The sequence below is a fragment of the Quercus robur genome, chromosome 10 (assembly GCF_932294415.1).
Source record: "Quercus robur chromosome 10, dhQueRobu3.1, whole genome shotgun sequence".
In the NCBI taxonomy this organism is placed as follows: domain Eukaryota; kingdom Viridiplantae; phylum Streptophyta; class Magnoliopsida; order Fagales; family Fagaceae; genus Quercus; species Quercus robur.
In genome coordinates this window covers 7345531-7404417 of record NC_065543.1, presented here as the reverse complement: position 1 = coordinate 7404417, position 58887 = coordinate 7345531, and the positions used below count along the sequence as shown (strand labels likewise).

The 58887-nt window shown below is 34.1% G+C and overlaps 2 protein-coding genes across 2 annotated transcripts; both read right to left on the bottom strand.

Moving 5' to 3' along the window:
* Window positions 1-10883: 10883 nt before the first annotated feature.
* Window positions 10884-12341, bottom strand: LOC126703631 (endochitinase EP3-like). The gene is made up of 2 exons (XM_050402655.1): window positions 11995-12341; window positions 10884-11502 (listed from the first exon to the last, which is right to left on the bottom strand). The coding sequence occupies exons 1-2, from the start codon at window positions 12287-12289 to the stop codon at window positions 11096-11098; spliced, it is 702 nt and encodes a 233-aa protein (XP_050258612.1). The 5' UTR covers window positions 12290-12341; the 3' UTR covers window positions 10884-11095.
* On the bottom strand, window positions 10884-40810 carry LOC126703629 (endochitinase EP3-like). Its single transcript, XM_050402654.1, has 3 exons — window positions 40314-40810; window positions 39381-39827; window positions 10884-11053 (listed from the first exon to the last, which is right to left on the bottom strand). Exons 1-2 carry the CDS (start codon window positions 40750-40752, stop codon window positions 39421-39423), a joined length of 846 nt encoding a protein of 281 aa, XP_050258611.1. The 5' UTR covers window positions 40753-40810; the 3' UTR covers window positions 10884-11053; window positions 39381-39420.
* Window positions 40811-58887: the final 18077 nt, after the last annotated feature.

The following is a 58887-nucleotide window of genomic DNA, read 5'->3' as shown; positions in this document are numbered from 1 at the left end:
AAACGAACATGATTTTTGTAAGTATTATTAATTGTCTCTTATGTACAAAATGTTTTTGAAGCTGGTGTTTGTTAGAAGAAAAACATTCATGTCAACTAACCTCATTCACTACATAAGTGTCAAAGAACATAATGTACCTTGTCATTGCTAGCCACTGAAGTGCCAGAGGTAGTCGCTTGTGTTAGTGAGCTGATCTGAACCTATCGTCATATCCTTTCACAATCGAACAAAAAAACAAAAACATTAAAGGTGTGTGTGCTTGCAAAGGTGATTTCTTCAATACCACACCATGAATGAAAAACAAATCATAGTGATTAAAGATAAATCATTCTATACTAAAAGTGTGACTCATTAAATGCCACAATATATAATCACAAGATTATCAGCATCTAAAACCACGTCTACCTAATGAAATAATCGCATCAACCAAACTCCCTCCTGCAATGTTGCTATAAGCACTATATATTTTGTCCATAGTAGATAGAGCTATGCATGGATGCTTTTTACTACTCCAGCAAATTTCCCCTTTACTAGGAAAAAAAAAGCATATCCTATCATGGATTTATACTTGTCTAGATCACTACCCCAATCTGCATCATTATAGCCAACAAAGTGTTTCTCAAAAAAAAAAAAAAAAAAAAAAGTGTAGTTTCTACCCAGGTAAAAGAGTGAGTAATTCACCATTCCATAGAGGTATTAGAGAATTCTCTTGATTGCTTTTGCTTCAACAAGTCTGGAATTTGATTGGAATATATTGAATAAGCCAACTACATAACATATTGTTTTTTCTGTTTAAGCCCCTTAAACCAGATTGTTTAACCTAATATATTAGCCAAGTGATTACTTAGGTTAATTATTCAGATTTAGGTTAAATAATAATAAATCATATTATGCACAGCAGTGAAAAAGTAAATAACATCACGATATAATGACTCAGGAAAACTAATGAAACGAATTGTCTCAAGGTAAAAACTTGACGATGATTTAACCTAACTATCCTCAAGGTAAAGCAAATCCACTATAAGAGAATCAGAGTTTTTATAATCAGATTTAACCTTAAATCTATTGCTACCTCATATAGCAACTTACTAACACGACCACGTGCAAGCTCTGAATCCACAGCCTCTTTCTCTTCTTGGACTTACTGTAACACAAGCACCCATGCTCGTGACTTTGAGATCCCACTCAAAAGTTTCAGATCACCTTCAGTTGTTAATCTTATATGCAGCAACTTCTACAATACCGAATCTTGAGATTCTTCAAGGAATATTGCCGATAGAAGACTTTAGAGAGCTTTAGGTACAAAAACCCTAGATATACAATTGGAGGCACAAGATACACTCTACTCTCTCTAAAATCCTCTAAAAATCCCATATAGGATTAGCTTATAATGTCCTTTAAATACTTAAAAAAAAAAAAAAAAAATCACGATTTGGGCTTCAAACGGTATAGTATTGAGCTTTTTATGTTTGTTGATTTTTTGCTGATATGCGACTTTCAATCGATAGAGAAGAATCGAACAACAATCGAGAGGAATCGAGAGCAATTGAACAGCAATCAAGAGAACCAGATTGTATCGCATCAACCATTGCTTAGCTAAGTTGTTGACCACCTTTGATTATCGCTGATTGCCATTGTCCAACAACATTCAGCCACTTTTTTTATTCGGACATGAAATTTTTCCAATTCACTTTTTTTTTTTTTTTTTTTTTTTTTTTATAGATTCTAATCTTGAGGTTTGTTTTCCAATTTGAAGATCTAAAGTCACACAACTTAACCCATCAATCATTCTTTTTGGGTCTAATTATACAAAAGTTGTCAACTCGCTCATGTGCTTCATCACAATGTCTCCCTCTACTAATATTCCTTAGGCCACCAATGTAACCGCCCTTTAATCATAGATTCCACTATTTGGTCATTGGTGCGCCCTTTTGTAGGCCCTTGTAGCCATCGTCATCACTATTTGCTGCCATCTCTAGCATTTTGCACAAGTTATGCTATATTGTGGCTTGCCTATTTTACAAATAATCTAGTCACTCATGTTCACATATTCATGAGCTTAGATTTCAATTTCAATTCATCTTCAGATTTATCTTGAGTTTGAGAAAGAATGTTGGAATTTCATATATATCACATTTAGCATAAGTTGATGTCCTTGATTTGTTAAAACCAAAGAACATTATTTGTTCTTGAGTTTAGTCCAAAGTTCAATATATAACTCAAACAATTATTCCCATGGCACACTAAGTTAATAATAATTACATTTAGAAAGAAAGAAATTTTCAAATTAGATATATTATGCTAGAAAAATAGAAAAACTAAAAGAGTGAAAAGCTTCTAATGCATTCTACTTAAGCTTTGCCTGTTTGGAAATTATATAGTCCCAAAATGTCAAAATTATAATTTGACTTGGTTTAGCTTCTTAGTATGAAGGATAATTTTATTTCTCACTAAATAATTATGTAATAATTTGTACACCAATTTTTATATACATCAAACTAGTCTGATGGTAAATATTTCATTATTCATCAATTCTGTAAGAGTTAAACCCTTTGGACTATCAGAATATCTAAGACTCATTTTCTCTTTGAATAGCAGATATAGCATTTTGAATTATCTGTTTAAGTAGGAGACAAATATACTTTTATGTTATTGATTATTCTTTGATTTATATATATATATATATATAGAGAGAGAGAGAGAGAGAGAGAGAGAGAGAGAGAGAGAGAGAGAGAGAGAGAGAGAGAGAGGGTTGGGTTCAAGTTACATCTAATATAACTCTAAATAATGTTACATCACTCAATATTTTTTAATTGGATGTGGATTTTAATAAATCCACCGCTGAATTACATTATCTTCGTAAATTCTCCATGTTTGCAAAATTTAAAGATGATAAAAAATAAATAGCCATATCATCAATGAATTATGTAAATTCAAGTTTTTGTAATTTAAAATAATACATAAAAGATAATTTTATTGATCGAATGGTAAATTACATTTGATTAGCATGAAAATTACCATACACGTTAAGAACATATAGAACCTATAATTCAACGATTAGATTTTCAAAATATGAATTCAATAACAAATTATTAGGTGGTGTAACATTGCTTCTAGTTCACCCGATATAACTTGAACACAACCCATATATATATATATATGCACACATACACTTTGATTCATTTAATTTTTTTATTTTTATTTTTTACTTTATTTATTTTTCTATAGTTCTTGTATGGTTATTTCATTTGGTACGTCCAAACCTTTGGAAGACTTCTTTTAAATTATGTGATGAATTACAATAGGGTCGTACCAAAGATTCACAATAATTTCACAACTTCTCTTAAATTGCCCACTACTTTTACACGAGTCCGCCACAATACACAATTTAGAATATTTTTCTTAATTGTCCATATATGAGGTAGTAGACAAATTGACAGGACTTACTTTATAAAACCCTTTATGTAATAGCACTATAGCCATGTAATGGTGTGTCCTAGAGAAATTTTGGTAATGACTTTAATCAATTAGTACTGGCTTACCTTAAAAGTTATCAAGACTTTTTAGTGGAGTTGTGATGTGTTTTTGTATGAAACCATTTTTTCTCTCCCTTGCGTGTGTGTTTGTTTCTCAAAAAAAAAAAAAAAAAAAAATAGTACTTGGCCACTAGATTAAATTATCCAACTCTATATGTATGTATATATAAATGTAATAGAGAGAGAGAGAGAGAGAGAGAGAGTTGAGAGTGGTCACTTTCTTTGATCATCTGTAAGGCCTGAAAGAGAGCTTCTGGTTCTTTTTCATGAGATACTACAAAAGAGAGTCATTATATGAATAATGATGATCAGTTTACCAAAATAGTTTTAGACTAAGGCTCTGTTTGGGATCTATTTATTTTGCTGAAAGTACTGTAAAAAAAGGTAAAAGTTAACTGAAATAGTACAATGGGACCCATGAAAAATACCAAAAAATGCAACGAGGCTCATAAATAGTAGCAAAAATAAGTTGAATAGTAAAATAAACTGACCTTTTTAATTTGAAGCCAAACTCATACTAAGGAAATTGAAATGATGGTTACAAAAAACAATGGTGTGAGATTGAGATGATGACATGCATTGCCAGAATAGTGAAGGACACGTTAGACGGCGAGAGAAATGGTGACGGTAACAACAGCAACCCACGTTGGGGTGTACTCCAAAGGTGGACCTTCTTCTGCCATGTCCAAGGGCGGACCTACAGTAGGGCGGGGGTATACATATGTAATTTGAAAAATTAAGATTTCCCTTAAATATATATTTTTGGATCTCCTCTGAAATGTTTAGATATTGACCCACAAGAAAAAAAATAAATATGGACTGAAAATATAACATCAATAACCAACACACTCTCATCCAAAAAAAAAAAAAAAATTGTTGAAATGTTTAAGAAATGCTTATTTTATATGTTATACTTTGTCGAAATGTTTATAATATTATATGTTTAAGAAACACTTATTTTATATGTAGTATTTTGTTAAATATGAAATAGAAGTTTGTTTTTATTTTCATAAAAAAAAAAAAAAAAAAATTTGTTTTAAGCTTTGGTCCCTCCAGGTTCGAATCCTGGTTCCATCCCTGGCCATATCTATGCCTCTATCTCTACCTAAATCTAATTTTATACAAACCTTATGGGCCAAAAAGAAAATTAAATTTGAAAATTTATGGGGTTTGGCCCTAAAGATTAAACATGCTGACCGAAACCGACCGCTAATCAGTGCAACTTCAACTCCAAACAAATGAAAAACTGGGTTGACCCAACACAACAACACGTTACATGTATGTATACACCCACCCTACTCCAAACGAGTAAACATGGTCCATGAATCTCACCAATGCGAATCATATTCATTTCATTTCATATATCTTTCATTCAATCATTAATGTAATAATCTTTACGTTTGTTTGAATATAAAAATAAGGAAAGTGGACACTTGAATGGAAACGCAGAGAAATTATTGTCAATTATCATTTGGAGGATCTGTTTCCAACTTTCCCGTCTGTCACCTTCACTCTCTCTCTCTCTCGGACTTCACAGTTCATACGAAAAAGAAATGCAGATTCATACATGAACATGATGCCTACACTTTGTCTTTCCTTTTTACTCGTTTTTCCATATCATATTCATACATTCCACATGCAAAACAACACAAATGCTCCCCCGCTACTATAAACATTTTCTTTTTTGTTTCAATTATTTAACTTTTTCTTTTTGCCCACTAGGTTACATATAGAGTTGGATGTACCCTTCAAAAGAGAACTATAAGGTTCTTAGCGGTGTAAGGATTTATTATTAATGCTTTTTTTTTTTTTGGTTGTGTTTGCATAGTAGTATTTTGATGTTAATGACTCTATTATTATTATTATTATTATTTAACATGGTGATTGTTGTTGATGTTAAATGAATACATTTTTTGTTGGTTCTTTGTTGTTATGCACTGTTTATATAATTTATTTGAATAGCAATAAATTTTTTATATTTATTCATTTTTTCTCAAATATTTTAGGCCAATGTTGGAGGAGGAGATTACAATGTGAACAATGACATAAAAGATGACCTTGAAAATGAAAGTAACTCTCAGATATGGAGGACATTAACGCAGATGATGATTGATCTTCCACAAATTAAATTTTCAAGCTTGGTGAATAATAAAAGACCTTTTAATTTTCAAATGTTTATTGGATTATGTGCTTATTAGTTTGAAAAAATTATGGATTATTGCTTATTCTTTGATGGATAAAATTTTATGAGAATTATGTTCATAATTTATATTTTAATCATTCTATATCTAAGAATATTAATGTGTCTCTAATAAAGTATTAGATGAACTTTTTTTATGATGGAGTTGTCCAGAGTTTGTCGTAAAAGGTAAATGGTCGTCTTGAAAATGTATTTCAACAAAAAATCTAAGTATTGACAATGACTCGCAAAAATACAATAATGACAGAAGGGGTGTCTCTAAAATTATTCAAAAACAAAAAGACTCACACCGAGTTGTAAAGGAAGCAAATATATATATATATATATATTTATAGCATTCTTTATTTTCTTTATTATTTAAGTGCCCATTGAAACTATATGGGCCATACAATGAGAGAGTCCTCTCCTAAGGAGTAGGGTGCAAGTGAAACTTGATCCCAATTTCACCAACAAGGCTAGTTGGCATCATTTATTTCCTTCTAATCCAAACATCAAATCAAAACAAGCATTGGTACTGAAGAGTAAACAAATGGTGCTCCTAGCAAGTGAGATTATCGCCTGGAGCAACACCAAGTTGGTTACAATATTGAGTGTAGTACTGGACACGGGATTGGACTGTATTAGGGTTTCCACCATTGCATTCAATGGCACCATTGATGGCTCGAATGGTTGCACCAAAACCTTGGCTTACGACTGGACGGACATTGGTCATCCAAAACCACAAGGCGGTCTTAAAAGAAACAGCCACATCTGTAGCAACAGTTTCAGGAGAGTTTAATAAGTCGATTTTAATGCTAGTTCTAACGGCACTGTAATTGTAATTCCATGTTGGCTGAAGTGGTCCACGGCCAAAGTATTTTTTGTTAGGGTTGGTGGCGCGTGTGGCTATGATCTAGCTGGGTCTCGAGATTTTGGTGGCGCGTGGAGACGTTCTGGAGCTGTTAGCGGCGCGTGGTGGCACTTGATCTTGCCGTTGAGGGTCGGGTTCCTAGGTTTTGGTTGCGATATGCCGTGGAGCACGTCCGTCTTGTTGGTTTCATTAGGCGAAGTCTTGATGTGCACAAATTTGATAGGGAAAGGCACGAATTGCTTGGTTGTTGGATTTTGACATAGCACAGAGCCATGGTGGCTACGAGATGCCGTGGAGTCTAAATCCAGTAGACAAACATGTGTGACTTTTGATGGTGATGTGCATGTGAGAATCTTCTTTGCTTGCTAGAGATGTTTGTTTGATGCTAAGAACAAACCTTGCTCTGATACCATGTTAAATAAAATATTATTAGCAACGTGATGTGTTATATCATGTTGTATATGCTAGAGTGGATGCGGAAGAGGAAACATAGAATAGGAACATTGAGAACACGAGGGTTACGTGGTTCAGCCTTGTCGACCTACATCCACGGAGGAAACCCGTAAGGGTTACATTTTTATTGTGTAAGAGTGTAGTACAATAACCTATGTTACAATGAACCCTAACATAAGTATATATAGGCGACTAAACCCTAGAATACTAGTACAAGTAGGAATGAGTTTGGACCTATTACATTGAACTAATATGTCTATTATATATCTCTAACAGCATGGATATTGTGTGTTTGTCTTGTCACAGTAGTCCTGTGATGCACCATTAATCTCTTTTATGTAGCAAAATTCTGCCCAAAGATAAACATATTAATTTTGCTTCACCTTTCATGTAAACTTGTTCTTTAAACTATGAATTATCCAATCACTTATTAGAACGCACAAATCTGTATGTTTATACTACAACTTTTAAAATTTTCTATCACAAAAAATGTAATTTTGACATTTATTTATTATATATATTTTTTTTATGTTTTTGAAATCCACCAATTACGTTTATTGCCATAGCAATTTATAAAAGTTATATAGTAAATTTTGTAGCAGCTTTAACATTCTCCATTAAAAAATAAAATAAAAAACGAAAGAGAGAAAGAGACAGCAAGATCAAAATAACACATTAAATGAGCACAGTCCAAGAGAGTATTTATTTCACTAGTTGATTTTATCTTCTTTTTGAATATTTCTTTATTATTTTGTTTAATGAATGAATTGAACAAATAAATGAATGGTTTATTTAGCACTAGCATTAAACTAATTAAGTAACACTAGCATTAAACTAAGTATACTTAAGGCGTAAGTGTATGGAAAAATCACACCATACGTAGCCGGCCAGTGTACGTGGTTTTTTCTATAAATTAAACTAGATAACTCTTCCGGCACCATAACCAAAATTGAGATTAATTATAAAATTTTATCCACGACTTACTCATATCATATTACTAATATCAAGTTGTTAAAATTATAGTAGTGTTTATTAAGTTGAACTGGATCAATTAATTTAACGACTTTTGCTTTGATGGTTTCTTAATGCCCTCATGCAGATACCTCCTGCAAGCTTCCTTGGACCAAAACAATGTATCATGGGAAACAAGTCGTCACTGAGTGGGCCATGATTTGCGCTCCCAAGTTAATTAAGGAAGTGATCCGATTTTCCAAGGTCAAGCATATATATCTGCTTTGACTCCCAATTTGTCCAACTTTCTAGCTTTGGAGTCTTTTAATATAAAAAATTACTATTGAAAGTAGAAAATTTTGTTTGATTAGAATGCAAAAAAATAAAAATAATAATTTGTCTATATCCTGCCGAACTTTGATACTATCTAATATCTATAACAATCTATATAAATCCAAAGCAGATTGACTTCTGATTGATCTTATGATATTATGTCACATTACTTTCAAGGTCTTTGCTAAAATATATGATTTCATGTATAAACAAAGGGTCATGCTAACGAGTGCCCTAAGGGCACTTGTTAAGAATCACTTTTAGAAAAGTTTTAACATCATTTTTATGGGAAATGAAAAAAACTATCAAAACATTAATTGTTTTTTTTTCTTTTTCCATAAAAACTTTCTTTAATTGAATTATTAATCAGTGTCCTAAGGACACTCGTTAGCATTTCCTATAAAGAAATACATAATAAATGTCTTTAGCTACCATAGTAAAAAATTTCATACTTAGACAAAAAAAGAGAGAGTAAATTAACCATATTAAGTTAAATTTATCTATTCATTGCATGGACTACTGACTAGTTTTAAATTAGTGTCATGGAAACCATTTTGAAGAACCAACATCCACTATGTTATTGAGTACTATTTAAGTTTATATTTGTATGCGTTCTTTTGAAAATTATTTAACAAGACCCATCTCTAGAACCTTGTAACTTAGTTGATTGGCATCTCATGATATTTATAGTAGAGAATCTAAATAAATCCAAGATTCAAATCACACTCTATCATTTCTTGGGGCAATCTAAAAGATATGGGGGATAAATGATTTTTTACAAGGTATAAACAATTAAATATAATGCAACATCTTATATATCTTTAGATTCCTCAAAATTTAAAATTTTAAGCAAAAAATGATTCCTCCTATAATAAATTTTTTTATCAATTAATTGATTTAATACAAATTTTGAAAAAAATTATAACGTTTAAATATAAATAAGCACATTATAGTTAAATTATAAAAAAAAATAAAGGAAAGGAGGCCATGCGTAGCCTCATCAACCTGAAAATAATGCTTCTTACAAATGTTTTTCATAAACTCGTCGCCTTGTTCATCCTACAATCTGCATCCCTTTATTACTCTCTCCTACTGGAAAGTCATGCAACTATGGTTCCAAATAGAATAAAAAAACCTTAATCCAAGAAGACTTATAAAAGACAAGATTTGGTTTCAAATATGTTGGGTATCGGTTCCAGGATGAAGTCATGACTGCTATTATCTGTTTAGTGATAAAAAACGATTTTTTTAAGTATAAGGACCCAAAAAAAAAAAAAAAAAAAATCATGCTAACTATAGGGACATATCAAACAATATTTTAGCATATACTTTTATGTTTTAACATTATAACAGAGTCACATTTCGATAACCTTTGCTAGATTTCATGCTGCCACTATCAACTATCACTCGGCTAAATTGTTGACCACCTCTAACTGTCATTGGCCGCTATTGTCCAAAAACACTCGGTCATTGTTTTTACCCAAGTATGAAAATTTTCCACTTCATTTTTTTTTTCTTTTGTGGATTTCGATTTGCAAGCTATTTTCCTATTTGAAGATCCCAAGTCACACAGATAAACCCATCAATCATTCTTTTTTAGGTATAATTTATGCGAAATTTGTCAACTCTCTCACGTGCTTCATTACATTGTCATACTCTGCTAATATTCTTTAAGCCACTAATGTGATTGTCCTTTAATCATAGCATCCACTATTTGGCCATTGGTGCGCCCTATTGTAGGCCTTGTAGCCATTGTCATCACCATTTGCTTTCATCTCTAGCATTTTGCACAAGTGATTCTACATTCTACATTGTGGCTAGCCTATTTTACAAATAATCTAGTCACTCATGGTCACATATTCACGAGCTTGGATTTCAATTTCAATGCATCTTCAGGTTTTATTTTGAGTTTGAGAGATGATGTTGGCAGTAACATATATTACATTTAGCATAAGTTGATATCCTTGATTTGTTAAAACCAAATAACATTATTTGTCATTGGGTTTACAATGGTGGTGATGGCAGTGTTTTTCTAGTTGTTGCAGTAGAGTTGGTTGTGGGACTTTTTTTTTATTTTGGTTGAGGTTATTTTAATGGGTTGTATTCTAAAAATAAAATCTAGAATGTTGAGTGTATTGTAAAATGATATGATATAATAAATAAAGTGACTTTTTAGATAGTAAAATAGTATATTTTTTACAATTTTGGATGTTAATGCTATAATGGTGTGTCTCAGAGAAAGTTTGATATAGACTTTAATTAATTAGTACTTGCCGACTAGGTTAATTACTGTACCGTGGTCAATGCCAACACATGCGGTAGTCCATTTGTACGAGATAATGTCCATAAATGATCTTTAAAGAAAACCAAAATTTTCAAGGAGCCAAAATTCATGGCCATAGAGAAGCTAACACCGAGTAGTGGAAATGAGCGTCCAATTGGGTGAGTTAGTATATCTTTCCAGGGGGAGCAGGAGAGCGTGGGTATAAAACTGTTGGGATAGCAGCTCTATATATTATGTAACTATTACTAGTCATTTCAAAAATAAAAATGGTGAAAATAAATTATAATACTCTTTATTTTCTTTATTTATATGCCCATTGAAACTATGGGCTATACAGTGAGAGATAATTCTCTTCTTAGGAGTAGGGTGCAAGTGAAACTTGATCCCAATTTTACCAACAAGGCTAGTTGGTATTAATTATTTCCATCAAATCTAAACAAGCATAGGTACTTAAAAGATAAAAGAACACAAATGGTGCTCCTAGGCTCCTAGCAAGTGAGATTATCGCCTGGAGCAACACCAAGTTGGTTACAATATTGAGTGTAGTACTGGACACGTGCTTGGACAGCACCGGAGTTTCCACCATTGCATTCAATGGCACCATTGATGGCTCGAATGGTTGCACCAAAACCTTGGCTTACAACTGGACGAACATTGGTCATCCAAAACCACAAGGCGGTCTTAAAAGAAACAGTCACGTCTGTAGCAACAGTTTCAGGAGAGTTTAATAAGTCAATTCCAATGCTAGTTCCAGCTGCCCCGTAATTGTAATTCCATGTTAGCTGAAGTGGTCCACGGCCAAAGTATTTTTTGTTAGGGTTGCATGGATACTGTGTGTTGCTCTCGTCACAGTAGTCTTGTGAGGCACCATTGATCTCCTCTATGTAGCAAAAATCTGCCAAAGATAAACATTAATTTTGTGTTACCTTTCAGGTTAACTTGTGTATTTAATTGTGTGTGATGTATTATATATTATATTTTTTAATTAATTAATTATAAAATGTAGAGAATGATGATTTGAACCATAGTTATTCTTATAAAAGAAATTAAAAAAAAAAAAAAATACCACTCATCTACAAGGATTTTAGTGTATACTATATATTATGCAATTCAATAGTTCATCAAAAAAAATATTATGCAATTCAATTATAACCTAAATGCAAAATAATTATTATTTAACTTATAACAAAATTATAAAAACATAACCAAAAGAATATTATTGTAATTATTATTATAGATTAGATATAGTAATTAGTTACTTAATATGACATTAACTAAATTGGATATTGTGGGTGTTTTGTGACATGCACCTTATTGTATATGTCAGCATGCGTATGATATGTAACAAATTAATTAAAATATATGTTAGGATAGAGAAATATCTTACGTCCAGTCTCATGAGTAACATGAGCAAAGAAAGCTGCAATTTCACGCTTGGAATCATCTGCAGAACCGAGATTTCCAAATTGATTATACGAATTGAGAGCATCAAGAAAACCTGCTCTTGTGTAGAAGTTCTTTCCTGCACAGCTTGCATCAGCCTGATTAATTATCCCATTAAAGAAATCTTGGGTCACAATATCAGCTACAGATTGACCCTTCACATATCCAGGCACAAATCCGGCTAGGATTCCGACTAGAACAAGGATTAGTAGATTCTTTTTCACACTAAGTGCAACCATCTTGGGAAGTTTTGTATGTGGATAAAGAATGAAAAAGATAATATGTGATGAAAAACAAGATTGGGCATTTGATATTTATAGTGCAATATGTGGTGCAAAAACTCTATGGATGGAGTTCTTACTTTCAATTTGAGGATGGCGATTTCAAGATGGCGTATACGGTATGGATCTTGCTGTTCAAATTTGACTTTGCTGTTCATTGTGCTTTCTAGAATAAGGTAATTGTGCCTGTTTTTCTGTTCTTGTAGAGGCTGCTTATGACTGTTATAGCAAAATTCTAATCATTATCCAAGTAATGTTATACTGATGTGGAAAATTTTGCAACCAAAATTTCCAAATTGCATTCTTCCAAGAGTACTGGTTACTGGTTCAGCAAAAGATTGGTAATTTACATGTTCAATTTTTAAACCAAATGCTAAACTACGGAAACAAACTACACATAATTAAATGTTTTGAACAAGCTATCCTACTCCTTAAGGTGTTGAAAATTTTTCAGTATAGTACATATCTAAGGTTTTCGTCTACTCAAGTCCCTAGCCGGCCAAGTTAGTTTGCCTTGCTTGTACGTTAATTAATCAAGTCGCCTAAACATTCATGAACAATTAAGCAAGCCGTATAAAAAATTAAATGAGAACTATGAGACTATTTCTTTGACTAGATGAATTTTTCTTCTTTTTTGAAATATATTTCTTAATGAATGATTTGTTTAGCACTAGCATTAACCTAAGAACATTCACATTGGGTCTTGTAAGTGCCATATGTTAGTTTAATTTAGCTTCAGAGCTTCAAAACCCTCCATCACCCGGTCTTACAAAGTGAATGTAGGATGACACTATAGTAAGCTTGTGTAAGTTTTTATTATATTTTATTCTCTCTTTTCTCCCTCTCTCTTTATTACTTTGTTGGATTGTATTATTTTATTCAGTAATATATATTATTTTAATGAGTTGAATAAGAAAATAAAAGCTGGGATGCTAGGTGTGTTGTAAAATAGTATGATATAAACGATAAAGTAGTTTTTGAGATGGTAAAATGAATTTTTTTGCAGAAACCAGATGTGAATGCTCTAAGTAAACTTAAGGCTTAAGTGTATGGCAAAATCACATCACACGTAGCCAGTGTACACAGTTTTTTCTATAAATTAAACTGGATAGATCTTCCCCCATAACCAAAACTAAGATTAATTATAAAATTTAATCCATGATTTAGTCATATTAGTATATTACCAATATCAAGTTGTTAAAATTATAGTAGTCGATCTTTATTAAGTTAAACTGGATCAATTAATTTAACGACTTTTGCTTTGATGGTTTCTTATTGCCTTCATGCAGAAAACTCCTGCAAACTTCCTTGGACCAAAATATAGTTAAATTTATCTTCTTTTTTAATATTTCTTTATTATTTTTTTTAATGAATGAATAATTTGTTTAGCACTAGCATTAAACTAAGTATGCTTAAGGCTTAAGTGTATGGCAAAATCACACCACATTTAGCCAGTGTAAGCGGTTTTTTCAATAAATTAAACTAAATAAATCTTCCGCCATGATTTGCGCTTCCAAATTAAGGAAGTGATCCAATTTCGCAAGGTCAAGCATATCTGCTTTGACTCCCAATTAGTCCAACTTTCTAGCTTTGGAGTCTTGACAACTTGCCAACCCTAAACTCTTTTCATCTAGAAAGCTATTAAACTCCTTTCAGAAAAGAAAAAAAAAATCCCTGGTGATGCACAGACTTAATAAATGCCTATAACTACCATAATTATAAAGTTCGTGCTTAGACAAATAATAATAATAAGAATAATAAACAAGAGGGAAAAATTATATTCAATTAGATTTTTATATGCAGTGCACCATAAATTAATGTGAAACTATTTTAGAAACCACCGTCCACTATGTTATTTTTTTTTTTTTGAAACTACCATCCACTATGTTATTGAGTACTATTTAAGTTAGTTTATATTCATATACATTCTTTTATAAATTATTAAACAAGACTCACGTCAAGAACATTATAACTCAATTGATTGACATCTCTAATATTTCCAATGGAGATATTTAGGATTCAAAAATCCTCATCTATCCTTTCTTGGAACAAGCTAGTAAGGATAAGGGGGATAAATGATTTTACATGATATAAATAAAATGCAACATCATATACACATTTAAATTCCTCAAAATTTGCCTTCAAAAAAAAAAAAATTTTCCTCAAAATTTAACAGCAACAAATGATTCCTCTCCTAATTTTATTAATTAATTGATTTAATTTGAATTTTGAAATAATTATAAATAACCACATTATAGTCAAGATTAAAAAAAAGAAAGCCATGCATAGCCAATGAGTCCTAAGACTATCACCAGGAGAATTTTAGTTCATCAACCTCAAATAATGCCTCTTTCAAAGATTTTCCATAAAGTCATGGCCTTCTTCATCCAGTAATCTGCATCCCTCTATCACTCTCTCTCATACCGAAAAAGTCATGCAACCATACCAAAGAATTTCCACATTCCAATTCTCAAAAGTCACTATTCCTGCTTCTATACTATACTATGGCCCATATGCTACGTACCTAGCTAGATACATGCATCCTTCTTAAACTAATACCTATAAGGCTATAACTACCATTTTATTATATAGAAAAAGAGGGACTTTTTTTTTTTTTTTTTTTTTGAGTTTGTTTGTGGTGTAACGGAGCAGTAATTATGTTGTTAGTTTGTTACCCCTTATGGTATATATGGGTTAAAAAATTGTAAGGTAGTTTTGTCTATTTGTTCAATACAATTTTTAAGCCTAATTATGTATTATAATTACTATTTTACCACCCACAGATATGGATGGGCTAAAAATTTGTGATGTTTTTATAGTTTTTTCATTGCTTTTATGATCTGCTTGAAAAGATAGTTTTAGTGCTTATATATGTGTGTGTGACGGGCAAAGAGTAAATAGAAAAGTTGGCAGATTTGTCTTGCTACTTATGCTCACGCAATTAATATAAATTTCTAAGAGGTGGGATGTTCAATCAACCTTAAATATCTTTAACAAGAGGGATAATTTAAGTAGAATTGATTCCAAACAATGACAAAGTATATTTAATTCAAAATAGTCATGGAATGGTAATATTGGTGTCCTCGGGTCTAGTCCAAGATAGGGGTTACTTCTCCGTCTAGAAAAAATCCCTCTTCAATCCAGGGGCTTCTTGGTTTTATATAATCAGCCAAAATGTATCTGAACCCCACATTTGGAGGGTTAGGATCGGATTTTCCTAATACTTGTTCCATCAAAGCCTTGCTAGAAGGTTTTTACACTGAGGTATGAGCTGTGTGGTTACTGTTCATAAGTCATTTCCTCATTAATGCGCGAAATGGTTGCAGTGTATTTAATGAGGAGGGGATGGTTGCTTTATCTCCCCTCTTTCCTTTCTTCTTTGTTCAATGCCAAGTAACTCCTTTCACCCTCGGTTTGCACCCAACTTCCTTTGGCTTTGGTTCTCGGCTTGCTGAGAGTAAGTTGGTGTCCTCAGAGTCCTCGTTCCATTAATTGTAGTCTTCCTGCCTTTGCACAAGATTGCTAGTATTTTTCCAAGGACATTTTGCTGATGTTTCCCGAGGTTCGCTTCCTCAATGCTGTCCTTAATCACTTTATTTGTATTCTTGGATCTTCGTCCCCTCGCAATATATATATATATATATATATTCTCTCATTTAAAATGATAAAAGAGAAGTTATTTTTTAATTAAAACAAGTCAATGCTATTTACTATGGACATATATTCGGTTTACTTGAATATTCTTGGACAATGTTTTCTTACGTTAAAAAAAAAAAAAAATGTTATTCTGAAATATATATACTACATTTTTAAAAATTTAAACCTAGTTTATCAAAATTCATACAAAATAAATTGCGCTGAATAATGTAAAAAACCTCTCTATCAACGCCTAAAGTTCTACTTCTAAGGAACTTGTACATTTTGGATACATGCATGTATACATTTGATATAAGCACGCGTATTAATCCCCGTAACTCACGCAGCGGCAAGACCATGTATTCAGTTCCTATATATTGACATTGGAAATTACTTGTCAACGATGTAAGTCATAAAATACAAATAAAGAAAGAATCAAAAACCCTAATCGAAGAAGACTTTAGTACATTACAAAGAGATGGTTTCAAATACGCTAGGTATCGGTTCCACGATGAAGTTATGACTACTATTATCTGTTTAGTGATAAAATCCAAAAATTTTATAGTATAAAGACGAAAGCAAAATTCATGCAAACTATAAGGGTAGATCAAACATTACTTTAGTATTTACTTTTGTAATCCTTACATTTTAACATGGTATTAGAGCAAAGGAGTCAATACCGTGCCGGAGGCTATACCGGTTTGGTTAGCGGTACGATATATTTCGGATACCGGTCAATACCGATGTACCGTTTTGGGATTACTGCTATTTTTTATATATATATATATATATATATATATGTATGTGTGTGTGTGTATATATTATAATAAATATAAAAGTTTACCATAAAACATTTCTTCAATTCAGAACTAATTATTCATGGTTTTAGACTTTAGTATCAATTAAAAGAAGAAAAAAAAAAAAAATATATATATATATATATATAATAGAAAGCTTAAAAGTTACCTTTGCATACTAAGAAAATAAATAATACTAATAAGTTAGTGCAAATAAGTTACCATTCTACCTTAACAAAAATTTAAAAATTACAAAACTAAAAAAAAAATCTGTCACTCACTACAAAAAAAAGGTTCTATAAAACAAAAAATGTACCACATCCTACACATAACCATCGATAAACAGTAAATAGATTCATATTCAATTGCAAAAAAAAAAAAAGCTCACTGCCTCTTCTTCTTCAATTGCAAATAAATAGATTTAGTTATTTATTTATTTATTCATTAAATAGATTCATATTCAATTGCAAAATTTTTTGTTGCATGTTGTAAGTCTTCCAAAACTTAATCAAAATCAGAGACCCAATTTTAAACTTTTTTCAAACTCACGGGGAACAAAGTCTTCCAAAACTCAAAGTCAGTCCTCAGCGATCCTTGTGACCCAAGAGATTGACATCATGAGAGACCCACATGCAAGCGAGAGAGATGAGGTCAGCCAGGGTATATTATAGAAAAAAAATGCTATGAAAATGAAAAGCCATAGAAGATCGAACCTTGTAGAATCGGAATTGAGTCTCTCTCAGCTTTTTCTGATTTCACAGAGAGAGAGACACGAGACACGGACTTTGTTTGTGCGATGATGGTGGGGTGTGAGCGCTTGAGATCAGAGAGATGGAGGGTGAGGGTTGAGATCGGAGATGGAGGGTGAGGGTGAGATTGGAGATGGATGGTGAGGGTGAGGGCATGAGATCAGAGAGATGGAGGGCAAGGGTGAGATCGGAGATGGAGGGTGAGGGTTGAGATCGGAGAGATGGAGGGTGAGGGTGAGGCTTGAGATCAAAGATCGAGGCTTGGAGGGTGAGGATTGAGATCGAGCTCTTGAGAGATGGAGGCTGATGTGTGGGAGAGGCTAGGGTTGAAAATGTCTAAAGCAATAGTATATCTACAAAGCCTAAAGCCACATTTTTAACATGCGGCTATAGGCAAAATCTGAGGCCGCGTTTAAGAAATGCGGCCCCATCCTAAACTAAAGCCGCGTTTTAAATACGCGGCTTCAAACCAAATTTAAAGTCGCGTCTATAAAACGCGGCTTTAGGTAGTCTAGAGCCGCATTTAAAAAATGTAGCCACAGTTAAGGAAAAAAAGAAAAAGAAAAATGGTTTGCCAAAAAAAATTAAATACGATGGTCCTATAACCGTGTTTTTTAAATGCGGCCATAGCTCCACCCCCAAAAATGCGGCTACAGCTGAAAAAAAAAAAAACGTAGCTTCAGAACCCTTCTATGGCCCCGCATTTAAAACGTGACCTTTTTTTTTTTTTTTTCTTTCAACCGCATTTTTTAAAAACGCGGCTTTAGTTTGTCTAGGGCCACTTTTGAAAAAACGCGGCCTAATACCCTCGCGTTTTGTAGTGACTCGGTTAAATTGTAGACCAGCTTTGACCATTGCTAGAAGCAATTGTCCAAAACCTTTCGATCAGTCACTATTTTTATCCTAACATGAAACTTTTCCACTATAATTTTTTTTTTATTATTATTTTTTTTTTGTAGATTCCGATATTCAGGTCTATTTCCTAATTTGAAGAACCCAAGTCACACAACTTAACCCATCAATCATTCTTTTTGGGTTTAATTTATGCAAAATTTATCAACTCACTCATATGCTTCATCACAATGCCATCCTCTACTAATATTCCTCGGGTCACTAGTTTAACCATCCTCTGATCATAGCATCCACTATTTGGTCATTGGTGCACCCTTTTGTAGGCCCTTGTAGCCATCTTCTAGCATTCAATTGTCATCACTATTTGCTGCCATCTCAAGCATTTTACACAAGTTATTCTACATTATGGCTAGCTTATTTTACAACTAATCCAGTCATTCATGGTCATCTTCATGAGACTAGATTTCAATCTCAAGGCATCATCAGGTTCTATCTTGAGTTTGAGAGAGGATATTGGTAGGTTATACATATCACATTTAGCATAAGTTGATATCCTTAATTTGTTAAAGCTGATGATGCCGGAAATCATCAGTAAGTCACATAGCCCTCACGTGCTCGAGACAACACCTACGAAACAAAAACAAAGAAGACCTTGTAGAGAGTACCAATGTGGTACCGGCCAAATGCCCTCTGAAGATCAAGTTAGAGAACTTTCACAACTCTAGAGTGCCAGAACTAGGGAAATTATGCGTACCTTGGTTTGTGAGGGTTTTGGGGTTTTTATAGTAAGTAGGGTTGACATTCGTTCCTTGGCATAAAGGGTTTTTCCTTATAGGGAATATCTTCCTTAATGCGCACATCTTGCAGGATTCTTTCCTTGTAGAAGTCCCCTTGATTAGGGTTAGTCGTGGAGCAAAAGATGTTTCCTTATATATTCATGCATGGGGGCCAAGCAAGGCCACGTTAGATCCGTCAAAAGTTTACTTATCCCCTTCAGCTTCCTTCCATAAGCTTTTTAGTTCGTCTATGCATTCTAGTCGTCATATTTCAAGCTTCATTGATCTCAAGGCGCACCCATCGGCCTTGAGGTGAAACCATCGGCTATATGGTGTCGTTTACGAGTGCACAAGCAATGTCGTTGGGTTCACTAGGTTCGTTAGCTTTGCCTTGAGTTTATCAAACTTTCAGAATTACCCTTATCAAAAGCCAAAGAACATTATTTGTCCTTGAGTTTAGTCTAAACAAGGGATTCTCCTAAGTTAATGTTCCTATATATATCCTACTTAGAGTTCACTGTAAAACAATAATTTTGAATAAGAAGGATTTTGTCGCTAAGGATTTTATGTTGTGGATGTAGGTCATCAACCCAAATCACGTATCTCCTCTTACGCCTGCTCTCTCCTTGTCTCTCTACATCTTTTATTTTAACATGTAGGATTAAGAAATGGTTCATACATGGAATCGTGATCTCATGGATTACAAGGAAAAAAAAAATTGTAAGGAGTTCCTAATTGAAATCGGTTAATAATAGTTAAAATTGTCAAGCATCATTTGTATCAGAACTTCATTCCTTCTTCTATGTGTATGTGTGTGTTTGTTTCTCTCTCCAAGCATTAATTGTGCAATTATTCAAAAAGTTAATATTATAGCCAAGAGACAACTTTCTTTTTTCCGAAGTGCTGCAATAGTTTGCGAAAAAAGATTACTCCTTTGTGGCTCTTGATATGGCATGTGTTAGAAAATACTTTAACATACCTTCTTAAACTCAATTTTTTTTAAAAAAATAATAATAATTTGACCAATGTTTTGTCCTTTCTTATTCTCTGTTTTATGGGGTTGTAATATATCTGATTCAATATGTTTTCTCAAATCACTTTTTCTTAAATAAACATGCTTTACGTATAACCTCTCAAATGGGTGTGTGTATATAAATCCAATGGAGGAAATATATTATTTTGCTTCACCAGTACATGTCCTTTTTCGAATTAAAAAAAAAAAAAAATCCTAATTAATCAGTTGAAATACAAGCAACACACTGATGATAATCATGCATGACCTTTTCTTAGGCCAAAAGATGCTAAAATATGCTAAAATTTTATTATCTCCCAACTTAACCTCTTCGAGGTAGGGTCTTTTCAAAATTAAATCGAATTTAAAATTGAAATACCTATTACTTAGAATTTTCTTAAAGTTTTTGCCTAATTAATATTTGATACGATATATATTTATATATTTTGATAGGTTTTAAGTTTGGCAAATCATGACAAAAACTAAGTACCCGTTTGGATCCCACGTCCAACGTCCACGTTTAGTGTTTTGTCTTTTTTTTTTTTTTTTTTGACCAGCACCTCTTGCACTGTTTTTTTTTTTTTTTTTTTTTTTTTCAATAATAAGTTTTCAGTTTTCAGCAAAATAAGTTGTATCCAAACACACCCTAAGTCTCATTGAGTTAGAATGGTGTACTTTCAAGTCCAAGACAATACAACTCAAGTTCAAGGTGAAAAAAGTGAGATATAATCTAGTCCTCTCGATTGCTATTTGATTGCTCTTGATTCCTCTCGATTTTTGTTTGATTCCTCTCAATCAATTGAAAGTCACATATCAACAAAAAATCAACAAACGTAAAAAGCCATAACTTATCCGTTTGAAGCCTAAATTGTGATCTTTTTTTTTTTTTTTTTTTTTTCCAGTATTTAAAGGATATTATAAGCTAACCCTAGATGGGGTTTTTTAGTGGTTTTTAGAGACAAAAGAGTGCATCTTATGCCTCCAATTGTAGACCTAGGGTTTTTGTACCCAAAACTCTCTAAAGTCTTCTACCAGCTATGATCACTTAGGAAAACCAATGAAATAAATCGTTTCAAAATAAAAACCTAGGGAGGATTTGACCTATCTATCCTTAAGGTAAACAAATCCACTAATAGAGAATTGAAGTTTTACAATAAGATTTAACCCTAAATCTATTATTACTTTTAGTAGTAACTTACTGACACGACCACGTGCAAGCTCCAAATCTAGGAATTCTTTTCTCTTGGATTTGCATCACACAAGCTCCCGCGCTTATGTTTCCATTCAAAGGTTTAGCAACACAAACTCTCCAATTTGTGACTTCAAGACCACATTTGAAGGTTTAAATCATCAACTATGTATGATCTTGTTGTAGCAACTTCAAATCTACGAGTTCTAATGGTATGAGAATGATTTTTGGTAGTGACTTTGAAAGATGAAGGCACAATACCTTTTATATCTCACAAGAGCACCTCCAAAGTCTTTTTAAAATGTGTGAAATAGATTTGAAACCCTAATCACTTAATGGGCTTAATGAGCAGTGGGCCGAAGTTAAAATTTGCAGAATTTGCATATCAACCGGTCGAACCATAGTCTCGAACGGTCGAACATAGCATATTTCGAATTCTTCTTTGTGCAGCTTGTATGTTCTTGTGCTCTAACTTGTAACACTTTAAGAAATGTCTAATAAATCCTATAGACTCTAAGATCTATACCTAGACAAGTTTGTGTTCACAGTTTGCCAATTGTTCTAAACTTTTAGAACCTAACAATCTCCCCCTTTGCCAATCCGTGACAAAACTTACATACAAAATGAAATTCTCAAATACAAGAATAGCCCTATTACAATAAATTTTCCAAATACATCACAAATCCCAATCTAAGACTTTTAACCTAAAAGTTGCAAGAAGAGGCAAAAGGTCTTGATCAGAATGTACCTGTCTTTCCTAAAACACTCACAAGAGCACATTAACGCATGTGTGGAAATAACGATAGATAAACAACAAATAACAAATATGCAATAACAACAAATAACAAACATGTAAACTAACTCTCCCCCTAAGTTTGATACATAAAAAATAAAAACTTTTGTTTTCTCCTCCTTTCAAAAACAATTTCATCGCCCCCTAAATAAAATAGTTTAAAAACCTTTTAAACAGGATTTCCCAAATTTCATCTATTTCTCCCCCTTTTTGTCATGTATTGACAAAGACAACCCAACAAGAAGGTAGACAATAAACATGCACAACAAAGGATAAGAGAAAATAAAGAACTAAGGGAACACAAAAGAACTCAGCTCTATTGAAAATAGAAGCAACTCACCCTATGAAAAGCATAGATTTTAAAAACAGCTTTCTCCCCCTATAAGAATAGGAAAAACACAACAAGTTTGGGAAAAATAGTTTTGGGGGCAATTTAGAAGTTGGGGAAAACAAAGACACACATAAGTTGAGGATACAATTAAATACAAATATTCTCTCTTTCAATATATGCAAACTTAACACTATGTGACCCAAAACAAAATATTTTTGTTTCTTTGTTTAGACCCATAAACAAATGCATGTAAACATTCTAGGCACAATCAGTTAAGACCATACAATATAGATCAATGATATAAAAATTCAGCATGCAATGTGTTTTAGAGAAAATATTTGCACATGTATTATCCACCATATCACAAAAAAAAAAAAAATTCCAATTTTCAGTAGTTCACACATTAAGAAAGAATAGCATATACTAAAATGTATAGAACTCAAAAATTAATCAATCAATTTTTAAATCAAGTTGAGTATCCAATTAAGCAAAGTGTATTCATGTTGTGTGTGAAAATAATGAGAGATATGACTGCAAAAACGCAAGATGGATAAATAAAATAATGGAGCGCATGTGAATCCTATCACAAAATGATGCATGAAAAGACAGATTGGTCAAGAATTTAGAAATTGAAAATTTTCCAGTTTCAATCGGTTCAGCATCGATTAGACATCGATCGAATTAGGCAGAGAGTTTTTGCTTTAAAACCTGAAAAATTTTGATTGGTCAAGGGAGATCTTCAATCAATTGAAACAGTGAAAATTTTTAAAACTTAAAAATCTGGACATTTTATGTAGAAAAACAACTTGAAAGTAGTTTTTATGACTTAATGCAAATGAACATGATCTAGAAAAGTTTTAAAAACATGATGCCTCTTAAATGCAAATATCAAAACCAATCAAGAAGTTAAAAACAAAGATTTTACCATTGCGCACCCTTGGTGCGATGGTCACTCCATAAGTGTAAATGCTTGTGGGCTGTTGGAGGTAAGGGCCATGGTTAAAGTTTCCAAGAGAAAGCTTCACACACATATACACTTAAATTAGGCTAAAATAGAAATTCTATCTTGTATCAAAATAAATAATAAATAATAAATAAAAAAATAAAAACAAAGATTTTAAACTTCTAAACACATTATTCTTCAAATTCCTAACCAAAACAAAAATTTGCATTTACACATCAGTTCATATGCAATTAAAGATGGCCAATTTAGTCAACACATAATCATACGTACAGAATTTAGCAAAGATTTTTGTTTAGTGTGTGCAACTAGTAAGTGTACAAAGTATAAAAAATGCGATATGTAGATAGTAATCAAACATATTTTCTACATCATCAATTACATTAGTTTGAAAGTAACTATCACTTAAAGAGTTACATCATATGACTCTCACATTTCCTAGAAAACATGCTTGCAATCATATAAAAGCATTTTGACTCTTTTTGCTTTTTCTTTTTCTTTTGATTTTCTTAAAAAATTTCTTTTGAGTACAATCAAAGATATCATGCATGGGCATATAGGAGATAGAAAAGAATTACCCTTGTTACATATTTTTTTTTAAAATAACACCTTGTTTAATCTTGCTATGCAAGTGCTACACCTTACCGAGCACATCTTTTATAATTTGCACATAGGTGTTCATAATTGGCGAGTAACAATGGTGAGATGGTTATTTATGGTTTTCTTCTAAGATTTTTTATTCCTTATAATTGAAAGAATGTGACATCAAAATCAAGAGCATGTGTTTAAAGACTATAAACAACTCACACAATTAAGCACTACATAGCACAAACTAGCAAAGTGCAGAAAAATAGTTCATCAAAGTTAAACAAAAGTACACAGTCATGAAATGAAAATTTCATAGGCCAGCATCAATTACACACTTGGTGATGTGTAATACAAAACAAATAAAATCTTTTTGTGTTTTTAAAATTTTTATGACCAGAAACCAAAAAAATACAAATTATGCTAAATGAAAAAAATGCAAATGCAATGCATGACAATACTCAACTAAGTTATAGAGGATACACAAACAAGAAATATCAATTTCTTAATTAACCCACAAGTATATGTACAAACTAGTACATACTCATACAAAATAAAAAATAACTCAATGCACTCAGTTATGCAACACATACTTTCTATGTTTCTCCACAATATCAAGCATGTTCTAAATCAAGAGAGAGAGATTTTCATTTATGTAATCCTCGAGAAAAAATAAAGCAAGACATAAAATAAAATATTTTTATCTTTTTGAAAATTTTCAATGTATTTGGATATTTTTTTTTAAATAAACAAAACAACCTAAGAAAATAGCCTAAATGCAAAATAAACAATTATCTAATTCATAACAATATTATAAAAACATAACTAATGGAATATTATTATTATTATTGTTATTTTAGATTAGAAATAGAAATTAATTACTTAATATATGACATCAACTAAATTGGATATTATGAGTGTTTTGGTGCATGCATCTCTTATTGCATTTCAGCATGAGTGTGATATGTGGTAAATTAATTAATATATTTTAGGATGGAATAATACCATACATCAGTCTCATGAGTAGCATGAGCAAAGAAAGTTGCGATTTCACGCTTGGAGTCATCTACGGAACCAAGATTTCCAAATTGATTGAACAAATTGAGAGCATCAAGAAAAGCTGCTCTTATGTAGAAGTTCTTCCCTACACAGCTTGCAGCAGCCTAATTAATTATCCCATTAAAGAAATCTTGAGTCACGATATTAGCTACTGAACCTCCATTAGTACTTGGTGTAGTTGGTGATCCAGAAGTACAAGGACCTTCTTTGCAGCCCGGGCCACAGTAGGCATTGCCGGTATCACAAAATCCAAATTGGCTGCAACATAGGTTTGCTGCACAACCACAATTTTGACCCTTCACATATCCAGGCACAAATCCGGCTAGGATTCCGACTAGAAGAAGGGTTAGTTAATTCTTTTTCGAACTAATTAGTGCAACCATTTTGGGAAGCTGTATGTGAACAAGACTGAAGAAGATAATTGTGTGATGAAAAACCGGGTTAATGGTAATGGTAATTTCACTATCAATTTGATAGTAATGGTAATTTTAAGATGGCGTATACGGTATTGGTCTTGTTGTTAGAATTTGACTTTGTCAATAGGACAAGTACCGGTCATTGTTCCGTTCTTTAAATAAGGTAATTATGCATTTGTTCTGTTCTTGTAGAGGCTGCTTATAACAGTTGGTACCTAAATTATAATCATTATTCAAGTAGCATCAGACTAATGTGGAAAATTTTGAAATCAAAATTTCGAAATTGCATTCTTCCAAGAGTGGTTACATATTCAGCAAAGCAATGGTAAGTTACATGTGCATTTTTGTAAACAGTGGCTAAACTATGGAAACAAGCTATATATATAACATGATTTAAACAAGTTATCCAACCCGGTCCGTAAGGGATTTACAAATTTTTCAGTATAGTGCATTACATAAGCTTTTCATCATTTACTCTAGAACGGAAGGTTGGCCACGCATGTACATTAATCGGGTTGCAAAAACATACTTGAACAATTAAGCACCTGTATAAAGAAAAAGTGATACTAAAGATACTATGACTTTCAAAATTTTCCATCACAGAAAATGTAATTTTGACATTCTTTTATTATATTTTTATTACGTTTTTTAAACTCACTAATTACATTAATTGTCATAGCAATTTATAAAAGTTATATAGTAAATTTTGTAGAAACTTTAACATTCTCCATTAAAAATAAATAAATATATAAAAAATAGAAAAAAGGAGAGAGAAAGAGACAGCAAGGTCTAAATCAATAACACATTAAATGAGCACAGTCCATGAGAGTATTTATTTCACTAGTTGATTTTATCTTCTTTTTGAATATTTCTTTATTATTTTGCTTAATGAATGAATTGAACAAATAAATGAATGATTTCTTTAGCACTTAAACTAAGTTTTTTATTTTTTTTTTATAGAAAGAATAGTAGTCAAGTTAGAATTTTTAATCAACATAGAAATCATTAAAAAAAAAAGGAGATAACAACGACGATTTTTTTTTTTTTTTTTTTACGGGTAATCGTATATCATAAAACTGTTAACAAAAAAGCATATAGTAACGTATTAAACTCATATGTTTAAAGTAGTATGTTTAAAAACAAAAAAAAAAAAAAAAAAAAATGATAAAGTAGTGTAGGAAAGTCGATAATAAGAGCAACTAAGGTATTGCTTAAAAAAAAAAAAAAAAAAAAAATTGCTGCAATATAAAGTAATCGCTCTTATACTTTTCACTGTTGCAATCCTTGTCAAAAGATAAACATGAGTCAATTTCGATGTCTATGCTTTTTCCACAAGAAAGCCTTTTATAATTTTATAATATTATGAATTTCTGAAATCTCAAAACAAATATTATGAGTTTCTGACTTTCTGTTACTACCAAACCTCAAACAACAATTTTTTATTTTCAGACCCAACATAGTGAAATTGAATAAAACAATAAAATAAATACCTTAACTAGCTTCATCAACAGAGGTCCATATGGTCAACTCCCACGTTTCCTTGATTTTACATGAAGAAAGCTTTATTACAAAACCTCTTTCCATTTTCCTAAAACACCCCTCACGTTCTCTCTCTCTCTCTCTCTCTCACACACACACACACACACACACACAAACACATACACGGAACATACAATTATTACACACTCTTAAACCCTTTAACTTTCAAAGCCAATTGCTTTTCTTCACGTATGTATACATATGCTGTGTGCTACGAGATTCATCCAAACCAATAATACTAAAAGCATACTTACCATTAAACTAAGTAAGCTTAAGGCTTAAGTGTATGGAAAAATCACACCATACGTAGCCGGCCAGTGTACGTGGTTTTTTCTATAAATTAAACTAGACAACTCTTCCGGCACCATAACCAAAATTGAGATTAATTATAGAATTTTATCCACGACTTAGTCATATTACTAATATCAGGTTGTTAAAATGTAGTCTTTATTAAGTTGAGCTGGATCAATTAATTTTACGGCTTTTGCTTTGATGGTTTCTTAATGTCTTCATGCAGATAACTCCTGCAAGCTTCCTTGGACCAAAACAGTGTATTATGGGAAACAAGTCGTCACTGACACTGCCATGATTTGCGCTCCCAAGTTAATTAAGGAAGTGGTCCGATTTCCCAAGGTCAAGCATATCTGCTTTGACTCCCAATTTGTCCAACTTTCTAGCTTTGGAGTCTTGATAACTTGCCAAATCAAACCTCTTTTATTCTAAAAACTTACAATTGAAAGTAGCAATTTTGTTTGATTAGCAATGCAAAATAATAATAATAATAATTTGTCTATATCCTGCCGAACTTAAATACTATCTAATATCTATAACAATCTATATAAATCCAAAGCAGATTGACTTCTGATTGACCTTATGATATTATGTCACATTACTTTCAAGGTCTTTGCTAAAATATATGGTTTCATGTATAAACAAATACATAATAAATGTCTATAGCTACCATTAAAAAAAAAAAAAAAATCATACTTAGACAAAAAGAAAAGAGAGTAAATTAATCATATCAAGTTAAAATTTTCTATTCATTACATGGACTACTGACTAGTTTTAAATTAGTGTCAAGGAAACTATTTTGAAGAACCATCATCCACTATGTTATTGAGTACTATTTAAGTTTGTATTTGTATGCGTTCTTTTGAAAATTATTTAACAAGACCCATCTCAAGAACCTTGTAACTTAATTAATTGGCATATCATGATATTTATAGTAGAGAGTCTAAATAAATCTAAGATTCAAATCTTACTCTATTATTTCTTGGAGCAATCTAAAATACATGGGGGATAAATGATTTTTTACATGATATAAACAATTAAATATAATGCAACATCATATTAATATCTTTAGATTCCTCAAAATTTTTAATTTTAAGCAAAAAAATGATTCCTCTCATAATAAATTTTTTTATCAATTAATTGATTTAATACAATTTTTGAAAAAATTATAACATTTAAATATAAATAAGCACATTATAGTTAAATTATTTATTAAAAAAAAATTGAAAGAGGCCATGCCTACTCATCAACCAGAAAATAATGCTTCTTACTAATGTTTTCCATAAAGTTGTGGCCTTGTTCATCCTGCAATCTGCATCCCTTTATTACTCTCTCCTATCAAAAAAGTCATACAACTATGGTTCCAAATAGAATTAAAAAACCCTAATCCAAGAAGACTTATACAAGACAAGATTTGGTTCCAAATATGCTGGGTATTGGTTCCAGGATGAATTCATGATTGCTATTATCTGTTTAGTGATAATTTTTTTTTTTTTTTTTTTTTAAGTGTAAGGACAAAAAAAAAAAAAAAAAAAAAAAAAAAAAAAAACCTCATGCAAACAATAGGGACATATCAAATAATATTTTAGCATATACTTTTTATGTTTTAACATGGTAAAAGAGTCACATTTCGATAACCTTCACTAGATTTCATGCTGCCACTATCAACCATCGCTCAGCTAAGTTGTTGACCACCTCTGACCGCCGTTGGCCACCATTGTACAACAACATTCGGTCATTTTTTTTACCTAAACATGAAAATTTTCCACTTCATTTTTTTTTTCTTTTGTATATTTCAATCTTCAAGTCTGTTTTCCTATTTGAAGATCCCAAGTCACACAAATAAACCCATCAATCATTCTTTTTTAGGTTTAATTTATGCAAAATTTGTCAACTCTCTCACGTGCTTCATTATAGTGTCATACTTTGCTAATATTCTTCAGGCCGCCAATGTGACTATCCTTTAATCATAGCATCCGCTATTTGGCCATTGGTGCGCCCTTTTGTAGGCCTTGTAGCCATCGTCATCACCATTTGCTTTCATCTCTAGCATTTTGCACAAGTTATTCTAAATTGTGGCTAGCCTATTTTACAAACAATCTAGTCACTCATGGTCACATATACACAAGCTTGGATTTCAATTTCAATGCATCTTCAGGTTTTATCTTGAGTTTGAGAGATGATGTTGGCTGTAACATATGATGATGCCAAGATCATCAATCGAGATGATCGTCCAGTAGGATTGCTGACCAAGATCATCTAAAAGCCCTGCAAGAACAAATGAAAAGAGGGAACACTGGTGTGGTGCCTACCACAGAGCCTCCGATGGTTAAGTCAGATAACTGAGAGAGGAAGGAGAGTTTGGATACCAAAATATCGGAGTTTTTGTATTAGAATTCCATATCTCTTTAGGACCTGAGATACTTGTATTTATACCTGCTTCCTTTTCCTAGCCATTGGAGGTGCTCTAATAGTGGTTTAAAGGTGGTATTTGTAATGCTTCCTTGAAGTGTTAATGAAAGGATCTTCGTCTCTCCAACGGTAAGGAAAGTTATTGTAGTTGTGTAACGTATTGCCATTATTTATGAATTGCTGGCCCTTCCTTCGTCCAATGGATTTGGGTAAAGACGGATATTAACAGAATGGTTCCTTCGTCCACTGGCTCCTCTCCTGGACGAGGAGGTTCCTTGAGGGAGTTGTGCCGGCTCCATCAACTGCCCCCCTATTCCGAGGTCATTCAATTTGGAGACGGCTATAGGAATATGATAAGCCCACCCTTTTTTTTTTCTTTTTTGGCGGTTATGGCGTTTGGGGTTTCGCCCCTCCGTAGTTATTACTTAATGGTGGCGTGTTCTGTGTCGTGGCCACATGTCACGCCAGGATCAGCTGAGGGGTTCTCGATTCCGATGAAACCTTTCAATTTTCCCATGCTTTTTTACGCGCTCCCTTTTTAAACCCCTTGTGCTTTCTTTCTGCACTTACTTTTTTGAAATCCTAGTCCCTTCTGTGTTTATTGCTTTGATTCCCTAGCTCTTTTTGTGCTTATTGCTCCAATTTCCTAGCTTCTTTTATGCTCATCCCTTGATTTCTCAGTTTCTCCTTCTTCTTTAGGTACGCCCCTTTGTTTATTTTTTGTTCTTTCTTTCCTTTTAAAGTTTTATTTGCTTCCTTTTTCTGTTCTCTTTTCCTTTTTAGAGCTTTGCTTTTCCTTTTCCTTAATGGTGGATTACTTTGATATTAGGCACACTTCCCCCTCAATTGCCTTCATTTTCGCTTGTTTGGGTGCGTTTATAGGCTTTTCTAGTGGACATTGCCCACAGGTTGGGGTTTTCGCCCTAGGTGACAATAGCCTAAGTCTAGTGTTGGGTGATCTATACCCATTGTTGTGTCAATCCTTAAGTTGGTTTGAGTCAGTGCAAAGGGTTCTAAGGAGGGAAAATATGGGTTCTGAAGTTAGATCTAGTGACTTAGAGGCCAATCTGTCTTCTAGCGCCGATACGGGTGGGGTTAAGATGGATACAACCTATTTTCGTACCTTCGTCTTCCCTTCCTTCCATCTCTGCTTCACCCCGGTGCTTCCATGCCCTTAAGGAAGAGTGCTCTTTGAAGGAGGACACCTTCATTAGATTCCAGGATAGGTTACAGATTCCCAAGGAGACTAAGGTTCGTCTTCCTAGAAAATGCGAGAAGTCTTGTGCTTTTGCCCATTGGGAGGTTTGCTTCTACGAGGCTGCCTTCCTATGTGGCCTTAGGTTTCCTATCCATCCGTTTATAATGGAGCTCCTTCATTACCTAAATATAGCCTTAGGACAACTTATGCCAAATTCGTGGAGAATCGTCATAAGTTATATGGTAATTTGGATGATCATAGTTGACGGTGATATGATCACATTAAACGAGTTCATCCATCTTTACCATCTGAAAGAGTCCAAAGAGTTTGGTTATTACGAGCTCGTGCCTTGGGACAAAAGGTCTCGACTCATCGTCAATTTGCCTTCATCCTTCCGTTATTGGAAGTTTAGGTACTTCTTTGTGTCGGTTGGGAGACCCTTTCTGATGACTTCTGGGGGGATGTCCCTAGGCTGTTGCATCGATGGGAGACACCTCAACTTAGTACGTTTGCCTTGCATTTTTTTTTTCTTTTTGGTTTATCTTTTTACTTTGATCATCCCTTCTGACCTTGTGTGTGTTTTTTTCTATTTTATAGTTAGAGATTGTCCAGAGTTGGAGAGCAGGTTTGAAGAGCGTGTTCGGGCAGCTGTCAAATACGTGAGCACCATTGACGATTTTGATGATCTAGTTGACCCCCGGACCTTAGCTCGTCACTGTTTGGGACCAAAGCCTTCCCACTACGTTCTTCGTGCCATCCATCGCGAAGAAAAAAGTGAGTCACTTTAGGATGAAAGTAGATCATCTATCCTTCCTTTTCTTTTCTCCTTTTCCTCTTCTTCTTTCTTTTTTAACTTTCCGGTTGCTTCTCTTCTTTTCTGCAGAAATGACAACTAAGTTTAATCAAGAATTTTATGCTCGGATCAAGGAAAAGAAAAACAAATTCCTCTCTAGTATTGGCCAGCGGAGGTTGAAGGTCGTTGAGAAAGAAAAAGAGAAAGAGGTGACAGAAAATGGTTCATTCACCCTTGCCTTGGACGAGGGATGTGTTGCATCCCCAGCCCTATCTATCAATGAGATAGCTCCTCATGCTAAGAAGCACAAGACATGCGACAAAGGCAAAGAGAAGATGGGGCCAGTGTCTGGGCAGACGCTGAGACGGCTTTGGCTCGGGCTAATGAAGTTGTGACACCTGAGGAGCTGAAAGAAATTTCCGGTGTTCCTTCTCATTAGATGGTGAATCACCATGTCCATAAGCTCGTCCAGGTAACTTTCCTTCATTTCCTCTTTCTCTCTTTATATATATATATAGATAAGCACGAAGTATATCAGTTGTTCATTACACGATATTGGATACCAGGAGTTGGGGGAGGTGATGCACATCAACTCCCAATACTTGGCGAGTTAAGAGAAGGCCGTGATGGCCACTTCCAAGGTGGAAGCGTTGGAAGCTGAAACCTCAAGTTTGAGAAAGGATTTAATAGTGGCGATGGACGTCAATAATTCATCCAAGGAAAAGATGAAAGCTTTAACTAAGGAGCTGAATGTTGAGAGGTAGTTGGTGAAGCAAAGAGACGAGCAATTGGTGGCAGCTAACTAGAAAATAAAGAGCATCGTGGCTAAGGTCGTCCATGCTTTTCAACTCACGAAGGAGTACAACGTCATCTTGTTTGGCTGGTATTTTAAGGGATTTAAGCTATTAAGGAGATACTTGGTAAAGCACGGTCTAGAGATAGATTTGGAGGACCTGGATTTTGAGACAATTGACAAGGAGATTGAGGCAGATGAGGCAGTGCAAGTTATTCAGGCTATTGCATCTACTTGCGAGGATCCTCTAATGCCTGAGAAGGGTAGAAATGACGCTCCTGAAGCTTGATTCCCTTGTTCTATTTGCCTGCAAACTTTTTTTTTTTTTTTTTTGGGTGCCTTGCCTGTTTTGGGGCTGTTAAACAATTTACCACTTGGTGCCCTGCCTGTTTTGGGGCTTTTGAACAAATTAAAGCTTATATATATATATATATATATGGTTATTTCCCTTGTGTTTATCTTGCTTGCAAGTACTTTCTGTTTGCACCTTTTGCTTATGCTTTTCATCATCCATTGGGGACTTAGAAATTTTTTTGCTCAATTACGAATCTTGTCAATTTAACTAAGTGGATGACCTTCCTTTGTCCTTGGGATCTATTCACCTTAGTTTTTGGCAGGAAGACTTACATCCCTCAGAGGAATCTCGTCCCTTGGGGACTTAGAAAAATATTTGCCCAATTATGAATTTTGTCGTTTGCACTTAGTGGATGACCTTCCTTCGTCCATGGGATCTCTTCGCCTTGGCTTTTATTGGGACGATTTACATCCCCTTAGGGAATCTTATCGTCTTTTATTTGGACGATATACATCCTTTTAAGGAATCTTATCGTCTTTATTGGGACGATGTACATCCATTTAAGGAATCTTATCGTCTTTTCTAGTTAAAATGATTTACATCCTTTGGAGGAATCTTATCATTTTAACTTGGTCAGAGTTTTTGCATCCAGATGGTGATTTCAGTTTGAACGTGAAAAAGATAGTCAGAATATGTTAATCGCTGAATAATACGTTTATTTGATTTGCATTAAAAAGTATAAGACAATGCTGACTGCTTACAAATGGACTACAATTCCTATTCGTAATACCTCTTTAGATGTTCAACATTCCAAGGACGAGGTAACTTATTCCCATCCGAATCTTCCAGGTGATAGCTTCCTCGCCAAGAATAGTGGACGACCATATAAGGTCCTTCCCATGCTAGCCCTAACTTGCCTTGTGCTGGATCCTTCGTTACAGGTGTCACCTTTTGTAGAACGAGGTCTCCGATGTGGAACCTTTTAAGCTTTACTCTCTGGTTGTAGTACTCCGCCATCTTCCACTGATACTTGGCCATTCTTTGAGAAGCTTGGTCTCTGACTTCATCCAAACAATCCAAGTTCAACTTCAATTGGTCGTCGTTGCTGTGTTCGTCAAAAAATTCCATCTTAGGGCTAGTGAGCCCTATTTCGATGGGGATGACTGCTTTTATGCCATATGTCAGGTTGAAGGGTGTTTCTCCTATAGAGGTTCTTACTGTAATTTTGTAAGCCCATAAAACACTAGGTAACTCTTCGCGCCATCCTCCCTTTGCCCCGACTAATCGGGCCTTGATGATCTTCAACAATGTTTGATTCGTTACTTCAGTCTGTCCATTGGCTTGAGGATGCCCCGGGGATGAATATTTGTTCTTGATGCCAAGGCTTAAGCAAAACAATCTGAATCCTTGACTATCGAACTGATGACTATTATCTGAGATAATCGTCTGCGGGATCCTGAACCTACACACAATTTTTTTCCATACAAAAATCCGTACCTTTGCTTCTGTAATCATGGCTAGTGCTTCTGCCTCCACCCATTTTGTAAAGTAGTCAATAGCAACGAGTAAGAACTTTACTTGCCTCTTTCGTTGTGGTAGAGGCCCCATGATGTCAATTCCCTATTGTGCAAATGGCCAGGGGGAAGTAATGGCCGTCATCTTCTCTCCTGGGACTAGCTGGATGTTCCTATGCCTTTGGCAGCTGTCGCACTTCTTAACGATTGTAAGGGACTTTGCTCCCATGTGATCACTGTAAATGCCCCCGTAAACTTCTTCCGGAACATACTTGGCTTCTTCTTCTTCAACACACCTCAAGTAAGGCTGTGAAAAGCCTCTTTTGTAAAGCTCATCATTCAGCACCGTGAACCTAGCAGCCCGTTTCTGGATCTTCTTGGCTTCGTTAGGATTTGGTGGCAATCGTCCATCCTTAAGATAGGATAGGATTGGGCTTGTCCATCCTGCGCAGGTGTGCATCAAGAAGGTTTGAAATTCTTTGATGTTGGGAGAGTTCTGTTCTTCCAATTTCCAATCAGTCACCTTTGCCTAATGATCTATTGACGCACTTCTAGCCACTTCGTCAGCTTCTGCATTTTGATCTCATGGGACCTGAGCAAACTCTACCCAATCAAACTTGCTTACCAATTGGTCCGTCAACTTAAGGTATCTCTGCATCCTTGTCTGCTTTGCTTCGAAATCTCCCTTGACTTGCCTTATGATGAGCTGTGAATCACTTCTTAGCAAAGCATTTTTAGCTCCAAGTGTTTGGGCTATCCTCAGCCCCATCAGTATAGTCTCATACTCTGCTTCGTTGTTGGTTATGGGAAATTTAAGTTGATCTTCGTATTTCAAAATGTCCCCCTAGGGGGAAATGATGACAATGCCTGCTTTGCCTCTCTTCTGCGTGGATGACCCGTCTGTATGGATCGTCCAGAGTTCTTCCCAGTTTTCTTTATGTTTGGGGGAAGTGAATTTTGCTATGAAATCCACCAGCGCTTGGGCTTTTATGGCTGTTTGGGGTCAATATTCTATATCGAACTGACTAAACTTGATGGCCCACTGTTCCATTTGTCCAGCGGCCTTAGGTTTATTCATTGCTTTCTTAATGGAAACCCCAAAGGCACATTTGGCCTGGTTCAACTTCATACTATCTTGAGTATGTTGAACCTCTCCTTGAGATCGTCTAGATTATTCTCCTCTTCTTTACTCTTGATGAGCATGTCATCTACATATACTTCTATGTTCCTTCCAATCTGCTTACTGAACATCTGGATTACCAATCTTTAGTACATGGCTCCCGTGTTCTTCAAACCAAAAGGCATGACCTTATAGCAAAAGAGCCCCTAACTGGTGATGAAGGCGGTCTTCTCTTTATCCTCTTCTGCCATCTATATTTGGTTGTATCCATAGAAGGCGTCAATAAAGGTAAGAATCTTGTGCCCGGCTATCAAGTCCACAAGCTGGTTAATCCCAGGCAAAGGGAAGCTGTCCTTCGAGCAGGCGTTATTTAAATTCGTGAAGTAGACGCACATTCTCCATTTCCTATTTGCCTTTTTTACCATGACGACGTTGGCCAACCATTCAGGATAGTAGACTTCCCTGATGAATTTAGGAACGAGCAGCTTGTTCACCTCGTCCATGACTGATTTGTTTCATCGAGAGTGAAAACTCTTCTTTGCTGGACAGGCTTCTTCTCAGGATCCACATTTAGGTGGTGTTGAATGATGTCCATTAGTATACCAGGCATATTTTCATGACTCCAAGTGAACACGTCCAGGTTATCCTTCAAGAAGTTAATGAATTCTTTCTTTGTCTGGAGGTTTAGACTCGTCCCTAACTGGGTCATCTTTGTAGGATCTCCTTCGACCAACTCAACCGTCTCCAGTTTCTCGGCAATTTCTGGCATCTTTTCCTCAATTATCCATGTATGGTTTTCTTTTTATGCCAAAACTACTTGATAACATTCTCGCACCAGCACTTGATCTCCTCTTATTTCCCAATATCCTGTTCTGTTGGGAACTTCACCTTCAAGTAATATGTGGAAGTGGTTGCTTTTCAATGATTGAGGGTAGGCCTTCCCATTATCACATTGTAGGACAAAGGTGAGTCTACTACCAAGAAGTTGTATTTATTGGTTACCTAGAAGGGGTACGACCCGACCATGACCGTCAGCGTTATTATTCCCCATGGGTACACTTTGTCTCCACTGAAATTGACAAGGGGAGATTCAAATGGACGAAGTATCTTCAGGTCCACTTTTAATTGCTGGAAGGCAGAGAGGTAAATGATATCTACCGAGCTCCCATTGTCTACTAAAACCCTTCTAGTATTGAATCCTTCAATCATGAGCATAATAACCAATGGGTCGTCATGAGACTATTTCACTCCTCTTGCATCTTCTTCCAAGAATAGAATATCTTGGTCCGTCCGTCTTTGCTTTAGAGGTGGTATCCTATGAACACTATTTACCTGCCTCTGGTATGACTTCCTGAGGGACTTAAATGATCCTCCTGTAGATAATCCTGCTGTGATCATCTTTATCTCCCCTATGGCACTTTGTGGACGGAGGGGTATATGGTCTTCGTCCTTCTGAGAGGCTTCGCATTGACTCTTGTTATCATCTCTGGATCTGCTGAAATCTCCTTTTTTTACAAATTTCTGCAACTTCCCTTTTCGTATGAGTTCTTCTATCTGCTCTTTCGGGTCTTTGTAGTCCTCTATGTAATGTCCATGTTCCTTGTGGAAATGGCAGTATTTTCTTTTGTCACGCATGTTAGGTGACGAGTGTAACGGTCTAGGCCATTTAAGGTAGTGTTCATTCTTAATCTGCACCAAAATTTGGTCAATGAGCATAACTAAAGGAGTAAATTTTACCATCCAAGGGTTTTTGTTATCCCTTCGTCTGTTTCCTTCAATATTCTGATGATCTGCCTGTTCCCTTTTTCGTCCTCTTCGGTTGTCCTCCTTCTCTTTCCTTTTCTCCTTGGGCTTCTCTACCCCTTCTATTCCTACCAAGGTGTCCTTAGCATTCATATACTTTTATGCCTTCAAGAGCATTTCTGCCATCGTCTTAGGAGGATTTTTCGCTAGAGAGAGCACGAACTCCCTGGATTTCAATTGGGCTTTGAAGGTCGTCAGCTATACCTTATCATCTACCTCGTCCACCTCCAAAGTTTCTCGAGTAAAACGCATCACATACGACCTCAAGGTCTCTTTTTCTCCTTACTTAATGGTAAGCAAATGGTTTGCTAGCCTTTTTGGACACTGCCCGCCGACAAAGTAACGGAGGAAAGAGTTGCCTAGCTACTCGAAGTTGTCTATGGATGATGTCGGTAGCTTAGTGAACCACTCCCTAGCTGCTCCTTTGAGAGTGGTGGAGAAAGAACGGCATAAGATCTCGTCAGGGGGTTGCTGAAGGCCCAAAGTTGTCTTGAAGGTGTTGAGGTGATCCAGGGGATCCTTCAACCCATCAAACGGCTCGAGTTACGGTAGACGAAACTTCGAGGGAACCGGCCACTCTAGGACTACCATGATGAAGGGCGAATTTGTCTTCCTGACCATTCTATCTAGACTTCGGTCTATTTTCTCCTTGATCGCATTCTGCAACTCGTCCATCTCTTTTCTCATTTCCCTAAGAAGGTCTGAGCTAGGTCCCTCTGGAGTAACTGGTTGTCGACGGTCATCTCTCCTCTGGCTGTCTCCATCATCATCTCAGTTGTTCTCAAAACGATTGTTCTCTTGCTACAGTCATAGCCTCATCTCTTGGTTCTGTCTGGTAAGCTTCTCCACACTGGCTGTGAGCGTCTGGATTTGTAGAGCTAATGCTGCAGGATCTTGGTTAGCGTTGGACTCCATCTGGACGTGTGAGTTGAATGGAAGTATGCCCTCGAACCTAGGTGCGAAGAAAGTTGTTCCCCACAGACGGTGCCAAACTGATGATACCAAGATCGTCAATCGAGATGATTGTCTAGTAGGATTGCTAACCAAGATCGTCTAAAAGCCCTGCAAGAACAAATGAAAAGAGGGAAGATCGGTCTGGTGCCTATCACAGAGCCTCTGATGGTCAAGTTAGATAACTGAGAGAGGAATGAGAGTTTTGATACCAAAATATTAGAGTTTTTGTATTAGAATTCCGTACCTCTTTAGGACCTGAGATACTTGTTTATATACCTTCCTTCATCCAATGGATTTGGGTAAAGACGGAGATTAATGGAATGGTTCCTTCGTCCACTAGCTTTTCTCCTAGATAAGAAGGTTCCCCAAGGAAGTTGTCCCAAGTCCATCAACATACATATTACATTTAGCATAAGTTGGTATCCTTGATTTGTTGAAACCAAATAACATCATTTGTCATTGGGTTTACAATGGTGGTGATGGCAGTGTTTTTCTAGTTGTTTCAGTAGAGATTGGTTGTGGGACTATTTTTTTTTTTATTGAAGTTATTTTAGTAGGTTGTATTCTAAAAATAAAACCTAGAATGTTAAGTATATTTTAAAATGGTATGATATAATTGATAACGTGACTTTTTAGATAGTAAAATAGTATATTTTTCACAATTTTAGATGTTAATGCTCTAATGGCATGTCTCAGAGAAAGTTTGATAATGACCTTAATTAATGAGTACTTGCCCACTAGGTTAATTATTGTACCTTGGTCAATGCCGACACATGCGGTAGTCCATTTGTACGAGATAATGTCCATAAATGATCTTTAAAGAAAACCAAATTTTTCAGGGAGGCAAAATTCATGGCCATAGAGAAGCTAACACCGAGTAGTGAAAATGACCGTCCAATTGGGAGAGTTAGTATATCTTTCCAGGGGGAGCAGGAGAGCATGGGTATAAAACTGTTGGGATAGCAGCTCTATATATTATGTAACTATTTCCAGTCATTTCAACAACAACAAAAAAAAGAAAAAAAAATTGGTGAATATAAATTATAGTACTCTTTATTTTCTTTATTTATATGCCCATTGAAACTATGGGCTATACAATGAGAGATAATTCTCTTCTCAATTTTACCAACAAGGCTAGTTGGCATTAATTATTTCCATCAAATCTAAATTAACAAGCATAGGTATAAAAGATAAAAGAACACAAATGGTGCTCCTAGGCTCCTAGCAAGTGAGATTATCGCCTGGAGCAACACCAAGTTGGTTACAATATTGAGTGTAGTACTGGACACGGGCTTGGACAGCACCGGAGTTTCCACCATTGCATTCAATGGCACCATTGATGGCTCGAATGGTTGCACCAAAACCTTGGCTTACAACTGGACGAACATTGGTCATCCAAAACCACAAGGCGGTCTTAAAAGAAACAGTCACGTCTGTAGCAACAGTTTCAGGAGAGTTTAATAAGTCGATTCCAAGGCTAGTTCCAGCTGCCCCGTAATTGTAATTCCATGTTAGCTGAAGTGGTCCACGGCCAAAGTATTTTTTGTTAGGGTTGCATGGATACTGTGTGTTGCTCTCGTCACAGTAGTCTTGTGAGGCACCATTGATCTCCTCTATGTAGCAAAAATCTGTCCAAAGATAAACATTAATTTTGTGTTACCTTTCAGGTTAACTTGTGTATTTAATTGTGTGTAATGTATTATATATTATATTTTTTAATTAATTAATTATAAAATGTAGAGAATGATGATTTGAACCATAGTTATTCTTATAAAAGAAATCAAAAATAATACCACTCATCTACAAGGATTTTGGTGTATACTATATATTATGCAATTCAATAGTTCATCAAAAAAAATATTATGCAATTCAATTATAACCTAAATGCAAAATAATTATTATCTAACTTATAACAAAATTATAAAAACATAACCAAAAGAGTATTATTGTAATTAATATTATAGATTAGATATAGTAGTTAGTTACTTAATATGACATTAACTAAATTGGATATTGTGGGTGTTTTTTGGCATGCACCTTATTGTATATGTCAGCATGCGTATGATATGTAACAAATTAATTAAAATATATGTTAGGATAGAGAAATATCTTACGTCCAGTCTCATGAGTAACATGAGCAAAGAAAGCTGCAATTTCACGCTTGGAATCATCTGCAGAACCGAGATTTCCAAATTGATTATACGAATTGAGAGCATCAAGAAAACCTGCTCTTGTGTAGAAGTTCTTTCCTGCACAGCTTGCATCAGCCTGATTAATTATCCCATTAAAGAAATCTTGCGTCACAATATCAGCTACAGAACCACCATTAGTAGTAGGTGTAGTAGGTGTAGTAGGTGATCCAGAAGTACAAGGACCTTCTTTGCAGCCCGGGCCACAGTAGTCATTGCCGGTGCCACAATAGCCGAATTGGCTGCAACATAGGTTTGCTGCACAACCACAATTTTGACCCTTCACATATCCAGGCACAAATCCGGCTAGGATTCCGACTAGAACAAGGGTTAGTAGATTCTTTTTCACACTAAGTGCGACCATCTTGGGAAGTTTTGTATGTGGATAAAGAATGAAAAAGATAATGTGTGATGAAAAACAAGATTGGGCATTTGATATTTATAGTGCAATATGTGGTGCTAAAACTCTATGGATGGAGTTCTTACTTTCAATTTGATAATGGCGATTTCAAGATGGCGTATACGGTATGGATCTTGCTGTTCAAATTTGACTTTGTCAACAGGACAAGTACCGGTCAATGTGCCGTTCTTGAATAAGGTAATCGTGCATTTTTTCTGTTCTTGTAGAGGCTGCTGATGACTGTAATACCAAAATTCTAATCATTATCCAAGTAATATTAGACTTTAAATGTGGAAAATTTTGCAACCAAAATTTCCAAATTGCATTCTTCCAAGAGTAAAGGGTTACTGGTTCAGCAAAAGATTGGTAATTTATATGTTCATTTTTTAAACCAAATGCTAAACTACGGAAACAAACTACACATAATTACATGTTTTGAACAAGCTATTCTACTCCTTAAGGTGTTGAAAATTTTTCAGTATAGTACATATTTAAGGATTTCGTCTACTCTAGTCACAAGCCCGCCAAGTTAGTTGGCCTTGCCTGTTACGTAATCAAGTTGCCCAAACATTCATGAACAATTAAGCAAGCCGTATAAAAAATTAAATGAGAACTATGAGACTATTTCTTCTACTAGATGAATTTATCTTCTTTTTTGAAATATATTTCTTAAGGAATGACTTGTTTAGCACTAGCATTAACCTAAGTAGGCTTAAGGCTTAAGTGTATGGCAAAATCACACCACACGTAGCCAGTGTACGCAGTTTTTGCTATAAATTAAACTAGATAAATCTTCCACCATAACCAAAACTAAGATTAATTATAAAATTTAACCCATGACTTACACATATCATATTACTAATATCAAGTTGTTAAAATTATAGTAGTGTTTATTAAGTTGAACCGGATCAATTAATTTAGCGACTTTTTCTTTGATGGTTTCTTATTGCCTTCATGCTGCAGATAACTCCTGCATACTTCCTTGGAACAAAATATAGTTAAATTTATCTTCTTCTTTATTATTTTTTTTAATGAATGAATTGAATGAATGATTTGTTTAGCACTAGCATTAAACTAAGTATGCTTAAGGCTTAAATGTAGGGCAGAATCACTCCACATTTAGCCAGTGTTTTTCTATAAATTAAACTAGATAAATCTTCCACCATGATTTGCGCTTCCAAATTAAGGAAGCGATCCGATTTCGCAAGGTCAAGCGTATCTGCTTTGACTCCCAATTAGTCCAACTTTCTAGCTTTGGAGTCTTGACAACTTGCCAAACCTGAACTCTTTTCATCTAGAAAGCTATTAAACTCCTTTCAGAAAAACATCACTGGTGGTGCACAGACTTAATAAATGCCTATAACTACCATAATTATAAATTTCATGCTTAGACAAATAATAATAATATAAAAAAAAAACAAGAGGGAAAAATCATATTAAGTTAAATTTTTATCTGCATTGCAACCATAAATTAATGTGAAACTCACATAAAAAAATAAATTAATTAATTAATGTGAAACTATTTTAGAAACCACCATCCACTATGTTATTGAGTACTATTTAAGTTAGTTTATATTCATATGCATTCTTTTATAAATTATTAAACAAGACTCACATCAAATTCATATGCATTCTTTTATAAATTATTAAACAAGACTCACATCAAGAATATTATTACTCAATTGGTTGACATTTCTAATATTTCCAATGGGGATATTTAGGATTCAAAAATCCTCCTCTACTCTTTCTTGGAGCAAACGAGTAAAGATAAGGGGGATAAATAATTTTATATGATATAAATAAAATGCAACATCATATACACATTTAAATTCCTCAAAATTTAACAGCAACAAATGATTACTCTCCTAATTTTATTAATTAATTGATTTAATTCAAATTTTAAAATAATTTTAAAAGTTAATTATAAATAACCACATTATAGTTAAGATTAAAAAATGAAAGCCATGCATAGCCAATGAGTCCTAAGACTATCACCAGGAGATTTTTAGTTCATCAACCTCAAGTAATGCCTCTTTCAAAGGTTTTCCACAAAGTCGTGGCCTTCTTCATCCAGTAATCTGCATTCCTTTATTACTCTCTCTCATCCCGAAAAAGTCATGCAACCATACCGAAGAATTTCCACATTTCAATTCCTAAAAGTCACTATTCCTGCTTCTATACTATACTATGGCCCATATGCTACGTACCTAGCTAGATACATGCATCCTTCAAAACTAATACCTCTAAGGCTATAACTAACATTTTAGTATATAGAAAAAGAGGGACTTTTTTTTTTTTTTTTTTTTTGAGTTTGTTTGTGGTGTAATGGAGCAGTAATTATGCTGTTTGTTTGTTACCCCTTATGGTATATATGGGTTAAAAAATTGTAAGGTAGTTTTGTCTTTTCGTTTCAATACAATTTTTAAGCCTAACGATGTGTTATAATTACTATTTTACCCCCAAAGATATGGATGGGCTAAAAAATTGTGATGTTTTTATAGCCTTTTCATTTCTTTTATGATCTTCTTGAAAAGATAGTTTTAGTGCTTATATATGTGTGTGTGTGTGTGACGGGCAAAAAGTAAATAGAGAAGTTGACAGATTTTATCTTGCTACCTTTATCACACAATTAATTTTTAAGAGGTAGGATGCTCAATCAACCTTAAATACCTTTAACAAGAGGGATAATTTAATTAGAATTGATTCCAAACAAGGACAAAGTATGTTTAATTCAGAACAGTCATGGAATGGTAATATTGTTGTCCTCAGGTTTAGTCCGAGATAGGGGTTATAGGTAATTTCTCCATCTAGAAAAAATCCATCCTTCAAACCAAAGGCTTCTTGGCTTTATATAATCAGTCAAGATGTATCCAAGCCCTACATTTGGAGGGTTAGGATTGGATTTTCTTGATACTTGTTCCATCAGGACCTTACTAGAAGGTTTTTACACTGAGGTATGAGCTGCGTGGAATCATGGATACTGTTCATAAGTCATTTTCTCATTAATGCAGCTAGTTAAGTGGTTGCAATGCATTTAATGCGGAGGAGATGGTTGCTTTATCCCTCCTCTTTCCTTTCTTCTTTGTTCAATGCCAAGTAACTCTTTTCACCTTCGGTCTGCATCCAACTTCCTTTAGCTTTGGTTCTTGGCTTGCTAAGAGTAAGTTAGTGTCCTCGAAGTCCTCATCTACTATAGTCTTTCTGCCTTTGCACAAGGTCACTAGTATTTTTCCAAGGACATTTTGCTAAATTTTCCCGAGGTCGCTTCCTCAGTATTGTCCTTAATCACTTTATTTGTATTCTTTGATCCTCATCCCCTCACAATATATATATATATATATATATTTATATATATGTTCTCTCATTTAAAATGATAAAAGAGAAGTTAGTTTTTAATTAAAACAAGTCAATGTTATTTACTATGGACATATATTCGGTTTACTTGAATATTCTTGGACAATGTTTTTTTTACGTAAATAAAACTAGTTATTCTAATATATATATATATATATATATACACTACATTTTTTAAAATTTAAACCTAGTTTATCAAAATTCATACAAAATAAATTGCGCTGAATAATGTAAAAAACCTCTCTATCAACGCCTAAAGTTCTGCTTCTAAGGAACTTGTACATTTTGGATACATGCATGTATACATTTGATATGAGCACGCATATTAACCCCCGTAACTCACGCGGCAACAAGACCTTGTATTTAGTTCCTATATATTGACATTGAAAATTACTTGTCAACGACGTAAGTCATAAAATACAAATAAAGAAAGAATCAAAAACCCTAATCGAAGAAGACTTTAGTACATTACAAGAGATGGTTTCAAATACGCTGGGTATCGGTTCCACGATGAAGTTATGACTACTATTATCTGTTTAGTTATAAAATCCAAAAAATTTACAGTATAAAGACGAAAGCAAAATTCATGCAAACTATAAGGATAGATCAAACATTACTTTAGTATTTACTTTTGTAATCCTTACGTTTTAACATGGTATTAGAGTCACTTTTCTATGGTCTTCACTAGCTTTCAAGCTGCCACTACCAATTATCACTCAGTTAAATTGTTGACCACCTTTGACCATTGCCGGAAGCAATTGTCCAAAACCTTTCGGTCACTGTTTTTATCCTAACACGAAAATTTTCCACTTTATTTATTTATTTATTTATTTTTAGATTCCGATATTCAGGTCTATTTTCCAATTTGAAGAACCCAAGTCACACAACTTAACCCATCAATCATTCTTTTTGGGTTTAATTTATGCAAAATTTACCAACTCACTCATGTGCTTCATCACAATGCCATCCTCTACTAATATTCCTCAAGCCACTAGTTTAACCATCCTCTGATCATAGCATCCACTATTTGGTCATTGGTGCACCCTTTTGTAGGCCCTTGTAGCCATCTTCTACATTCAATCGTCATCACTATTTGCTGCCACCTGTAGCATTTTGCACAAGTTATTCTACATTGTGGCTAGCTTATTTTACAACTAATCCAGTCACTCATGGTCATCTTCAGGGCATCTTCATGAGACTAGATTTCAATCTCAAGGCATCATTAGGTTCTATATTGAGTTTGAGAGGGGATGTTGGTAGGTTATACATATCACATTTAGCATAAGTTGATATCCTTGTTTTGTTAAAGCCAAAGAACATTATTTGTCCTTGAGTTTAGTCCAACCAAGGAATTCTCCTAATTTAATGTTCCTATATGTATCCTACTTAGAGTTCACTATAAAACAACAATTTTGAATAAGAAGGATTTTGTCGCTAAGAATTTTATGTTGTGGACGTAGGTCATCAACCCAAATCACATATCTCCTCTTACACCTGCTCTCTCCTTGTCTCTCTGCATCTTTTATTTTTACATGTAGGATTAAGAAATGGTTCATACATGGAAACGTGATCTCATGGATTACAAGTGGAAAAAAAAAAATTTGTAAGGAGTTCCTAATTGAATTCGGTTAATAATAGTTAAAATTGTCAAGCATCATCTGTGTTAGAGCTTCATTCCTTCTTCCATGTGTTTGTGTGTGTTCGTTTCTCTCTCCAAGCATTAATTGTGCAATTATTCAAAAAGTTAATATCATAGCCAACAGACAACTTTCTTTTTCCGAAGTGCTGCAATAGTTTGCGAAAAAAGATTACTACTTTATGACTCTTTTTTTTTTTTTTTTGATAGAACTCCTTTATGACTCTTGATATGGCATGTGTTAGAAAATACTTTAACATACCTTCATAAACTCAATTTAAAAATAATAATAAAAAATTGACCAATGTTTTGTCCTTTCTTATTCTCTGTTTTATGGGGTTGTAATATATCTGATGCAATGTGTTTTCTCATATCACTTTTTCTCAAGGTTTTCAAACCCGGACCGTTCATTGAACCATAAAAAAAAATAAATAAATAAAAAATTCAAGGTTTTTGAGGTCGAACCAAGGTTGGACCAAGGTCAAACCGTGATGACGTTATAATTAATTTAATAATTATTTTAAATATAAATAAAAACATTAAATTAATAAAAATAGAAAAATTAACTAAAACAGTCTAATTTAATATAGAGATATATCTTTCAAATATTTTTTATATCATAATTTTTACAAGACAAATAAGAAATGTCAAATCTTAAGCAAATATAAATAAAGTATATCTTTATTTATTTACATCTTAATCAGTAAAACCTGTGATAATAGTAATAATAATGATAATGATAATAATAATTATTATTATTATTATTATTATAATATAAGAATGAGAAGGACACTTATGTCAAATAAAATAACATATTTAAATTATCTAATAATTTAAAATTTAAAATAATTATTTAATAATTTATAATTATAAGTATGAGTATATCTATTTCCAAAAAAAAAAAAAAAAAAAACTTTAAATATTATAGCAATACTAGTATTATTATAATAGTTCACACAACTTTTACTACAACTCGTTATATGATAAGTTGTGAGGAGTGAAAAAAATTGTGGATGTATATGAGTTTATATTTTTATCACTCACAACTTATGACAAAAATTGTTTAAAATATTATAATATTAGCATTATTCTAAATATAAATTTGTTGCAATACTATAGCAATCTAGCAATACACTTACATTATGTCACATCACGTTGGGCTCAAAGGCCAAAGCTAAAAGGAAGTAATGGTTCATCAAAAAAAAAAAAGAAAAAAAAAAAAAAGAAAAGGAAGTAATGGAGAGCTTTCATGTGGAGAGCTCATCTTTTATTCAAAATTTAAAAGCTTTGATTATTTCCAATGCTAGGCAGCAAGTGTCCGTGTACTGTAGACACGTGGAGAGCTTAGGAAGCTTTCAATATTTCCAATGCTAGGCAACTTTCAAGTGTCCATGTCAGTGTAGTCAAGTCATAACAAATAAAAAGAAAGGGAAAGTGAGAAACCAGACCACATACATAACAAAGTTCAACAAAAAAGAAAGAAAGAGGGAGACGAACAAAGAAGAAAAAGAAAAAAAAAAAAAAAAAAGAACGAAGAAGCAGAAGAAGAAGAAGAAGGAGTTGCTTCATGGCGCCACCCTTGCTTCGTCGTCGTCTTCTTACTTTTCTCCTTTTCTGTGTTTTTTTATTTTTTTTATTTTAGGTTCAAATTCAATGGGTTGCTTCATGGTGCCACCCCTTCTTCGTCGTCCTCTTCTTCCTTTTCTCCTTTTCTGTGTTTTTTTTTTTTTTTGGTTCAGATTCAATGGGAAGTAGGGAACCGTGAGAAGCGGTCTAGTCACGGTTCTCAGAACCGTGAGGTCTGACCATGGTTCGCACGAGTCCCTGCTTTTTTCCCATAAAACGGTTCTTGAGGCTAAAAGAACCGCAAAAATGAACAATTTGAGGTTTTCCCAGTCAGACCGTATGGTCCGGTCCAAGTTTCAAAACCTTGCTTTTTCTTAAATAAACATGTTTTATGTATAACCTTTCAAATGGGTGTGTGTATATAAATCCAATGGAGGAAATATATTATTTTGCTTCACCAGTACGTGGCCTTTTTCCAAATAATATACTTACAATTAAACCAAAAAAACAATCCTAATTAATCAATTGAAATACAAACAACACACTGATGATAATCATGCATGACCTTTTCTTAGACCAAAAGATGCTAAAATTTTATTATCTCCCAACCTAACCTCTTTGACACTTGGCCATAGGGTTTTTTCAAAATGAAATCGAATTTAAAATTGAAATACCTATTACTTAAAATTTTCTTAAAGCTTTTGCATAATTAATATTTGATGCGATATATATATTGTCAAGTTTTGAGTTTGTAGTGTTGGCAAACGATGACAAAAACTAAGTCTCAATGAGTTAGAATAGTGTACTTTCAAGTCCAAGACAAAATAACTCAAGTTCAAGGTGAAAAAAGTGAGATAAAATCTAGTCCTCTCGATTGCTATTCAATTGTTGCTCTCGATTGCTGTTCGATTCCTCCCAATCAATTGAAAGTCGTATATCAGCAAAAAATCAGCAAACGTAAAAAGCCCATAACTTGTCCATTTGAAGCCCAAATTGTGATCCTTTTTTTTTCAATATTTAAAAGACATTATAAGCCAACCCTAAATGGGATTTTTTAGAGGTTTTTAGAGAGAAAAGAGTGCATCTTATGCCTCCAATTATAGATCTATGGTTTTTGTATCCAAAACTCTCTAAAGTCTTCTATCAGCTATGATCACCTAAGAAAACCAATGAAACAAACCGTTTCAAGGTAAAAATCTAAGGAGGATTTGACCTAGTTATCCTCAAGGTAAACAAATCCACTAATAGAGAATTGAAATTTTTACAATAAGATTTAACTCTAAATCTCTTGTTACCTTCAGTAGTAACTTGCTGACACGACCACGTGCAAGTTCCAAATCGACAGATTCTTCTCTCTTAGATTTACAGTACACAAGCTCCCACGCTTATGACTTTGAGATCTCACTCAAAGGTTTAGCAATGTAAACTCTCCAATTTGTGATTTCAAGACCATATTTGAAGGTTTAAATCATCAATTATGTATGATCCTATCACAGCCACTTCAGATCTATGGGTTCTAATGGTATGAGAACGAATTCTGGTAGTGACTTTGAAAGAGGAAGGCAAAATACCTTTTAGATCTCACAAGAGCACCTCCAAAGTCTTCTTAAAACGTGCCTTAGGATTTCCTTTAAATCCTATGTGAAATAGATATGAAACCATAATCACTTAATGGGCTTAATGAGCAGTGGGCCAAAATTAAAATCTACAAAATTTGCATCTCAATCAGTCAAACCATAGTCTCGATCGGTCAAACCTAGCATGTTTCGAATTCTTCTTTTTGTAGCTTGTATGTTTTTGTGTCCTAACTTGTTATACCTTGAGCAATGTCTAATAAATCCTATAAACTCTAAGATCTATACCTAGACAAGTTTGTGTTCATGGTTTGCCAATTGTTCTAAAATTTTAGAATCTAACAATCTCCCCCTTTGGCAATCCATGACAAAACTTATATACAAAATGAAATGCTCAAATACAAGAATAGCCCCATTACAATAACTTGCCCAAATACATCACAAATCCTAATCTAAGACTTCTAACCTAAAAGTTACAAGAAGAGGCAGAAGGTCTTAATCAGAATGTACTTGTCTTTCCTAAAACACTCACAAGAGCACATCAACGCATGTGTGGAAATAATGATAGATAAACAACAAATAACAAATATGCAATAACAACAAATAACAAACATGTAAAATAACTCTCCTCCTAAGTTTGATACATAAAAAAATAAATAAAAACTTTTATTTTCTCCCCACTTCAAAAACAATTTCATCTCCTCCTAAATAAAAACAATTTAAAAATCTTTTAAACAAGATTTCCCAAATTTCATCAATTTCTCCCCCCTTTTTGTCATGTATTGACAAAGACAACCCAATAAGAAGGTAGACAGTAAACATGCACAGCAGAAGATAAGAGAAAATAAAGAACTAAGAGAACACAAAAGAATTCAGCTCTATAGAAAATAGAAGCAACTCACCTTATGAAGAGCACAGATTTTAAAAACAGCTTTCTCCCCCTATAAGAATAGGAAAAACACAACAAGTTTGGGAAAACACAATTTTCGGGAAAATTTAGGAGGTGGGGAAAACAAATCCACACATAAGTTGAGGATACACATGAATACAAATATTCTCTCTTTCAATATATACAAACTTGAGACTATGTGACCCAAAACAAAATATTTTTGTTTGTTTGTTTAGACCCATAAACAAATGCATGTAAACATTCTAGGCACAATCAGTTAAGACTATACAATATAGATCTCAATGATATAAAAATTCAGCATGCAATGTGTTTTAGAGAAAATATTTACACATGTAGTATCCATCATATCTCAAAAAATATTTCCAATTGTCAGCAGTTCACACATCAAGAAAAAATAGCATTTACTAAAATGTATAGAACTCAAAAATTAATCAATCAATTTTTAAATCAAGTTGAGTACCCAATTAAGCAAAGTGTATGCATGTTGTGTGTGAAAATAATGAGAGATATGATTGCAAAAATGCAAGATGGATAAATAAAATAATAGAATGCATGTGAATCCTATCACAAAATGATGCATGAAAAGAGAGATTGGTTAAGAATATAAAAACTGAAAATTTTCCAGTTTCAATCGATCAAGCATTGATTAGACATCGATCAAATCAGGCAGGAAGTTTTTGCTTTAAAACCTGAACAATTTCGATCAGTCGAGGGAGATCTTCAATTGGTCGAAACAATGAAAATATTTAAAACTTAAAAATCTGGAAATTTTTTTGTAGAAAAACAACTTGAAAGAAATTTTTATGACTTAATGCAAATGAACATTATCTAGAAAAGTTTTAAAAACATGGTGCCTTTTAAATATCAAAACCAATCAAGAAGTTAAAAATAAAGATTTTAAACTTCTAAACACATTTTTCTTCAAATTCCCAAACAAAACAAAAATTTGCATTTACACATCAGTTCATATGCAATTAAAGATGACTAGATTAGTCAACACATAATCATACGTACAGAATTTAGCAAAGATTTTTGTGTAGTGTGTGCAACTAGTAATTGTGCAAAGTACAGAAAGGGTGATATATAGATAGTAATCAAACAAATTTTCTACATCATCAATTACATTAGTTTGAAAGTGACTATCACCTAAAGAGTTAGATCATATAACTCTCACATCTCTTAGAAAACACGCTCACAATCACGTAAAAGCATTTTGATTCTTTTTGTTTTTTTTTTTCTTTTGATTTTTTTAAAAATTTTCTTTTAAGCACAATCAAAGATATCATGCATGGGCATATAGGAAATAGAAAAGAATTACCTTTCTTAAACATTTTTGTTTTTAAATAACACCTTGCTTAATCTTGCTGTGCAAGTGCTACACCTTACCAAGTACAACTTTTATAATTTGCACACAGATGTTCATAATTGGCGAGTAACAGTGGTGAGATGATTATTTATGCCTTTCTCCTAGGATTTCTAGTCCTTATAATTAAAAGAATATGACATCAAAATCAAGAGCATATGTTTAAAGACTATAAATAACTCACGCAATTAAGCACTACATAGTACAAACTAGCAAAGTGCAGAAAAATAGCTCATCAAAGCTAAACAAAGGTACATAGTCATAAATGCAAATTTCATAGGCCAGCATCAATTACACACTTGGTGACGTGTAATACAAAAAAAAATATAAATAAATAATCTTTTTGTGTTTTTAAAATTTTTATGACCAAAAACCAAAAGTCACACATTATGCTAAATGAAAAAAATGCAAATACAATGCATGACAGTACTCAACTAAGCTATAGAGAATACATAAACAAGAAATATCAATTTCTTAATTAGCCCTCGAGTACATGTACAAACTAGTACATACTCATACAAAATAAAAAAAATAGCTCATGCACTCAGTTATGCAACATACTTTCTATGTTTCTCCACAATATCAAGCATGTTCTAAATCAAGAAAGAGATATTATAATTCATGTAATCCTCAAGAAAAAAAATAAAGCAAGACACAAAATAAAATATTTCTATCTTTTTGAAAATTTTCAATGTTTTTGGATTTTTTTTTTTTAAAAAAAATAAACAAAACAACCTAAGAAAACAAAACAACCTAATAAAATAAAACAACCAAAAACTATAAGAAAACATGTCCATAAATAATTTAAAGAATTAAATCAGGGACTGGTAAACAACACTCAGCTTAGTGAATAATTTCTCACCCATATAGCACGAGTCTTTGGCTTTGTCGGTGAAGAACAATGAGAAGCAGAGTGTATTTGAGAGATTACAAACTTCTTCTGAGACAGACAGAAATCTTGCAATTTCCTTTCACAAGCCAACGAGCTTAAATTTTTCAAAAACATATGAAACAATTTATCAAGACTTGTAGCAATAGAAATATCATCACATATCTTAGACTGAAACACAGAATACTTAAATTTTAATTTATGACAGTTAGGACGAATGTGACCGGAAACATCACAAAAGTGACAAACTTAACAAATTTAGGAACATTAGTATTTCTAACAATAGATCTAGTCTCAGATTTTGATTTTTGCCCCAACAGTGAACAATTTGGTTTAATGTGACCAACAACGCCACAAAGATGACAAGTAGGCACAAAAACAGTTTTTTTTTTTTTTTTTTCTTTTTTTTGTCCTCTAACAGAAGGTTTAGACATAGGTTTAGAAACTTCAGCGTCTATATCAAAACTTTTACACCTTTGTCTAACCTAGCAAAATACGCATTTTCTTTATGATTCCTCTTGAAAGGAGGTTGAAAATTTTTGTCTTTAGGCTTAAGAGAAACTATAATAGAATTGTCATCAACAATAGGCTTAGTACTAGTCAAATTTTCAAGTTTAACTTTAGACTCAGCTAATTCTTGTTCCAAACTTTTCATCTTTTCATCTTAAGAGGAAAATTGATTTCTCAAAAATTCATTCTTTTTATAAAATTCACCTAATCTCACAATCAAATCCTCTTTTTCAAGATTAGCCAATTTTAACTCTTCCTTGAATTTCTTAGCAATTTTCATAGATTTAAATAATTCCCTATGGAGAGTTTCACAGGCATCAATAAGATCAACAAAAATATTAGTATCTTCTTTATTCAAATTTTCACAAATATGAGCAAAAAGACACTTAAAATTATCCATGACTGAAGGGATTAAGGATTTCACTCAGGACATTAATCCAATCAGAGTGAAACTACTCTGATACCACTTGTTTGTTTGTTTAGACCCCATAAAACAGATTGTTTAATGAATTAGTCAAGTGTTTACTTAGGTTAATTATGAGATCTAGGTTAAACAACAATAAATCAATTCATGCACAGCAGAAAAGAAAATAACATAGATATGATCAACCAGAAAAACCAATGAAACGAACCATTTCAAGGTAAAAACCTAGGGAGGATTTGACCTATCTATCCTCAAGGTGAACAAATCCACTAATAGAGAATTGAAGTTTTTACATTAAGATTTAACCATAAATCTATTTTTACCTCCAGTAGTAACTTACTGACACGACCACATGCAAGCTCCAAATCTATGCACTCTTCTCTCTTGAATTTGCAGCTCACAAGTTCCTAGTCTTATGACTTTGAGATCTCACTCAAAGGTTTAGCAACACAAACTCTCTAGTTTGTGACTTCAATACCACATTTGAAGGTTTAAATTGTTAGGACATATGTGATTAAATGTTAGGAACATATGTCAAATTAGAATTGGCTAATCCTTTGACAAAATGCACTTTACTTGTAATTAGGTAGATCTAGGATATATTTAATGCTTCAAGGAACAAAGTTTCAAGATTAAGTGTTGAAACCATGTAAGTCTCTCCAAGAAACAAGTGAAGAAGTACTGGATTTTAGGACTCGACAGCTAATATCTATCAAGGTTTAAAAAGTTGTTGAAGCCTGATGCTCGACAACTAGCTCAACAGATAAGCTATCTATCAAGATTTATGAAGTTCAGTTTTTCAGAACTGATTTCAATCCAATCTGTGAATACATGTTTGGGCTTTCTTTTCTCACAACCCTAAACATAGATGAGGATTTTTTTAAGGGCCATCAAAGGTTGCGCAAGTGTGAAGCAAAGTTGTGTTCATGCAAATTGTGACCAGAGACAGAATTTGCCCTAGTTCATCTTACTCTTGAAGAAGCTGCTATGTTTATACACCGTAAGGTTTTATGCTTCGTGATCTTCATCATGTGATGAACTGAAGAATTTTGCAGCTAACATCTTTTTCAAGTTGGTGAGTAAGCCGAGTACTGGGATCCACGCATCGAATTGGTTAGTCACGTACTGGGAGTTGTGCATTACAAAGAGAGATTGTCACTTCAGAATAAGTCCAATTGGGTATTAGGGTAAGGGTTCAACTGTAGGTTGGTATAAGGTATTGAGATTCCTTTACTTGTAACCGCTTGTTGTAATAATAGTGAATTCTCGGGAGTGGTGACCTTAAAATCACCTGGTGAGGTTTTTGCAGTGTAGGTTTTCCCCATTCGTAAACAAATCACCGTGTCAATTTAATTTTCCGCATTTAGTTAATCGGTGATTTGTTTATGCTACCACGTGTATTGCATGCTAATTGAATTAATTAATTAACTTGGCAAATTAATTTGTTAATTCATCACAAAGAGTCAATACATTTTTGGTCTATCAAGTGGTATCAGAACAGGTACACTCTGATTAAGTTTTAATCTTTGTTGTGTGATCCATTGACCCTTGTTTGTCATGGATAGAGGATAGTCTCTTATTATACCTCCTTTATTTGATAGCACTAACTATGCATACTAGAAAGTACGCTTGAGAGCTTTCTTGCAGTCATTAGATGAAAAGGTGTGGCAAGTTGTGGAGATAGGCTAGACCAAGCCTACGGAAGCGCCGGCTAATTGGGATGGTGCTAAGATCAAGGCGGTAAACTTCAACTGCAAGGCATTGAATGCTTTATTTAGTGTAGTCACGAATGGGGAGTTCAAGAATATATCTTCTACTAAAACTACTAAGGAAGCATGGACCATTCTCTAGACAACCTATGAAGGAACCAAGGCTGTCAAGGATTCAAAACTTCAAAGGCTTACTACGAGCTTTGAAGAGATTAAGATGGAGGAGGATGAGTCATTTGATGAGTTCTATACCAAGCTCAAGGACATAGTGAACTCAACTTTTAATCTTGGGGAAACCATTTCTAAACCTAAAATTGTTAGAAAGGTGCTTAAATCTCTACCTGAGAGATTTCATGCCAAGATCACCACAATTGAGGAATTGAAGGATATTGATAAAATTCCTTTGACAGAGTTGGTTGGCAATCTGCAAACCTATGAGTTGGATTTGACAAGGATAGGGAAATCAAGCAAGAATAAGAGCATGGCATTGAAGGCCAAGAGCAGTGACACTGATGAGTCTTCAGACGATGAAGATTCTAAGATAAAATCCTATATCACTCGGCAATTCAAAAAGTTTATGAAGAATGCCAATGCAAAAGGATTTGACAAAGACCGCAAGCAGTCCAGCTCGTCTCAGTTCAAGAACTAGGACAAAGGAAAGAAGGATGCTAGGGATGGCGGTCAGTATACTATTCTCTCAGGACCAAAATGCTATGGATGTCAAGGTTCCAGACACACAAAACAAAAGTGCCCTACATATCTCAAGACCATTGGAAAAAGCAAGACACTTGTTGCTACCTTGAGCGACACCGAGTTTGAAGATGATTCCGACAATAAGGATGATGAAATCTTAAATGCCTTCACTACCATTGTAAATCCTATTAAAGGGATTGTTAAAGATGTGGATGAAGAAGAGGAATTATTGGTGCTTTTCTTATTCTCTCTCTCTCTCTCTCTCTCTCTCCTTCTTGCGTTAGTTTGCCCTATGGCACCTAAACTCAAATCCACTCCGTCCCAAAACCCTCTTCATTCTAGGGCATCCACTTCTTCTTCTGACCCTACTCCTTCTCACATACGGTTCCGTGATGATAAAGCCCGAAAAGACTTTTCAGAAAACTTTCTCGACAAGGCATTCATTGGGAACACCAAGTCATCCTATCTGATTTTTCCAATACTGACCTTCCCACTATCATCTACAGTCGAGGTTAGGGGTCACTATGTGACATCCCGGTCACTTATCCCTCTATGATCATACGGAGTTTAACTCCAATATGTACTAATTCAATACTTCTGTACCTCATTTTTCTCTCACGTGTTTAAGGTACGCGCATTGTAGTTACTATGAATATTGTATCCAAGGTACTACATGTTCCTAGGATAGTGCATCCTGACTACCCTGGCTACAATCGCCTGAGGACTGTGTCCAAAGACAAACTCTCGTCTCTATTTTGTGAGACACCTCCATCTTGGGGTGACCATCAAAAAACCCCTTGCTCGGGCTTTGCAAAACGTTTGAGATTCCATAACATGGTGATGACATTCATTCTTTGTCCTTTGTCTCACTATAACTCCATTACAAAGTCTCGTGCTCGCTTTTTGTTATTCCTCTTAGAGGACATTTCTATTGACTTCCCTTCTCATTTTATTCTATCCCATATAGATGTCTATAGAGATACGGCGACTCGTGATAAGCTCATTTTTCCTTTCGCTATCACGAAACTTCTTTGTCATTTTTTTGTCTCCTTTCCCGAGTCTCCTCATTTCACGGTTATGAGTGCCATAGATGCTACTACCATTCGATGGAGGGAGGCACAGCTTAGATCAAGGCGACCTCGAATAGAGATGGCAACTCCTCCAGCTTCTACCGCTTCTTCGTCTTCTGCAGGTGGAGTGACTCTCAAGGCCATCATGGCATAGCTTGTGTGCATGGATGCTCGCCTTGACACACTCAATGATGAGTTGTGTTAGGTGAACACCCGTGTTGGTCGTTTCACATGATGACAGGCTGTCATGGGTGATTTCACTATTGCTTCTTCTCCATCTCCACCAGCTTCCAAGGATGAGAGTGATGATGGCCCTGGCAGTGATGATGCTAATGAGGATAAGGATGCTAGCTCGCCCAGTGATGATGAGATGTCTACTTAATGTACTTACCCTTTGTCACTCGTGACAAAAATGGAGAGTAGTTTTGATTGAGAGTAGTCATTTACATAGGGGGAAAGTTAGCATAGGAGATTTTTGTGATAAGGGGAGTGTCTATGAGGGATGTAGTGAGGTTTTTATGTATTTTTCTTTTCTTTCTTTTACTTTTACCTCATGTATATTGGTCTTGTGACCATTTGACATACATTGTACTTACATTTAGTTTATATCTACTGGTGTATGTTATTCACCTATCTTTACATGTGTTGTTTCTTTTCTCTCTTTATGCACATGATTCTTATATATTGTATGCAATCTATTATTTCTGTTTTACACTAAGATGTTGTGATGAGTTTTGTTTAAAGTGTTTCCGAAATACAGATTGTCAAAGTCTTCTCTCCATAAACTCTCTTCTTGCAAAGTTTTTCAAGAGTTTGTATTAGGATAGATTTTATTGTATTCAACAAGTGAGTATGAGTTGAGTGATTTATGACTTCTCTCATATGTTCATTTGTTTGTTGTGGTTTTTTCATGGATTGCCAAAGGGGGAGATTGTTAGGACATATGTGATTAAATGTTAGGAACATATGTCAAATTAGAATTGGCTAATCCTTTAACAAAACGCACTTTACTTGTAATTGGGTAGATCTAGGATGTGTTTAATGTTTCAAGGAACAAAGTTTCAAGATTAAGTGTTAAAGTCATGCAAGTTTGTCCAAAAAACAAGTAAAGAAGTGCTGGATTTTAAAACTCGACAGCTAGTATCTATCAAGGTTTAAAAAGCTACTAAAGTCCGATACTCGACAGCTAGCTCGACAAATAAGCTATCTATCAAGGTTTATGAAGTTCAGTATTTCAGAGTTAATTTCAATACAATCCGTGAATACATGTTTGGGCTTTCTTTTCTCACGACCCTAAACATAGATAAGGATTTTTTTAGGGCCGTCAAAGGTTGCACAAGTGTGAAGCAAAGTTGTATTCATGCAAATTGTGACTGGAAACAAAATTTACCCTAGTTCATTTTTCTCTTGAAAAAGCTACTGTGTTTGTACATCGTAGGGTTTTGTAGCCAAGGAGTTTCATGATCTTCATCATGTGATGAACTGAAAAACTTTGCAGCCAACATCTTTCTCAAGTTGGGGAGTAAGCCGCATACTGAGATCTGCGCATCAAATTAGTTAGTCACGTATTGGGAGCCGTGCATTACAATGAGAGATTGTCACTATAGAACAAGTCCAATTGGGTATTGGGGTAAGAATTCAACTGTAGGTTGGTATAAGGTACTGGGATTCCTTTACTTGTAAACGCTAGTTGTGATAATAGTGAATTCTTGGGAGTGGTGACCTTAAAATCACCCAGTGGAGTTTTTGTCGTGTAAGTTTTCCTCATTCGTAAACAAATCACCATGTCAATTTAATTTCCGCTGCATTTAGTTAATTAGTGATTTGTTTGTGTTACCATGCGCATTGCATGCTAATTGAATTAATTAATTAACTTGACAAATTAATTTGTTAATTCATCACAAGGGGTCAATATATTTTTAGCCTATCATAAATCATCAACTATGCATAATCTTGTTGCTGCAACTTCAGATTTACGAGTTCTAATGGAATGAAAATGATTTATGATAGTGACTTTGAAAGAGGAAGGCACAATACTTTTAGATCTCATAATAGCACCTCCAAAGTCTTCTGAAAATGTGCTTTAGGGTTTCCTTTAAATACTATGTGAAATAGATCTGAAACCTTAATCACTTAATGGGCTTAATGAGTAGTGGGCCAAAAATAAAATTTGCAGAATTCGCATCTCGATCGGTCAAACCGTAGCCTCCATCGATCGAATCTGGCATGTTTCGAATTCTTCTTTTTGCAGCTTGTATGTTTTTATGTTCTGACTTGTAACACCTTGACCAATAAATAATAAATCCTATAGACTTTAAGATCTATACCTAAACAAGTTTGTGTTTACGGTTTGCCAATTGTTCTAAATTTTTGAACCTAACAATATGCAAATACTTAATAT

Bases quoted from the DNA above. Each gene is read 5' to 3' on its own strand.
- LOC126703631 (XM_050402655.1), bottom strand. From the start codon at position 12,289: ATGGTTGCACTTAGTGTGAAAAAGAATCTACTAATCCTTGTTCTAGTC. The intron at 11,503-11,994 runs GTAAGATATTTC...TATCTTTGGCAG, and splicing joins TGTTACTCATGAGACTGGAC to ATTTTTGCTACATAGAGGAG.
- LOC126703629 (XM_050402654.1), bottom strand. From the start codon at position 40,752: ATGGTCGCACTTAGTGTGAAAAAGAATCTACTAACCCTTGTTCTAGTC. The intron at 39,828-40,313 runs GTAAGATATTTC...ATCTTTGGACAG, and splicing joins TGTTACTCATGAGACTGGAC to ATTTTTGCTACATAGAGGAG.